Source organism: Scomber japonicus, chromosome 9 (assembly GCF_027409825.1).
Source record: "Scomber japonicus isolate fScoJap1 chromosome 9, fScoJap1.pri, whole genome shotgun sequence".
NCBI classification, from domain to species: Eukaryota; Metazoa; Chordata; class Actinopteri; order Scombriformes; family Scombridae; genus Scomber; species Scomber japonicus.
In genome coordinates this window covers 33,293,118-33,365,206 of record NC_070586.1, presented here as the reverse complement: position 1 = coordinate 33,365,206, position 72,089 = coordinate 33,293,118, and the positions used below count along the sequence as shown (strand labels likewise).

General features: G+C 38.6%; 3 protein-coding genes across 3 annotated transcripts in view; 2 read left to right on the top strand and 1 right to left on the bottom strand.

Annotated features, from left to right (window-relative positions):
* Positions 1-28,851: 28,851 nt before the first annotated feature.
* tcima (transcriptional and immune response regulator a) lies at positions 28,852-29,881 on the bottom strand. The gene has a single exon (XM_053326243.1). The coding sequence runs from the start codon at positions 29,753-29,755 to the stop codon at positions 29,453-29,455; it is 303 nt and encodes a 100-aa protein (XP_053182218.1). The 5' UTR covers positions 29,756-29,881; the 3' UTR covers positions 28,852-29,452.
* Positions 29,882-46,429: 16,548 nt separating this feature from the next.
* Positions 46,430-59,520, top strand: LOC128364978 (zinc metalloproteinase-disintegrin-like crotastatin). Its single transcript, XM_053325596.1, has 22 exons — positions 46,430-46,545; positions 49,419-49,516; positions 49,692-49,768; positions 50,585-50,663; positions 50,823-50,899; positions 51,578-51,761; positions 51,926-51,982; positions 52,254-52,325; positions 52,510-52,679; positions 53,295-53,376; positions 54,117-54,250; positions 54,583-54,760; positions 55,332-55,421; positions 56,039-56,234; positions 56,340-56,445; positions 56,606-56,759; positions 56,853-56,933; positions 57,059-57,152; positions 57,276-57,378; positions 57,456-57,555; positions 57,647-57,742; positions 59,261-59,520. Exons 1-22 carry the CDS (start codon positions 46,488-46,490, stop codon positions 59,297-59,299), a joined length of 2,325 nt encoding a protein of 774 aa, XP_053181571.1. The 5' UTR covers positions 46,430-46,487; the 3' UTR covers positions 59,300-59,520.
* A 2,561-nt stretch (positions 59,521-62,081) lies between these two features.
* LOC128365490 (zinc metalloproteinase-disintegrin-like crotastatin) overlaps positions 62,082-72,089 on the top strand; it is a 15,845-nt gene continuing 5,837 nt past the window's right edge. Inside the window, exons 1-11 of the mRNA XM_053326247.1 lie at positions 62,082-62,171; positions 65,301-65,389; positions 65,565-65,641; positions 66,527-66,605; positions 66,772-66,848; positions 67,469-67,652; positions 67,817-67,879; positions 68,185-68,256; positions 68,430-68,599; positions 69,245-69,326; positions 70,667-70,800. Coding sequence (XP_053182222.1) covers positions 62,114-62,171; positions 65,301-65,389; positions 65,565-65,641; positions 66,527-66,605; positions 66,772-66,848; positions 67,469-67,652; positions 67,817-67,879; positions 68,185-68,256; positions 68,430-68,599; positions 69,245-69,326; positions 70,667-70,800 — 1,085 coding nt within the window. The 5' untranslated portion in view covers positions 62,082-62,113. The remainder of the gene's footprint in view (positions 62,172-65,300; positions 65,390-65,564; positions 65,642-66,526; positions 66,606-66,771; positions 66,849-67,468; positions 67,653-67,816; positions 67,880-68,184; positions 68,257-68,429; positions 68,600-69,244; positions 69,327-70,666; positions 70,801-72,089) is intronic.

Here is a 72,089-nt window from a genome sequence, read left to right as displayed (position 1 = left end):
ACGGCTAGTGCAATGTGGAAAGTGTGTGGACAGTCTGGGTGTTTCCATGTGAACCTACTATTTTGGTTTATGTAAGTGCAAAAGGCTGGGTGAAGGTGAACACAGATTAGTGTGTGCGGTGATTATAAAATACACTCTCAGCCAGTCACATCACTGCTCTCATAGCTCTGAAAACAGCTGTTCAAATCAGTTAAACATGATGACAGCTCAACAAACAAATGTCTGAATGTTTTGGAGCACCAACATGAGAACACACACCACAAATTCAACAACCAAAGACAGATGGAATGTTTTTCACCAGTTACTATTATAGCAATAGAAATAAAACATATATTTGATGAAGCCATTTATATGATTGCATCAAACCGATGCTGTATCCCATCTTGTAAATAGTTTTATAGTCTAGTTACATAATGTTACACAACAGGGTTTGCATCTCAAGAATAAAATATGAGGCTCTCCAACTATTTTGATTGAAGAGTGTTTAATTGAAATATATTATTTATATTTGAAGCAATAGTCTGTTATTGTAGTAAGTTTGCAGCACGTATTTAGTTTTAGTATTACTCGTATTAATAAAATCACCAAAGCAGCAGTAGATTGACATTGGTGGTTGAGACGTCAGCTTTCAGTGTAACAACTAGGACTAAATTTCAACCAGAATACTAAAACTGTCTTTGTGCAGCTTCATTTGAATGAACCTGCCACCTGTCTGTGCCTCTCCTCCCACCTGTACACCGTGCACTCTGTACTGATCACCAAACTACTACATAGACAAGGAAAGCAAGTTTCAAGGTCAAGAAAATACAGTCACAGTACTGTTTGCACTGATTGTTCTACGTACATGAAAATAGAGCATGAATCAACACCGGCATCATCAGCTATCCAACCAGACCAAAACATGTCACAGCAAAGAGTTCCTGGGAAGAGGTCAAAGGTCTTCAACCAGGATTCAACGGATGACTGGAGAAACATTTAGAATTACATTCACATCTGACACCAAATACCATCTTTTAACAGAGAAAGCATTTAATATGCTATCACCAGTGCCATCTTAGTGGTTAAGGTCATGAATCCCTCCACTGTTTGAGTTTTGAGGACCTTTATTGTTCGTCATCCACCTTCTCTCCTCTCTCTCTCTTGTTTCCCGCAATCTCTCTGCAACTAATAAATTCATGAGATGCCCCCAAAATGACTCGCATACAAGTCAACAACTATTATTGCTGATGAAGACCATGAAATGTAAATGAAGGATCTGGGAGAAAAAGTAGTACGAGGACCGTGAGATGGAGATTACCAAAAGACTTTAAAATTCTCATCATCATCAGTTTCTTTTCTATTTTAACGCTGAATAAGCACCCCAAGTGCATATTGTGTGCCGTACATTAATGCTTAGAATATGAAAGTTAATTATCACAAAACACATGTGCTAACCTAGACACTTTGCACTCCACATACCTCAAATTGCATTGCAGTCTGATTGTTAATGTCGCCAGTGTTTCTACATATTTTGTCTCATGAGCTTCCAAGTGTTTCAGTAAAGTAGTGAAGTTATGGGAAAGCATCTGCCCACACTGTCAGGAAGCCCAAAGACTAGAATGCAGTCTCCATTGTTGTTTTTAATTGACATCCAACAATGGATGTCTTCTGTATTTCTGGATTAGGGCAAATCCCCTGTGATCATCTTAAAAAACGTTTGGTGTCAGTCTGTGGAAAACCTGTATTGTTTCACTAAAGCTGACTGGCAGGTGTGTTATTTGAAACACTATCTCCCCTTTGTAACCGGATCCTAAAGAAAATACCCCATGTAGCATTAATTTCCCTTGGTGGCGCAGGTCATCCGAGAGCTTTCCGTCAGATCTTTTGTTTGAGGTCTTCTAAGTTAATTGACAAGACTGTCAAGATGCCGTCATATCAATATTGAGAGGCATCAGTATTACCATAAATGCTGGTAGTTAATACTTTATGGGAGGATAGGGAGGCAAAGGGCAGATATGTGCCAGGGGACACCCGTGGAATATTTCAGAGCTTTTTCAAAGTGATCCTTGACATTAGAAAATGTCAGACCATGTGCTCAATTCAGATGCATGATGTGATATGGGGAATAACTTGCAAGCAGCAGACTTTCATAAGAAGTAGGTTTGAAAATTAGTGAAAGGTCTCAATCCAGATGTACATTATGAAATTTCTTGTCATATTCATCATGGTTAGACTCGCAAGGCTAGTTAAACTACTGCGGCTAGTGGGCTCATTGCTAATAAGCTAACCAGTCAGATTAGCATTATTAAGTCAAAATGGTTCTCAGAGCTGTTTTCTCCTCCTGGAAGCCATGTTCTTTCTGTAATGTAGAGTTACCTACCTACTGGCATTTTGATAAGAAGACACAGTGAGTCACTCAATAAAGAGTTACTGAAGGCCTCCTGAGCTAGCAAACATATTTGTACTATGTCGACTCCTGTCAAAGCAGTTTGCAGAACCATAGGGCCATTTATATTAAAAGAGAGAAGTTGTAATATAAGTGGGTGGTACAACCAAGCTAATAAGCTACATACAATAGCATCCATGTCAGTCTCTGTAGCTGTCTGTTGCCTCAGTGGTCAGTGCGTTCAAGATAGCTTGCTACTAACTGTCAGCTGCTCAAATGTTAAAGTGCACCAAAGTTTAATTCAAGTTGAAAAATGTGCACAGATTAATTTTGTTCCCATGAGAGAATCTGCTAATCACACCAGTCCCACTGTAACAAATTCATTTCACAGTGAAGTTTTGTCATTTTTAATGATGCTGTGGACTTACATGCAGTGCTATAACTTTACTCTGAACTTTAAAAATGACTTCTCAATGTCGATGTTAAGCGAATAAATGTTTTTGACAAGTTTATCAAGATATATCAAATGGTAGACGTCTAATTTACATCTATATAAACTACAATGTACAGGCCTCATTTAGGAAACTACTGAAATCAGCATTTCCCTCTCCGATGAGGGTTTTGTTAAATGTCAATTGAGCTTATGTTGGTTACATAATGTGGCATGACATTAAAGATGAACACATTACTGTTTGTATATGTAACTCTCTATCCCTGTGATATAAATTATCCCTACGGTGAGACACTGCTTCAGAGTTAAATTAACATATTATATAACATATTAGCTATACCATCATATTGACCAACTGAAAGCACATTTCATCCTCCCTTAGCTACATATAAGATATGTTTTCTCTTTATTTTTTGTCTTCTATTTCTTTTTTAATAACCCCTCAAAAGTGCACTGCAGTACTCTTAACAAAGGCTAACCTTTAAATGCTGAAAGGTAAAATGAAGATGTAACAAGCCTATGTTTGGACTTTTATCTACTATGCAGTTTTGTTTAGTTGTACAGCCCAGCATATCTATCATTTCTAGCTGTAAAAGATACTCCATTAAATGTAAAATGTCTGAATTCAGCATATTACTGGAATCAAAGTAAGAGTGTTCACATTTTACTGCATGTGACCTTTGTACAGGTGTCATGTTACATTGGCCAGCTGCTTGGAGTGTAGCATATCAGGTTAACTGCTGATTAGACTTTTTGATGGGCTTGAGGTGGCATATTATCTCTGGCAGATTAACAGTGACAAGTGGAGAGGTGCAAATTAAAAGTTTCTTATCTCCAGTCTGCACAAGGATAACTGTCTCAGTGCTAAGAAGATCTGACCAAGTTGAGCTTATACTGTCATTTTCCAGTAAAGATTTTCAGTTCCTCACATTTTTCAGAAACATTCTTTGATTCTCATCCAATATTTTATTTGGCTTTAAAAAACAGATTCAAAAATGTTTTTAGAATTAATCCACAGTGAATTTAATTTTATTCATCAAATCACATCAATTTAGCTGCTCAGTCTCACAGAACTGGCATAAGCTCCCATACAGGAAATATAAAAGAACATTTTCGCTATTGTAAATATAATATGGATATCAAATATAACACCTAGTTATTAATTTACTACATCTAATCTTCCATCTCAGCCATTCATCATAAACATGCTCATCAAATTACAAATAAGCTATCTTTTTACCAGCGTTTAATGACATAAGATCCTCACTGAGGGTGCCAAAGTATTAGATTCAGATAACTAATTCAGAACATGATGTATTAAGGTCAATGCTGATGCTGTCCTGCTAAGACTTTGTGGATAAAGTCACAGCTGGAGAGATTAATAGTACAGCCAAGGTCAGGGAGGTAACTCATTTAAAACTGTAGCAACATTATTACTCCCTTAGAATAACTAGTGCAGTGCCTGTTCAAAACGTGCCTGCTCAGAATGAAAAATGAATACAATTGATGTGAAGTGTGAATGAGTATATACACTAACAACATGAAAGAAACTAACACATTATACACAGATGTTAGGTACTTTAATTGTGCGTCTTTTCTCATTTCAAGTATAATGAGGTCCTCATTATGGGGGCAGCATTACAAAAAACACATATCAAAGAGCTTGTAAAACAATGTGCATCTAAAAATAAAGTGGATCGATCATATCGGGCTCTTAGATTGTTTTTTTTTCTGTGGCTTCATTTTGGATCATTTAACTGGGTTTGTTTGCTCAAAAGATTTGTGCTTATATGAGGCATGCTGATTTTGAACTGCCCGTGGGAAGTAGCCTAAGAGTCTGAGAGTTGATTAAAAGCTCTCCTTTTCTCTTTTTAGAGTGCAGCACAGCACACCATGTGAAAAAACTTTTCTTGAGCTGAACTGATACTTCACAGGCTGTTCTGTTTCAGAGAAAACATTCCACCACTCCCTCTCTTTCTCTTTGTTACTTGTGAGTGTTTGTGCTGTCAGCTCATTTTCGTTCTCTTCTTGTCTTTTTCTTTTTTTTTAAATGAGTCAGGAAGCCGACAACAAAGCCTAACTTTTAACATTATCAAATGAAGAGAGATGTCCTTATTTCATCTCTCTCATAGTAGGGATATACAGATATACAGCTTTGACCTCTGCCTGTGTTTATGACATGTAGTTGCAGAGCCCAGAAGCCCCGCCCTGGTGCAGCAGAGCAGCTCGCTGATCACTTGTTTATTCAAAATTTATTAATATTGAACGTGTCCGAAATTGATCAAATTTGACAAAGCACTTCTTTTGGTCCTCAGCAATACATCTGCCAAGTGTGAAGTCGATCACATGAATGATTGTCGAGATATACAAATGACATACATACATATAGACAAGCAGACAGAGATTCCTTCAATTATAGGTAGATAAGTAAATAAGTGATATCTCTGGATTTCCTCCATGAGTCCAAACAAACACTTTATAACAATGTGGTCATAAACTAAAGTATAGGACAAATAAAAAATCTGACCTGATGATGACGCTAGATGCCAAATTTAGTTAGTAGGCTACATCCCCACGGACCATGAATGTCATGGTAATCTATCCTGTAGTTGTCAAGATATTTCACTAAAAAACCAAAAGGTCAAACTGCTGGTGGCTCAAAAGGAAAAGTCAGATAACAGATGAAGAATCACCAACGTCATTAGAATACATCATCAATAGGACTGAGTGTTGTTAAAAGATGACAATACTAGTACCAATCCAAGTACCCTTAAAGTGATACTGATACCAAATAAGCACTTCATTCGATACCCATCATTATTAAGACTTTCAGACAATCATATGTCGCATTAAATGGAAGAATGCTTGTGTTGATTGGCTGTGAGCAAGTCCATACAAATAGTCATATTTTCTAGCTAAAATGCAAAAAAGGATCGATTGCAGGTATCGTTTGATGGTAGACGTTTCGATACTACTTGGTCTTGATTTATTTTGGCCAATACCTTAAATGTGTTGATTACCGATACCCAGCCCTAATAATCTAGGAACCATGAATGAACCATGTATATCTATCTGCAAAATTTCACAGTAGTTCATCCAGTATGTCTGCAAAAAGTGGTGGACCAACAGACACATGAAAATGCTATTTTCCTAATTATCACTGTTAATTAGCAGTGTAAACATGAGGGGCTATAAGCACTGTTAATGAGCCATATTGGATAAAGCATCTTGACAATTTACAGTCTATTCTCTCAAGTACAATATGATTCAAGGATATAGTAGGAGGACAAGGGAAAATGGACCTTGAACACAGATCAAGCTAAACTGTCATAGGCAAGGACACACAAGCCTCTGCAGCATATTCTGCTCTGTTAATTTTCCATGGACAGCATCAAGTATATGACATCCTCTTTCTCCTCCGTCTATTTAATTGATTCGCATGCCGCCAAATGTGTGTCCTCTCTTTGTAAAGCAGGCCATTAAACATTCATGCTCACCACTGTTGCTGCATCTAACTTTGCTGCACGAGTGCTCGGTGCCCCCTGGTTGTTGTCGTTCCGTGAGTTTCCCAATGGGAATTAACCACGCTACACTATGCACTTCCTTTCCAGCTCTAGTCCATCAAAGGACTATGAGCGACAACAAGGGGGGAAAGCGTGCAGCCTCTAGGCACCTCACAGGCAAGAGATTTTCTCACCCTATCTACAGATCTAGATCTGCTTCCATATTTTAAGCCAGATGCTACTGCACACAGCAAGGGCGTCTGTGTAATTACCATACTCGATGTGAAGCAATTCTACCATGTGTGTGCCTAACCTCTGATGTGCACAGGGTAAACACCGCCTATGGTTTTACAACATACTGTAGATGTCACGCATGTCAGTGTCACCCGGCTTCATACACATTAATGCCTGTATATGCGTTTTCTGGCATTTTTAATGAGTGATATGGATAATTTGACACAGGTGTTGTGCAGGATCTGCCTATACATCAAAATAATAAAAAAATAAGTTTTAAGGTGAACATATTCTGTAGTGCCCTCACAGAATGACCTGCTTCTATGTGTGCGTTTCTGCTTCCTGTGACTGAAGGCTACATCCTGCTCAGCTTAATGGAGTTAGACAGGAGCAGTGGGTAGGAGGTCAGAGAGTACAGTCTCCTTTAAATCAATCTAGAGGACAAATGAGATTGTTTGGATATTAGATCAGGTTACAAAAACACTTATGATCCAGTCTTTGCTATGCTTTCTGTTTTTGTTTTGTTTTTTGCTTTTTTTTAATATATTTAATTGTTACACCCTGTTAAAAAGAACCTGGCAGCCTGTCTTCGCAGATGATCATGCAGTATTTAATCTGGTACAGACATATTGCATGTGGTCACAATGATGCGATCACTAAAAATGACATCAATCTGCCCAATAGCAGCTGAGTGAAGAGGAACTGAAACAGCTGACCACTTCCTTCCTTGTTGTAAGGGGTTGTTGGAGGTCACCACAGTTAGCAACATGGACGAGCGCACGCCATCACCTTCATTTCCATACGAAGCGTGAATCAGCTGTAGCCTTAGAGTTTTCAGCTGTGCGTCATCATCAAGGTCAGGCAGAGATCATGCCTGTCTTGCCACACAGCAAGCATTAACCAAGCATTACCTCGCTGTCTCATGTCAGAATGTTACTCAGTTTAACTTCTCATCCTGACTGCTGCAATATGACAGCTTTTCAGAGTAAGAGAGAAGAAAGTTTGGTACACAGTATGACACCCTTCTTTATCTCATGAATTTTAAATGTGTTTACAGCTCTAACAAAATCAAATGTATGTTTTATTTATAACCCAGTAATAGCTAAAATAATGGCACCCGTAAACTAAATGGAAACTTACTGCCAATACTTTTAATATAACAGCGCATCAATCAAGATGTGTTTGAAATCAAGTTTAGGTTAATGATTAGTTTTATGGTAACTGTGGATTTAATATCAGTAATAACAAACTGAGAAGCACTGATGTCCTCACCAACTTTAATAGTATACTTAATTGATCATAAGAGGAAACAGTTGCCCTTCTCCTGCACTGTTATTTTGAAAAAGCAGACCATGTTCTTCAGACGTATTCCTGACATAGAAATACTTAATTGATATCAGTGCTTCCTTAAAGAGGCTATAATCAATATTTTCAGTCCTGCTAGTTTAAAGTTGCAGTGTGTAGAATTTTGTGGACTCAAGCAAAACAGACTTGGCAGAAATTGAATATAATATTCATAAGTATGTTTTAATTAGTGTGTAATCACCTGAAAATAAGAATCACTGTGTTTTTGTTACCTTAGAATGACTTATTTATATGTACATAGGGAGCGGGTCCTCTTCCACAGAGCCCACCATGTTTCTACAGTAGCCCACAACAGACAAACCAAACACTGGGCTTTCACATTTTTCGTGTGTTTCACAGTCACCATACGTTCTTCTACATGGTTGGTACTGGAAGGGGAGGGGTATTCAGTTGGTTGCAATCTGCAACCTCACCACTAGATGCCACTAAATTCTACACACTGGTCCTTTTTCCAGGCTGAAAAATCTGAACAGCTATTGGCTAGATTATGAATCATCTCAGGATGAATTGTTATAATTTTGGTAATCCCCTGGCTTTTCATGTAATGCCATCGTCAGGTGAAATGTTGTTTCGGCAAAAAAAATAATAAAATAAAATTTTATGTACGATTTTCAAAACTTGATATTTTGGTTACACCTGACACACGAGGTCACCACTAAGGATTAACTATGTTTTTCATAAGCTAGCAGTTTTAAAGTGCCCATTTCAGCAGATCTTTAAAGCCATTATCTAAATGATGTAATAATGTCAATGTTTGCTTTTTATAAAGGGACACTCCACTGTTTTTACACAAGTTCAGTTTACATCATGAGATGTACTACTCACTCTGTGAAAACAGCTTTAACAGCTTTTCCTGTGTGACCATGCAGGAAGTGTTACAGAGTCTAATAGAGATGATGACATCAGGGTTATTCCAGTCATATTTGAAGACATAGTGTATGTACACATGTTGCATACTGGACCATGACTTGTTTGAAACTAGCTGTAATATCACAGATCAGGCTTGTAGGCACACACCTTGAACATAAGATTTTCAGTGAGCTCAGAGAAACTTTCCACTGTGAAAACAGTCTTCTGGTGTCAAACTCTGTGCATACATTATTCTGCACAGTGAAGCTCAAACATCCAACTGAATGAGCTGATCAAAACATTTTTGAGCAGAGCATGAGATTTCAAATTCGACAGGATGCCATCGTTACAAACTTGGTTTGTTGAGTTTCAGGGTCTAACAGAGAGAAGTTAGTGTTATGGGGAAATGTAGGATGTACTAGGGAGTCAAAGTTAAATATATCTCCTATGCTTCTGCCCCAGTTTTAATCATTTCATGGTTTATTTTCTATTGAAAGAAAAATAAAAATAAGAAGTACACATCAGAAACATACAACTCAGTGTCTGTCATGTATCAAGCTGTCACCTTAAATAGCAAAAGAAGTTATTTATCATCTCTTCTTCTCAGGTGGATCACAATCCAAGCTTTCGTCATTTTCTCTTGACGTCAAACTAATTCCTCTCACTTCTTCGATTCGTCCTACTCCAGCGACGCACGGCTGCTCCGACTCTGTAATTACGGCGGCCCTCTGTGTGCTGAAAGTCTGTGTTTATGTGTTACAGCTGACACTTCAGCTCATCTCCATGCTGATAGCTCCGGTTGGGGCTGCACATACACACACCAGCTCTCTCCCCCGCAATGATTAAACTGTGCCACGCGACAAAAAGGCGCTGCTGGCATCCAAACAGCAATTAAAGTGAAAATGGCCGTGTCAAATCCAACGACCATATTTCCGTTTGTCAAGATAATTATAACCATCCTGGTGGCCTGGTGATGTTCAGCTCAGGCGGAGGAGACACAGCGGGTGGAAGGGAGAGGAGGAAAACACAGAGGGAGGAAGAGAAAGGGGCCATCATAACATTAGATTACCAACAGCAACAATAGAAATATCTGTCAGCGTAAGCCTGTATTTGCCGGCCCTGGGGCCCCAGAGTATAAAATCTATAACCTTTTTACCCTTGATTCTTTAAATGCGGTTGAATTGTTTTGAAACATATTGCTGTAAAGCGGCTCAGGGGCCCGGTGCTATGCTTTTAATAATCGGGCGCTTGGCAACAGCAATCACTGAAGATAACGGGTTATTTGCTAGGGGCCTGGAACGCTCCAGCCAGGCTGCAGGGTGTAGCTAAAAACACAATGAACTAATCACTTCCCCTGCTTCTCGTTTAAATTTTGGCTTGGGTGATAGCAATGTATCATTTAGTGTCATAAACCTTTAATATAAACTGTAATAACCATATTTTCTTCTTTTTAGATTCCTAAAAAGGATGTAATCCATCACCAACAATCTGCATTAGTTTTACATGTAATTGGTGTGTGGTAATGCAATTTAAATGCGCTCTGATGCCTCATTTGGATAATGTATATTTAAAGAAATGAATGGCAACTTAATGTGCACTGTGATGAACTACACAAGTCAAGCAAGCCTCATGAGTTTGCTTATAGATTTCCATATTGTAGGCTTAAATAGAAGGGTCATTGAATTCAAATCATGTAACATTTGGATCATATTCCACAAAATGACGCATGGAAATGTTATGCTCATTAACAAAAAGACAATTTCCAAAAGACTGTAATGCATATTTAAATTGTCAGTTTCAATTGTACTGATTTTTTTTCAACAACTTTGTAATACAGTCAGTATGAAATACCAAAATACAGAAGATTGTATGTTGTCCATTTTTATAACACCCCTCGTCCACACACTCACCTCACCCTCCCAGAGAGACAGATACACGGATGGTGCAAATCTAAAATTATATAATAAGCTAATGAATAAGAAACTAGACCAAAAACAAACACAGCCACCCAGCATATATCTTATTTTCTCCAGGTGTATGAAAAGAGTACTGATTTTAAATAACAGCTATGGGATGTTATACTCTTTAAACATATATATCCTTAAAAAGTCAAATCTGTGTATCCAGGCCTGCGTTACTCAAGTAGTAATTCATGTCTGTAGTAAATAATTAAAAATGAGTCAAATGGAAGGTTTTTGGAAGCTTTTAGAAATTAAATGTGTGATTTGAAATCTATGGTTTGTTCAGTTGAGTCACAGTTAAGAAAAATGTTGCGCTCATTTCCACAATAAGTACAATTCATTCACTTTCTAGGGATTTGGATGCTGTGGCATTTGAGAAGAGGCAGATTTAACACAGATGAATATTCTTTTGCAGAAGATAGATCCCTTTACATACTCTATATTGTTAATGAGTTGTCAGTTATTACTCTTTTAAAGTCCTACTGTGCATCTTGCTGTAGGACTGAGTATAATAGAAAATGAGTCATAGTGTAATTTTTCCCTTTGAGTAGATCAAAGCATTGTTTTCCCTGGCAAGCATCAAACGCAATGAGTCATAAGCCTCATGTTTGTTCTGCCCCCCCCCCCCCCCCCCCCCACACACACACACACACTCCCCCCGTGTCTATGTGTTTAGCATGCCCATGACAAATTGTGGAATTAGCCGAAGCAACAATGACCACTGGAATCCGAACAAAGCACAATGTAAAGAATCTGCATGCCAAATGGATAGAAAATAGCTCCAGCTACTGGATGCATATTCAGGAAGTGCCATTCTTTTCCTGCCTGGAGCTCTTTTGTTTATTGTTCCACCCGTAAAACTATGCATGTGTACATCATGCTGTTGTTTTGTTAGTGGTGAGAGTCTGAATTCTTGCTGCAAGCCAACAAGTCAGAAACCCCTAATAAGGCAGTAGATTGAGGGCTTTGATAGAATGCATAGACTGTAGGATTTATAGAAGCAGCAAAGTTGAAGTACACACTTTGACCAATAGATGGAGTGATTACCTAAAGAATCAGGCAGGGGTGTGATGACTGTGTACACTCAATCTACATTAATAATAAGAGCCACCTTTGCAGCAGTGTTTGCAGTAGTCTCATCACATCTGCAAATAAGTAATCTCAGCAGACATTATGTCATAGCAGGAGTAGCACAGGTGGAATTAATGACCTTAATTAAAGGTGCATTCCAGCTCCAGGGACTTAATGTATGCATGTTGTCTCATTGGAATACCTTTAATAGGATATTTTGACAAGTCACAGTAGGAAACCCACAGGTGTAAATAATTTCATGGACAATAGTTGAATTTCATTTAGGTGCTTCAGTTCAGGTGTTTTTCATGCAGGCCCACCAACACACTGTCACTTTTCAACAATGTAGAAGCACCTGCGTTTTGACTACTATGACAAGTCTTCTGTGAAAAAGAGCTTCTTCTGAAGGGAGTAGTTAAACTGTAAAAAGAATATTATCCAAAGCTTGAAAACCTCTGTGACCTTCAGCTGCTGAAGAAACACTCATGATAAACAGGAAACCTTGAGTTAAATTCTATACCTCACATTTCTGTGGCTGTCCGCTAATGCACCATATACAGTAGCATACATGCATAATTATGCAAATACATAATTCCTGGCAGACTTTTTACGTGTCTGTTTGTACCTACATGAATTAACAGCGCAATCTGTTCAGTCTGGTACAGCAGGAGCTATGATTAGTCACTGAGGACTTTATTGGATTTACATGAAAGCTTCATAAAGAGAAAAATAAAAGTCAGACAGCTATATTTAATTGAATATCTTTAAATATTACTGCTGTGTGATAACTAACATAGCGTGAAAAGAAGCAGTTTATGCATATGGACATTTTTACAATATCCTCACAATAAACTGAATGATTTACAGAATATTACTGTAATACAGTTTCAACACCAGATGGCGCTCTTTACTTGCATTCACATTCATTGAATGTGAATGTCATTCATACAAAGGATGTAGCTCAAAGTCCTTTACAGAGAAAAATATAATACAATACAATAAAACAGCAAATAGAATAAAATAATCAAATTAGACAATTTGTAAAAATCAAACATTTAATAATAATCAGTCAAAATGACTTTTTTTATTAAAAGCCAGATTAAATAAATATGATTTCAGCTGTCATTTAAAAACGTTCACAGAGCACACATCTCTTACAGTTTTAGGCAGACTATTCCATCATTTTGGAGCATAACTACAGAGAGCTGCCCTTGCTAGTTTCTTGTGGTCATAATTGTGTGTATTTAAAAACCCAGCAGTATATCTGAGAGCTTGTGAAAGATTGTAGAACGACAGAGAGTCTACGATGTAGGCCGGTCGCCAATAACCATTTAGAGCTTTAAAAACAAGTAAAAGAACCTTACACTCTATTCTAAAAGATACCAGGAGTCAATGAAGTATTGCTAAAACCAGAGTGATATGCTCACTTTTCCTTGTTTTGGTTCAAATCAATCAAATAAACGATAATATGAGGAAAATATCACAATAGAAACCTGCTGTAGAAAAGTTCTTGCCAATGCACCTAATACAATATACATGTGCATATAAAATATGCTTGAAAACTGTGTTCACATGGTCCAGATCAGAAGGGTCATAGCTTTACTGATCGCAAACTGCAGTGACCTAATCTATGACCTTTCCTCTGGGCTGTAATCCTGCCATGCAAACAACAGATCAGTGAGACAGAGAACAGAAACTTTCAGTGAGGTAATAAAAGTGCATAAGAACAAAGAAGAGTGTCCCATTGTGTGCGCAAAATCAAGAAATCAGGTTGGAACCAGTTTTCAAGGCTCCACGTGGAGGCCAACGGTAATCTCATCCATCTCATCTCAGTGTTTACCTGTTCCAGGTATAGTAGACAGGCCCTGCTGAGTCAGCAGTCACATTAAGTCACAGTGCTTCACTCTCTCTTTCTCTCTCTCTACCTTCTGTCTTTAATGCATTGCAAACAGTCTTTTGTTCCCGCACTGATGGCTAGGATCAGCATCCCGGTCTAAAACATGAAGCTAACGTAGATCCAAAAATGTCAAACGAGGGGTGATTTGGGGTTTGCAGACACTGTAATTACCCTCCTTGACAGCATAATTTGTGCAAACTCACTAAAATTAACTTAATGGCAAACTGCAAGCTGCCCACAAAGCTTTGAATCGCTTCCTGAAGTGGCTGACCTCCCGCGTTGTGACATAACTCCAGTCAGGGCGAAATGCATGACTCATAATTTTGGGCAATAATAAGCTTAGTGTTTTTCTAACTTCTTGCTGTGTTCTCCTGTGTGTTCTCAAGGCTCTAAATCTGATTGAACACACACATCATCTGCAGGTATGAAGCAGCTGGTCATCTGGATCTGATCTGTCAGGTTATTGACGCAATTTAAAAAAAAAAAAAAAAAGAAAGTCGACCAGGATTTGGACGCCACTGATCTCTGGCTGTCCCTTGCAAGGTTTCTGAGCATTACCAGATAGGCTAAGAGGGATGTGAGCAACCTTCTAAGCGCTTCTGGCTGGAATGCAACACTGAATAAAGGGACAGTGCTCTAAAAACAAACCCAAATTCTGCACCCCAAGGTGAAAAACACTGAATTGTGTCACCAAAACATTCAATTCTGGCCGCTTAGTAGAGGTTGCTGTTTATTGTATGGTTTGATAGGTCTGTTCTGGATGGCTGACAGCTGATCTGCTTATAGGCTTTACCGTAGGTGCCAGGCTGCCCGGATAAAGGAGTGGTGTGCTCCGCTATGCTCTCTCTCCAACTCCCTCTGACTTGACCCACAAGGTTAATCTGAACAGGTTTGAAACCGGTTCTGGGGCAGGCAGCGTGGTCCAAGCACATGCCGGCAGTTACGCACTGTTTTGGGTTTTACTCACTGTTGTAATGTTAATGCCCTCCGTGCTGGCTCAGAACCTCCCCATGTCCTCAGCTCACCGCTTAGATTTCACTGCCAAGAGGCTCTATTCCAGTTATTTACTCTTTTTAAAGGAAATAGGCGGCCTAAGTATTACAAGAAGTTGAAGAAACAATTACTGTCTGTCAAGTTGGGGGAGCCAAAAAATCCCATCTTCTAACCAGAAACACTCAAACAAAAAGAAATAAGAATGATTCATGTTATTCATTCTGTTTATGCAGAATAATAATGAAAGTGGAAAGACTGCATGTTTGGAATAAAAATGTCAAATGAGGAGGGAAATATGTCCTTCAGTTGAGACACTACACACAGAAATATGCATACCAGTAAGATGACTTGTATTGGAAACATATGAAAAACTGTATCATATTCACTTCACCAGGTCTCCAGGGGTCATATGATTAACTTTTATGCACCAGATATATTTTATAGTGTGCTGTGACAGATCCTGAAAGATAGGAGCATTTCATTTTCGGAAACATATTTCTGTGCCTTTGTTTCTACAAAGTTTTCATCTTTATTAAGAGCCTATAAATGTTAGATGGTCTGTTATTGTAGCAACCTTCCCCAACACTCACAAATCTATTTTTCCACTGTTTATCTTTAGTGGAATTTATTCCAGAGTCTTTGAAAAGCTTTTTTTGTCTCATCCTCTGTGCACGGCCCATTGTTGGCACTGACACTGTGTGAAAAAGTGTTCTCTGTGAACTGTTACGTGAATACTTAACGTGAGTCGGTTCTTTGTCAAGAACTGTCAAGAAAAATAAGGAATGACAGGAAATTACAAATAAGGGCAAGAAGTATTCCTTTTTTTTCTCTAATCATGAAATATTTCGTGGATACCTCTTAGCTAAATGAAAACTATCACGACCGTGAAAAAACCTGCAGTTGTGACCCCAGTAGAGCCCTTCTGTTAACAATCTCCCCCTCTGTACCAGTCATACTCTTATCATGTGGCTCCGCTGGTTTGCCAAAGCCTTCATCTTCAGTGCCGCTCTGAGCCGACATCAGTTGCAAGATTAAGAGCCCTCATTGCCCACCATCACTGCTTAACAACTACCGACTGCCTCTCTCTCGCTCTGATTATCATGGTGATGTTGATTATAGGCCAAGATAAATACAGCCTTTCACATCTTGGCAGGAGCCTGAGAACAGAACAGCATAGGGAGGACGAAATACAGTATATATTTCAGCAGGGTTGTGGGATCTTGTTTGAGAAATGCTTCACAGACCAAAAGGTTATGTCTTGTTTCAAGGCTCAACTGCAAAAGACAAAATAAAATCTCTTGTTTTCTGTTCCGTTTGCCACCAGACAGACAGTAAACACAGAACATAGGACAGTCAGATAAGCATATCGGGCCTTTTGGATCATAATGACATTTTTAGGTATGCAAGGGCATAACAGTGTCAGTCCATCAGTGTGAATCCAACTCAGTAACACCAGGACTTCCAGCCACATTGGAGGATTCTACATCTTGTTTACATTCCAGCCTACTGCAAATGTTGTCTTTGTTGGACTTTAGATTTGAGTCAGACCTGCAGCCTTTTCATTAAATGTGACAACAAACTTTTCCCTTCCATGCACATGCACAGATGAAGGTGATATCTGTTAATGTATTTGCTGATAGAACAATATTTCTAAAACTACATTTTTTTTTTCATTTTTAACATGTCAGCATACTCACACAAGCACAAACAACAGCGTCTTCAGTTCCTGAGAACAGGTGAGGTTGTTGATGTAGAGCTGTCTGACTGAGGTTGATGGATGAGTTTAAGTCACATTTGTTGTTGAGCAGTAACACGTGGTAGGCACTGTGTACATACCACGTGGAGACGGCAAGAACTACTGTACCTGCTGACTTGATCAGTTTGGACTACATGTTTTTAGTGTACATGTGTGATGACAGATGAGATTGATGACAGTCGAGACAACTTGAAACACGTTGGGAAAGGTTCTGTGTTGCTTTTCAGTAACTAGTAAAGACATGTCTACTACAAATTTCTATTTACTACGATCACTGCTCTACAACAGTGATTGAAAAGAAAGAATGCTCTCCTACTCACCATAGATTTAACAAAGTGTTCAATCAATCACAATCAAATGATTTAAACACAGTTACTCACGCACAAAAGGCCTGATCACATATGATACATCTGTCTAGTGTTGTGATGGTGCCTTAGGTGGGTGAAATCTGACCCTGAGTTATAAATCGAAACCTACACCAGAGATATCCACAGTGGGACTCCCATTAACCCATTGTGTAAAGCATGAATCCAGAACCCAAACTCCATCCAATAAATTGAGTGTGATATGTTTTATAATAGCCTTCGTACTGAGGATTAAACTTTCGAGTCAAGTCACCAATATGGACTCCTCTCTGGCGCCAATCTCAGGTCAAAGTTTAGATTTGCGGCCCACTTGCAGTAATAATACAACAACAAAAGCCAATCTGGGTTTGAAAAATTTTACTTTTTTGATATGTAATAATGAGGAATATTTTTAGGGGAGAATTTTATAGTGTTGTAAGTCTTCGAGCGACAAAGAATGTACAGTAACGTGAGCAAAGTTTTCTAAACTTGTCGTTGACCCAACAATCGTTTGTTGGATGTATGTTGCTAATAATGCATATTCACTAGCAATGACGGCGGCATCAACAAGATGCATTTAAATGATCTATTAAGAAAAACGATTGATGAGCATGGTTATTACGCTTGCTGAATGCGTTGTGGGGAAGTCCTCCGAACGAGAGGAAGATAAAGGAAGAGAGAACAAGGGCAGTGGGGCGCCACAGAATATATGAGCGGAAGGGGATGATAAGGTTGGATGGTATTTATAAGAAAGGCCGGAGTCAGGGCAGTTGTGGTGTGGTCCCGTTTCTGAAACTTCGCTGAATAAGCTAAACGACAAATGTGACTTCTATTGTTCAAGTCTTGTCTCTCTTTACGTAATCAGTAGATCAAAAATTAAAGACAGGCACGAGATTTTATCTTTGCCTCCTGTAATCAGCACTGACACATTGTTATGAGCTTAACAGCTGGACCGTCGTTCTGAAACTCAAAGGGTTCAGGCTCAGGCCACTGGTAGAGCCATTGTGTTTGTAAAAGTTACAGTTAAATGTGTGTTATAAAGATATATGTTGTAAAAGATATTTGTAAGATTGAGAGCAATTATAGACAGGTTTTTTTTCTTTTGCAAGACTCTATTTTAAGATAATAGCAGGAAGTAAATAACGAATACATTATCACAAGTGAACTAAGTACATTGTCTCTTTGTGAATCAGTCACATGTCTATTATGTTGCGTAGCCTAATGAACTAACCCCAGCAGCTGTTCAACACATCAGCAGCTAATGTAGACCATAGACGTAAGCCAGGACCAAAGCGTGACTGTGGCAGACGGACTACATATCCGCTCTCCCAGTGGCGTAATGCCTGACGTTTGCCTACTCAGATATGGATCAGCTACAGAGCAATTGAGCCTTATCAGTTTCCTTTCTCTTTATCGAGTTCCTGTCTCAACTGATAGATGTTGGGCAGGTCAGTTGTTGCTATTGTTATGTGTGTTTTACTTTGGAACTGTGAAGGTGTACATTTGTCCTAGATGTAAACAGACAAAGGCTGCATGTATTTGTTTGTTCACGTGTCATTATGTATTGTTCTGACTCATGTAATTTTGTATATATTTATGTATTTATACATTGTCGGTCCACCACTGCATACTCAATTATCAACAACTACTGTGTTGGGTAGCTTGAACCGCTGACCTTTTCTCTAGAGCCACTATAAGATTAACATTTTTGGTTGGTCTATAACTAAGGTATCTCATCAATTATTGGATGGATTGCCAAGCAGTTACAGTTTTCATTTATCTTTTGTAGGGCTGTCAGCGTTAACGCGTTAATCGCGATTACATTAATGCAATCCATAACGCGTTAATTTTTTTGAATCGCATTTTAATTCTGCAAGCCTTTTTGTCCCTTCTACTCACCCGTAGACGGCTCCTCTAGCTGTAGCGCTATGCTTTGAAGTGGCCTCCTGCAGTAAACCTACCGCGGTGATGGAAAGTAAGAGAGCTACTGGACTTTTCAACGGCTAGTTCAACTTTAACTAGAGCTTGGTATCGGTACTCGATACCTTTAAAGTATCGATCGAATTAAATCAATACCAAGTAGTATCGAAACGTCTCCCATCAAATGATACGTGTAATCAATCCTTTTTGCACCCAGAGCTACAAAATATGACTATTTGTATGGACTTGCTCACAGCCAATCAACACAAGCATTTTTTGATTAATAAATATTAATAATTTGAAGGCTTTCAAAATGCATTTGTGTAATAATCAAATCATTCAGATGTGGAGGAGTGGTGGCATTTTATGCAATTTAATGCTTCTATTCATATGATGGGTAAGTACTCAGTTGGTATTCAGATTCAGATCATTTATTGTATCCTTAGGTAAATTTGTTTTACAGTGAGTGAGTCATCTCATGTTGTTATGCCCACAAACAGACAGTACAGAACAAGAACATTGGCAACCAACACAAGGACGCCAAACTTTCACTGACGAGTCGCTATGTGCGCATGCGCCCCAACAATTGGATCGGTATCACTTGAAGGGCACTTGGATTGATACTGGTATGGTCATTTTTTAGATACTACAGAGCCCTAGTACTGATTTTGGTACAACCAATTCCTTTGACTTCAGTGAAAAATCTCATTTAGATGGATTGTGTGTACTGATAGGGACCAGCAAACTTAATTTAACAGAGCAACATTTCAATCTAAGAAAAATAGAGGTTTTATATTTATTATGTTTTCAATAATATTTTTCTTAATGTTGTTTCTATTTTTGCCCTTTACATGGAGGTATGTCCTGTCCCATATGTTGAAACATGAGGCAGTGTTATCCAGTTTTGCTGAGATTTGTTCAGTCTCACAGTAGACCAACTCTCATTCATGCAGGTCACAACAGAATGAGTGATGAATGCGTTTGTGTGTATGTGTAGCTTGTTCTGTTTTGTAATGATGATGTTAGCGTGCTAACTTACATGGTAAACATTAAACCCTCTAAACATTGCTGCGCAGGAGGTCAGCCTCACAGAGACACTAGCATTGACTTTATAGACTCATCAGTTAATGTTTTTACTACACAAGAAAATGTTGTCTTTTGTTACACTTCTAGAGTTTAATGCTTAAGTTGTCATAAGTAGAGGTCACTAGGTGAACAGTTTTCCTCCTCCACGATGTTGTTTTGAGCAGCTCACATTTCATTCAGATACATTTCACTTCATTTCCCTCGAGAGATTCATCTTTCACATTGTTAACCTTGCACCATTGTACCCCCTCACATTGAAACAGGCCTTTCAGTCATACGATGCAAATCAGATAAACAGGCTATTTGCTTTTTTGCACTCAACACTTTTGTAACAATGCAAATCCAGAAAATATTTCAACACGAAGGTCACACAAACTGATTGTTTTGCTTGGTGCAAATTGTATTCTATTGGAGTCTCTGGGCTCATTTCTGCGAGACAAAAGGAAAACAAAACAAACAGAAAGCGAGAATGGACTTTTAACTGTCAACACCTCTGAAGACATCTTTATTGTTATTCTAAGTGGGAAATGTTAAGAAAGCAGTCACGAGGTCAGTGCCTGCATGGTCTATACATTGGAGTTGAAAAAAACAACACAGCAATATTTCACTTTCTACTCTCAGTGATTTACAGTCCAGAGTCCATCCAGTTGGAGAAAGCCTTCAAAATTGCGAGCACACGCTGACCTATAACATTATCTGTCTGCCACATTTTACCAACTGAGTACTTTGATCTGTATTATAGTATACGTAGGTGTTCACCTGCAGTATCGGTTAAGTACTCTCAGGACACTCTTAAGGAGAGATATAGTTAACAGATTGCACTTGACCAGCAGATATAGTGTCAACCTTTTGTACAGCACCTATTCATTACATCATTTATTGCACTTGCTGTGTTGAACTGGTAGCGTAGACGTGCTGAGATACAGTACAACTATCAGTTTAATTTCTTCACATCTGAGATAAGATGGAGCTATTAAGATATGAAATAATATCTGTGGTGGATGTGGGAGAATTCCACAGCACCTAATAAAAAATTACAACTATAAAATGTGTCAGTATCTCTGCAGCTGAGGAAACAGCAGGTTGTCCACTAATCAGAATGTCGATCCCTGTCTCCTCTAGTCTGGATGTCGAAGTATCGTTGGACAAAATACTGGACCTCACATTGTCAGTGTGTGTTTGTAAATGTGGACAAAAAGCACTATAACTCTCCCGATGAGCAGCTTTGCAGACTCTTCCATCAGTTTATGAATGTGTGTGAATGGGTGAATGTTGGCATGTTGTTGTTAAATGCTTTGAGAGGTCGGTAGACTAGAAAAGCACCACATAAATCCTTATAAGTACTTTACTGAGTCTGCTGTGGATAATAAATGAACACCTCGTTTAGTAACACTACATGTACCATAAATATGGACTTTAACCTCAGGTCAAAGGGGGAATCCCATCATCTTGTTGGCCGCAACATGTTCGTATGCTGACATAATGGGTTTTACAATCCAGTCTGGTTAAAAAATTACACAAACTGATGTCAAAACCCCCAAATAAGCAGCCAAACGCATAGATAACACAAAGAATTGATATATAAATAGGAGCTGAGGTCCGCTATTGTTTCTAGGGCTGCACTTCCTTCTTCTCTGGCCCATGGATCAGCTGCACCTGCAGGGCAAGAGACAGGAGGAGAGGGTGGAGGTGTAGGAGGGTGGGGGAGGTGGTGGGGGGGGGGGGTTGGCAGACTGAACAGGACAAAGGCAGTGAGGGGCAGAACAATGGTAAGGCCTTGTGGTGGAACTGGAGCGAGACAGCATGTCTGCGGGCCGCCCAGCCCCAGAAGGAACCTCCAGCGCCACACAGGAAAGAGCTTTCTCCAGAGCTGCCTAAAACACACACACACACACACACACACATACACACACACACACACTCAAACAACCTACGAACACACACTGATACAGACAAACGCAAACAATAGAGGCCCCCATCCTGACCAAATCCTGGACCTGCCTCTGCTGTAACTCCAGGGACTCATCTCACACAAACTCAAAGAACAGGCTGTCCTGTCAAAGAGACAGCATTACAAAGACAGAGGTTACAAAAGGTCAGAACATTTTGTTGAAGATTCAGCCCTGCCTGTCTGCTGACGCAGCACTTACTCCCCGAGGTGGTCAGGATTAATACCGGATAACGCCAGTTTCTGTCATTTATCTCAAGTTTGAGCAAATCAGCAGTTGAAACATGAAGCCGCACAGCCAGTGTGACCTCCAGTTGGTGATCATTATAAGGAATCACTATCAGCTGTCAACTTATTATTTTTTTTTATGAATCATGCTTCACTTGATGCTTCGTATCATATCAAATGGATGACGGGAGGGAAAGTTCAAAAGCAAGTGAGCCAGCTTTCGTGTTTTTTCAGGCTACAGGTTGCTGCAGGTCAAAGCTTCAGCAACACTTGTAGTATACAGAACAACTTTAGTATTAGACCAACACATTTTTAGCTTGCAGTCTTTCATTGGGGTCATCATACAACATATAACAAATAGTATTAAAATAGAGTGGTTAAGAAGCAGGGAAAAAAAACAAAAACGAAAAGAAATATTCAAAAATATATGCAAAAAATAACCAATCATGTGCATCCAGACATGTATCAGCCAATGGTTATCTACAAAGATAGCTTGTTCGTATGACTTAAGGCCAATCATTATCCCAGGCTGGTAGGGAGGCAATGGGTGTATCCAATAAAGGGCATGGGTGACACCATATTTGGTCCATAAACCAGATAAGTGAAACTAAAGGGGTGGTACATGCTTTAGTACAGACATGACTTGAAGCTAAACTGTGCCCATTTGATAAGGCATACAGTACATAACTTACACATATACTTACAAACATACACACACATCCATGTATAAAAGTGCTACATGTGGGAAGAGCAGGCAGAGCTAAAAGATGCATCATAAAACAATGCAAAAATAATACATAATAAAAAACTCTGTAAAAACTCATCAATAGACAGTCTTCATTCATGCCTTTTTCCTGACATTACCATTTCTTTGGCTGGACTTAAACACGTCCATGCCTATAATAAAATAGAGATGAAATGTAATGCTGCTTTTCATTAAACTGTCTTGCAACAGGACTGATTACATCATTCCTTTGAATAGATCTCCTATTATCAGTGGCCCCTGTAGGTCAGTGTGCGCAGGCTGGTCAAAATTATCACAAAGCCTCATTCAACATCTTCTAATACATCATTTCCTGCTGCTTATGAACAAGGTCACATTGCATTTTTTTTGTTAAGTCCTTTATATTTTTAATCTACTGGCATCATGTGCATTTTAGCACGTTCACTCCTGGTTTTGAAGACCTTGCTCCCACCTTGACTCCCAAGATTCATCTGGCCATTATACAAGCAAGCTCACAACCCTTTGAGGAACAGGTAAGAGTATCTTTACTCTAGTTTAGCTATTATACTGCCTGACTTTAACTTTGATTTGTCATCTTGCATGGAAGGTTTGAGGAACTACCATGGAATCTACGTTTTTTTCTTTCAAGCTATTAAAATATGTGTGCTACCACACATGTACCGTAATGCAGCTTTGCAGTTGGTTTATTCTTAACAGTATCAAGTACAGTCTCAAAATAAATAGAGTGAATAATCAGTTTTCTGAGGAAAGAACTTAATCACATGTAAACTCATGCTTTTCTCTGGAGCTACAACACTTCTACCATATATGGCCATATTTTCCATCCTCTACTGCTATCTGCATCTACCCCATGTTTGTACAATCGACAACAGCAACAGTGACAGGAAGCATGGCTGTCACAAACCCCATTGTGACCCTACGCAGTTGTACTGTTTCGAATGTTTTGCTTTGGATGAAGATGAAGCCCCTCGGTCCCTCTGCGGGTGCCATCCAGGTGGCAGGGGTCACCTCCGACGCAGGCCGTTGACGCACCACACATGGCGTTGATGCAAGCAAATCACAAACCCCAGTTGAGGGCGAGCCTGCACAATACACTGACTCATCCAAAAGCAACAGATGTGCTCCAGTATGAAAGACATCTGCAAAATAGACAATCGGCGACCCCTGAATGTGCCAAATTCCAGAAATCCTTCTTTGATGCCAAGGAATGTGTTTCATTTTCGGTCTGTGTCTTTTGTATTCCCATCATGAGCTAATCCGGATGATGCCTCTACACACATGGGGCCTCTGTGGGAAAAGCTGTGAGTCAGACAGACCGGCGCTTCAAGGACAAAAGTATTGGTCAGTCGGTGCCCGCTCTTTTCCTGCATTGGTCTTCTTCTGGCACATTTGACCTGTCTTCCTTAATGAATCTTACATCACAATGACCCTCTGACCTTTGCTCTGTCCTGATGGGCCAACCAGCCAGCTGCTTTTGACACGTGGTGGAGAAAAATAGGACAACACTTTGGATTGACGCATCAAACACACTCAACACTACAGGAGGCAACTTTGTCATTTGGAGTTGAAGAAGAAGGGTGCTTAAGGATTACAATGGATCTGAATCTGACACACTAAACAGTCATTCAGGAGAGGCTCTGTTTTCACTTTGGCGTAATGACTGGATCAGACTTTAACTAGTGATTAGTCAGAATTCTTTAAATGTGGGAAGGATTGCTCAGCAAATATAAAGTTCACTGGGTTCTTACCAGAAAACTCAATGATTGCTGCTTTTTTATGTTGGTTAGGGGAACTCCAGACACCATTATATTCTAAGAAAACCCACCTGCTAGATTCAAAGTCTTACCAGATGGAGCTTCAGATGAAGACACCATAAAAAGGCATAAAAGAAAGACATTTTATTACCATTTTCACCAGCTTAGTTTAGCTCATTAATTAAAGACAACTATGGCTGATGGGGATATCTTTTTGTGGGTGTTTAGTCCTAACCTCAGGGCAATTTTCAAACAGGCGTTTGAAAATTAGGTTAATTTCTTTTAAATGAGGTCTGTAGCCCATAATTTCCACAAATATGTTTAAAACCTGCGGATTGGGTGATCATTTTTACCTTATGCTTTATAAACAGTCAAACCAGACTGGGTTGATTTTGACCCAGGAGGACAAAAGTTGCATGAAGGTTAAAACAAAATGTTGGATGAACATGTTTTTGACAGTAGATTAAAAGGTCAGGGGATTTATTAGGATTCACCATTTGGGGCACCCTGGATGTCTGCCAATAGTTACAATCTGGCTCTAAAAGCTGAAAATGTCAACTTCATGGTGGAACTACATGAAAAGTAAGAGGTTCACCAAAGACAGTGAGGTTCATCATCTGGGGATTTGTGAGGATCTGAGTGTCTGTACAAAATTTCATGACAATCCATGAAATCTTTGTTGAGATATTTCAACGTGCACCAAAGTGGTGGCCACAATACTAGCATGGATACAAACAATGACTCTGAGCTTGTATGAATCAATTTTAATCATAAACCCAATTGTAATTTGTAACCTCACTCTGATACATTAAGATAACATTAAACCCAACTCAGATTGTGTTTCAGGGTATGTTATCTCTTTCGAGGATAATCTACAACTCATTAAACTGTGTAGTGATGAATTATAGCCACTTCATAAGTAAAGTGTCACCAGTAAACAATCCTGACCCTCTCTCCAGAGAAATATGAGCAGCTTGTGTTGGTTGCTGATGGCAACCACCCCCACAAATAACAGTGTGAACAAAAGTCTGTTCTCATAAATGGGAATATAATCCTTTTAGCCACCGGCTGTCCAATTTTAGATCACACCCCGGTGTGTTTTTTTTCTCAGGAAAGAACCAGCAGCATGGCTTGATTCATGATTTAAAACAAAAAAGAAGAGCTAAATATAGAGTTAAGAGGAACCTTTTGTTAATACGAGACCTGCCAAGTGTCAGAGCGCACACCATTTCATCTGACAAGACTATGACTTATGGTGATTTTATGGCAGCCGAACGTTGACTAATCCTAAGCCTGTGTACAGCTCATGCTTAGTTCCTCATCACAGACCTGTTTGAAGCGGTCTGCACTGGAATCGAGCTGACTGCCACTCCCTGCGCTGTGATCAGTGATACAGCGCCTCTCCTTTTCACTTCCTTTTTTTCTCCCCTCTTTCTCTATTCAACCTCGTGCTCGCTGCGTTTACAAGAAAAAGACTACTATTTAGTCTTTCAGTACACGGAACAGAAATTGTTTTGGCCACCCAAATAGGGAGAAACCATGTAGTAGCTGTTTCCTATTGTCAGGCTAAAGGTTGAACTAGATCCTCTCGTGGACATGTAGTCTTTTATTTTGTCATTAGTTTGCATGTTTTTCAGAACAAAGGAAGTATAAGTTATGAACATTCTGGTCTTTCATTTAAATAGTAACCCCCCTCATTGAAGGTCCTGTAACCTTTTCTAAATAGAAAAACACCCCAACAAAAGGACAACAATAAATATGCATCTTAATAGTATGCATTATTTCAGTATTTTAAAACCGTACTAATGTCAAACACATGAATGCATTTTTTTGAAACAATAAGGTTATGCATGTTTTATGCATCATTTACTGTAATCTCATTTTGTATAATTTCCTCTGCACACACACCTCCACCCTGTATCTTCCTCTCACTGCCGTTACTGTCCTCCAGGTTTGAAGGCTGTCTGCCAGAGTGTCTGTTGACTTCAAAGCATTCACCGTTTCTAAGGCTGATGAAAGGCAGGAAAAGGGTGTATGTGGGGGGGGGGACAGACTCGAGTCCAACGCAGTGCACCGCTGCCAACGCAGTGAGACGGCCAAGACAATTGCCTTGAATATTTACCTTTCTTTTCCTGAACAATTGGATAGCCCTAAAAGGGAAAAAGGGGTCAATAAAAAAAGCTGCCTGGTGTGAGATACACGAGCCAAACAAAAGGGGACAGCTGAGAGATAAAAAAGAGCAGAAATAGACATTGTTACTAACAAACTGTGATAAGATGGGAAATAAAAAGCTGGGAGCTGTGACCTCTAAAACCTTGGCTGAAGATTTATTTGAATCTTGTCAAAATCATAGATATCTCAAAAAAGTAGTTAAATGCTTGTTTTCCCTTAAAAAAATACAACATCCAGGTATAACTTTAAAGGGATAGTTCAACACATTGAGGAATTTTCTCTCTTGCTGAGACTTAGAGAGAAGATCAACATTATTCTCATGTGTGTACCTTAAATATGAAGCTACAGCATAAAGACTGGAATTCTGTCCAAAATGAATAAAGCAGCACCTCTAAAGCTGACTGCCTAACAGACATGTTACATCTCCTTCCTTCATCCATCTCCAACCTCACAGGGACAAACTAAATTCCTGAACTTAGCCACGTGTGTCTCAAAATGTTACACTACCTCTGTAAAACCAAGCCAGTAAGAGCCATGTCAGCCTTTAAAGGTTGATAAAGTTATTATAAAAGGTAAGGTAGGCCTCACTAAATCTAAAGTAGTAGAGTCATTTTTTAAAGCAGTATCATAAAGTCAGGTTACACCCAATTTATTATATTAAACAAACCTAAACAGTCTGACTAAAATACACACACCTCGCTTGAAAGTCATTATATTACATATTTCCATAATGTCATGTTCATATTTTATTGATTTTATCTTGTGCTTCTATTGAATGTATCTTGTGTATAAATATAAAAGCCCTTTCTAACTCTGCGGTTGTCAGGGAGTAACAGTCAGATTAAAGAGGGAGTGCACCTGGCCGTCTGCTGTATGGCGTAAAGTAATTAGATTCTGGCGTCAATGCACAAACTCTCCTTTAAACTAGTCACAGGTGATTGTTCACCTGACAGTTCCTCACCGTGGGGGTGAGTGATAGCTTACTTGAGCTGGCCGTATCTTTTGGCACATGCCAGAAGCTCTCTCAGTCAGATGTCGTCATGCACAACAACCCCGAGAACTGGTTTGAGCCGGCGCAGGGACTATCAAAGCAAGCAGATTAGCAGGCATCCACTCAAGTGATCTGTGTGTCTGCAGCTAAGCCTTCTGTACACACCCCCATGGAAAAGAAAAACAACATAAAAAGATCTGAAGTAGGGGCGTAAAAATGTAATATATGGCTGCTGTGATGGAGGGGTCATATATCATTTTCTTAAGAGTGAAGAATCAGAGGGCGATGCAGCGAAGCCTCTACAGGTTTAAACCCTATAATGCTACTTAGACAGGCTCTTATCTAGAGAGTAAGGATGATTAAATAGACTCCAACACAAACACGCTGTGCAGAGACAGCCGTCCCCCCCTCCTCCCTCCTCCTCCTCCCATCCAGTCCAACCTGAGCCAAACTGGTTCACGCCGGTCTGGTGAGGCACACACACAACACAGTGAGGGAAACCCAACGAAGGTTAATCTCTCATGGGTGACTCTGCTCCTTTTCGAAATGCCCTCGCCCCATCACAACACAATACAGCACGAGCAGAAATGTGCACACCATGAGCCACCCTTTATTAATGGGAAATAAACAGTAATCTAATCCCTGATGACATGACTCCACACTCTACGCACGAGCTGCTGCATTTCCTTTGTGATGTGTTTGTCTTAAACCTTTAATGTCAGTTACTACAAACATGTCTTGGGATTGTTGTAGCTGTGGGGTTTCCTCTGTTTATGACTAACACAGACGTCACAGCTGTTGGTTAGGTGGCTAAGATGTGTAATATGTCAAATAGCTAAAAAGAAAGTCATTAAATGTGGTTTTCAGGCTTATCTTTTCTATTTTTTCCTCACTAGAAAAATAAGTTAAACTGTGAGGCAGAGTTGAAATATAATTTCACTTTCACTGCAGCCACACCTTTCTTTTCTTTTTCTTTTCTTTTGCTGCCCATCTTCATGGATGGACCCTTAATCCTTGAGTGACAAAGGTCAACATCACTGAAACTCCACTCAAACTGGTCTCATCTAGTTTCCTCTATGCTTAATAGCCTACAACACATTAGAGATAATAATTAAGCTCATATAGCCCGCCTAGTCATAACTGAACAGGATGCATTTGAGTATTGATATCACACTATTGAAACCATGTGAGAAAGTGTGCAATGAGGACAAACAAGCATTCATCTTTAGTTTATAATACAATAATTTATTTTAAAAATGACAGACAAAGAAACATGTCATAAATGCAAATCATCATTATAACATGTTTGTGACAAAAACAAAAAACAAAAAAAAACACATTAGTGGCCACTAATGATAGTGTTCATATAACACAGTGAAGCTGAGAGACAAGGCATGTGTTCAGGACAGGCATTCATGTAGTTTCTTCGGCACTATTAGAGTCTCATTTGTGCAGCTTTTTTCACACCAGCATCAGCGCAGTGTTGTGCACCTTGCACCAGGTGCTGCTTCACAGTCAAGCATCCACACACAGGAATGCATTCATCGGTTCAAGTCTCAGGGAAGACGTTTAAGCATGCCCCTTCATATTCCCAACTCTGTTCTTCTTGCTCCATCCGCTCATAGCAGGTACCCCCTGCTGTCACCTTCCGTCCACGAGGTGACAGCTGCAGCCTGATTGCCCTCCAAGCGGCCCGGCTGCATATTTCTTCACCTCCGCACATTTCCTTGCGTCAGGTGAGCCGTTCCTGCTGCGGCAGCCCAGTCAAACCGGGGGAGTGTTTTCACATTCGGCTCACACAAGAGCCGACAAGAGACGTTCAACGCAGCTTGAGCAGCTGTCGGACCATGCCAGCGATCTGGAGGAACTTGTCCTTCTTGCGCTGCTTCAGAGCCATCAGAGCCCGGGCCGTCTCCTCCGGGTCCTGGGTGTAGGAGAAGATGCTCCTCACTCGCTCCTCCGCCTTCATGTCACCTGTTTTCTGGAAGAGCCTCATCAGAGAGTCCTGGTTGACGTTCTCAAAAATGTTGGCCACTGCTTTCTTGCGGTGCGCAGTGTCAAATTTGTTGCCGTGGACAGACGGGCTGACCCGGCGGCATTCAGAGGAGACGTAGCTCGACATCTTGGCTTTTGGTTTGTCGGGTGGATGTCGTGCGTTCTGCTCCAAGAGTGGCCCTCCAACTCGCTGAGGATGAGTTGGTGCGCACTGGTTTCGCCGGAGCGACTTCGAGGTTGAAAGCTTGGATGAGTGAGTGCCGGAGAGCTGAGCCTCTGCGTATTTATAGGGCTGATGTGTGGGTGGTTTGCTCTGGCAGGACGCGCTTCCAGCGGTGACATCAGCAGTCGCGAAGCAGAGACAGGCGCCGCCTCCCCCCAAGCAGTACACTGGAGAGTAGAGCACAGCCGACTGTATGATGAAACCAGTGTGCAAAATATCACCCCATCCAACCGCCTCAAATGCCACTGAAATACTGCACTGTAAGCATTTAGTGCAGCATGTAAGACCCCCTTACTAGAGATCCCCCTGTTAAAATCATTAGAATAGTTTATGTACCAGAGTGTAAAGGATTTTAATGGCTAGATTCAATCTGTTTTTTTGTTTTGTTTTTTGTTTTTAATCTAAACTGGCTTTACAAACAGTTCAACCAAGGCTGGATTAGTACCTTCAGGGGCCCCTGGGTACTGAAGCGCATACTAGTTGATCATTTTCCCCACACACACAGCATGACTCTGTGAATCATGAGATGTACATTTCTTGGAACTTTTCCAACTTTTATTCCAAGTGGACCCTGCGTGTACTTTAAAGAAATGTTTTCTAAGTAACCACAGTCCATTGTGGCCTGCTCACCAATCATTACTCCCCCAGCTATCACATAATAGCTAGAGAAATATAACTGACAAGAGACTTAAATTCCTTGGAAACCAAGTTTCCTACTTTTATTCCCAAGTGAACAATGCTGCATATCCTAACTCCAAATTTCACTTGGACTTAATTGATTGCCAACGTTTCTGACGAAGTGACAATAACTACGAACAAAAGAATGAGTCAAGCCTTTAAAGTCCACTGCACAGATTGTCCATATGTTAGATCAAACCATGCGTTTTATGGTGTGTTTAAGGACCCCTTCCCATACTCTGCATGTGTTTTAAAGACATTTTTTTCAAAGTAACCACAATCCATTGTGGCCTGCTCACCAATCATCATTTGCCCAGCTATCAAATAGACAAATAAAACTGCCAGTAATGAGACTTAAATTTCTTGGAAACAAATTCTTCAACTTGTATTCCCAGATGGACAATGCTGTGGTCAGATGAGAACCTCTCAACTCCAAAGTTCACTGGGACATACTTGATTTCCAATGAAGTGATGATAACTACGAACAAAAGAATGAGTCAAGCCTTGTGTCATATTTCTGTGGAGCCTGACAATAAATTGCAAATTTTTCTCCCATCATTGAGGGCCCCTTTCTGCTTAAGGGCCTCTGGGCACTTGCGCAGGTTTTCTGTATGTTAGATCAAACCATGAGTTCAACACTCACCAAAACAACAAAATACCAACAAGAAACCTGGTGGTCTGTATTATGATGCGTTTAAGGACCCATATCCATACCCTGCATGTGAAGAAAAGAAAGCATGCAGTATTCTTGTATAATGCATGATGATGTTTTGAACATCTGTATATTGATTGTTATGTCAATATTACCAAAGATGTGATATGTGATGACAGATGTAACAAGGGAGACAGGAAATTGTGGCTCATGTGACTCATTTGTGTTCTTTGACTTGTTATTCTGCGGAGGATAATGATGCTGAAGAACCAGTTTGTAAACCACAGATGAGATAAATAAAGTTGTTATTTTGTTCAGAGAGGTGTGTGTTTACTGGCTGTATTTTTCCTTTTGGGAAATCCCCCCCTTTCACCCTGAGACCTGAGGTGAATAGTCTAAGTATACTGCAACCATGCTTTTGATGATTTGAATGCTCTAATAGTTTCTTTTTATACACCACAGCAACAATTATACAGTGTGTTAAGTCTACAAACAAGTTACTGTAAGTGTTTTTGGGTTTTGCTACAGAAGATTACATCTCCCCCTTTTCCAGTCAGCAGTGCTAAAAATATTCGGCTTGCATCTTCGCCTTCAAGATAGGGGGGTTAGTGAGTTGTGTTTACAACTTGTAGTTGACCTGTGGCCCATGCAGTCTGGCTGATCTACGCTGATAAAGCTCCAAGGCGTTTCCCCTTGAGACGCAACTCTCCTTATAAACAACATTGACGGCGTGTCAGTACCACCGCCGCTGCACAGCCACTAAATGCCACCTGTGCAAGTGTGGCTTGAGCCCGGTGCCTTATATGGAAAAAGAAAGTTAGGAGCAATGGTCATGAGGGGCTCAGGAAGGGTATTTTTTGTCCCTAGAGTGCTACAGAATGAAGTTCATGCCCGGTATGTGGCATTGACTTTGAATGCTGAGCCTGAGGTTGAACAATGTACCAAGGATTCCTGCAGAGTCTGAAATGAAACAATACCCAGATCCTCACTGACAGCTTTGTTTTCCAGGTCTGTCTGAACAATGTGTCGCCACAGGATACCTGGCTGTCTCGAGCTGGCATGGCAGTTATGACTGCAGACGGGGAATGTCACTTCAACTTCCGCAAAGCAAAAGAGAAAAAAAAAGAAAAGAAAAGAGAAGGCCCAGTTGGTGGAAATGGCATATTTATGATCCCATAGTTGTCCCGAGGCACAGGAGAGGAGCATTGCACAATGAGATTTCAGAGGGTAGAAGGAAACAGGAGCCTTGAGTCGCTGACCCTATATCTCCTGTCCGCACCAAGCATTCAGGCTTTATCATAACAAAAGAGACACTAATTTTAAACAGGGTCAAAGGTTATGTCATTTTTATCCACAGGGGAGGTGGGGACTCTCAGGAGACAGTAGGTTTACTCCCTTGTGTATTCCCTTAAAGATAAGACTCCCTCTCCTCTGCACAGATGTTTAAAATCCCACTTTGGCACAGATTGTGTAACACTCCCCAAATGTACCTAAAATTAGAGTCCAGGTAACAGATAAGAGGGCTCATGGAAAAGGAGGCAGCTTTATCTATCTAGACCGATCTTGCTGTTTCACTCCTTGGGGTTTTGTTTATGGTTGCACTGTACAGTACTTTAAGCAATAAAATGTGATAGTGTAAGCCTTTAACAATCTAAAACCTACTCCAGAATTATACGTCAATCTAAGCCCATATCTTTAGATATGAGATGTGTTGGTCAACATCTGCTACAAAAGCTTTCACCTTAAAAAACTATGCTCCAAATTAGTTTATGACCACACCATGAGATAAATCTTACATAACGGAAGCGTGCCTTTTTTTTTCTTTTTTACAACATCCATCATTCAGACAATATTCTTTATCTGAAATGGAAGTCCTGTGAGACAGAGTGATCATTTGACAAAAGGTTTTAATGCAGTGCACAGAGCTGATTTGGCTGCTGTTGTCATCATGTTCCTGGTTCTTTGCGTGACTTGTTATTGATGTTACTATGGTGTCCTCAGAAGCAGGGTTCACAGGCATGCCCATGCCTGACGCTCATTGTGTAAAACGAAAATAAAACACAAAAACATTTTTTCACCTCTTCTGTACTTTCCCAAATGACACAAGCAGCAGCAGAGTGACTTCAGAGTTTTTTAGCTGAAAAGTGATCTGTGTGATCTGAGCTAAAAGACCAAAGTGTGACAACCTTAGCACAGAGTCTTGTTTGTCTGTGCTTAGAGTTACAAGATAACACTGAACTGCAAGTCTCTCTATTTAGCACAGACGCAGTGTAGTTACAAAATGCCTTATAACACACTGTAATGTAGTTATACACAGATATAAGTGACTGTAACTGCTCTTATGGCCATAAGTAACACCCTTACAAACTATTCAGGGTCAATTTGACCCTTTTTTATATTTGGGAGCTGTAAAAACACCCTACACATATTTATTTTAGCCAACTTTTTCCCAATGTGACCCCCATTTTAAGATATATAAATATACAAGTTTGACCTGTGTTTAGAAAAATAAAATAAAATACTCTATAAAATATAGAGTATAAAATCCTGGACTATAAAATAGTCATTATGAATGTTTTTTTTAAGATTAATCAAACAGAAGGATTAATCAAACATTTATTAATGACTGATGGGGAATTTGTGAATGTGAAATGGTCTGAAGACTAATTGTGAGTCAGAACAGTATGTAATGGTTAAAATGTCTTCATAGCTGCTTACAACTACGTTATAGTGTGTTAGAAGCCATTTATTAACTTTATATATAATGATTATAATTGCTTAAATTGGAACTTAAAGTACATTTATTATTATACTTATTTGCTTTCTTAGACGAGAAGATTCATACCACTCTTAAATATGAAAGTGCTGTCTCCCTTTAAAGGGGTGCAGAAGCATTATTCATATTTTTGTTATTGTTATTAATTTTCGGAGTCATATCAAGTACACATTTCATAGATTTGAGCATTGCAACATGTGTCATGTACAATGAGAAGTTAAGTGAAACCATGTATTGCACAAATCACCTGATAAAGAAACCTTTGAACAAAGATTGACGCTAGTTGAAGCCCAGTGATGTAAGAGGACCAAATGACTTCATTTGAACAAATAAAATCCTTCATAATTCAGAGCTCCTGATTGGCAAATCTCAGTTTGCATTATATTTGCTTTTCTCTAAAAAAAAAAAAAAGTACTTGGAGCTTTTCGGAAGTTTGCTGTTCTTCTTATTTAATCTGCACAAGTCCCAGAGACCATGTCAGTGATCAACACTGTTTTATCAGAAGACGGTTCACAACTCTGGTGAGACTTTGACCTTCGAGTTAACAGTCAGCTGCACAATTCCTTGTCTTGAAAGCAATATTGATATGCTTTTACTGGGAAGACGAGGAGGATGTAAACACTGATTAAATCAGTTAAAAGTGAAGGAAGTCTGGTCCATGAAACATAAATATTCAGCATGAAAACAAACGGACAGCTGTTGTACAGATGACGGGAAGACATAGCTCGATGGCGGTAAACTGTGTTAAATGACACTCCACACATACTTTAGGCTGTATAGTTACAGTAAAAGAATGTGTTTCATAAAAGCATGTGTTTATATCTGACTGCGGGGCCTCACTGGAATCTGTCGCTGGCAGCAAACACCCAGTATGTCTATTTAGCAAGTGGCTGCTTATGTAACATGAGCACAGGAAGGGACATTTGGGAGAGAGGTAGTCTCTAGGGGACTGTGTGTGCATGTGTGTGCATGTGTGTGTGTGTGTGTGTGTGTGTATTCATGAAGGGGGGTCAGGTAAGCATTAGTCAGCATTAGTCAGATGTAACTGGCAATGTGGGTGCTGTGTCTGATTGCTTGACGGTAATACAGGTGAACTTTGATCGTCCCGAAAACAGCTGTATTATAGGAGAATGTGTTGTAAAATCCAGCTGTGAGTGCACTGTGCAGGCAGGGGGTGCACTTGTGGCAGTAAAAACAGAACCAATTATGATAAATAAGAGTTGAAAATAGGAAGTAATAGTTTAAAAAAATGCTAATTTGTGAAGGATTTCCCAGAAAGAGGGTAAAATAGTTGAAGTGCATCATGATATATTGGAAGCAGACTATAAACTCAGCATGGTTCTGGCTTTCTTACAATATAATCATCAGACAAACTTACAAAAATAGACTTAATTTTACGTAACATATGAGCAATAGTTGTTTTTATGTCTCATTAATTTCTTACTCACAATGCTCTTATGTCAAAATAAGCACCAGCTCAAGTTAATTCTTTTGGAATCTGCCCAAAAGCTTCACAGAAGTCATCTGCTTTTGTTTTTTTAAATTGAGGCGGGTGGAGTGGAACATGTTTCACAACCTGCAGGGTGAGCAGCATCAGACTCACAATGGACCAGGCGGTAACGTTTGCACGCAAAGCGGAGTTCATGTTTCCTCTTTCCTCTGCTCCTCCCTCTCACACTTTATCAACCCCAACACACCCCCACCACACCAACCCCCCTCAGGGACCAGCCTGTGCATGCAGATTAAATGACTGAGCGCTGAGCCCGCATGGACACCCAGGCAATGCAAGGCACCATTACACTGAACCGGCTCAATCCGGTTGCCGCTGCCGGTTCACGGCTGACTGCGCCACAGGAGCCTGAGGCCAAGTCTACTGTACATCTGTCCTCACGATGCTCAGGATTCTGAATTGTGCCTGCATGTGCGGGCCCCCCTGGATCAGGTGGATCATATTAAGGTCACTGGTCTACTGGGTGCATGTTGAAAGATCTTAATTCATACGTAGCTGTTTTTTGTTGTCTTGCACATGTACGATTTTATATGAGCATTGTTCGTGTGTGTAGGTAATGTCTTCAGAACATCATTATGATACTAAAAAAACACGAATGTAAAAAACAACAAACATGTAAAACAGAATTAACAAACTAGTCATGATGAGTACTACTTAGAATTTAACTTAACATTATGAAATGTCACACTTAACATTTTCAGACTCAAAATCAATGCAGTAGAAGCAGAGATATCTTTTTTTATTCCATGTTTTCTTCTCTCTTGTCAAAGCCTGGCATCAAAATTCCCTACAATGCAACTCAACAGCCAACAGTTCATGTGTAGGTTGGGCGTGCCGTGTCGGTATCAGCGACTGTAGCCTCGAGCTGCTAGACTCAAACAAAGGTGATGTTCAGGTTATAGAGGTCTAATAACCTCTTCAACGCCTTGCACCCAATGATCTTTTTTGTTTTCAAACCTCCAGCCTTCAGGCTCAACCCATGCTGACTCAAGTGTCATTATATAAAGACTTTTATCAGAACCCGTTATACAACTTATGCAATAGTACTTACCCAAATCTGTTAGTGTGTAAAATGGTTGGAATTCATTGTTTGATTAAAATTGTCCATGTATACATATATCATTTTTTTAACAGGGAGCAAGCATTATAGACTTGGGGTTTGGGGTTCAAAGAAGTGGGCATATATGAGGCAAGTGGTCTAGTGAGAAGTACAAGCTGAATTTTGGGAAATGTAGGCCTCATACTAGGCATTAAAAGAATACATTAATGTTCTTATAATCTCTCTTGTGAGTGCCCCAACTTTATGGAAGTGCAATATTAAATAGCTGGAGTAGCCCTTTAACACAGTGTGTGTTTTAGCTTAGTAAAACGAACACCTACAGAACACTTGGTTATGGAAGCATAATGGTTAAGGATCAGGTATTATCGACACAACAGGAATGCCCTCATCTCAGCACAGTTCAAAGCTCATAAGTCAGCATGGAGACCAAAACAGCTATAAAACACACATGCCCGCACATAGCGTTACAGTTTCTGTTTATCATTAGTGGAGTCTGTGGAGCAAGGTAGCACAGTAAAGCACACTTCACCCCTGGGGTGAGGTAACCCTGGATGTACTGTGGCTTGACAGCTTAGTAGGAGTTCAGAGGCCTTCCTGTCTCCATGGCGATACAGTAGAGGGCAACAAGAGAAGTCAGTGGGTGGAGACAGATTGACAGGGAGGATACCGCTAGGGTCACCATAACAGTGCACCAGCAAACAAGCAGTGACTCAGTGCGTTTGATGAACTGTAATGTCCTGTTATAGTGGACAGAAACAGTCGCTATGGAGCCTGGGTGAGTCTCACACTCCACTGAGTGAGCTGGAAACTGTTACAGTGTAATCATTTTGCAACCCACACAATTACATGGGTAATTTATATGCCGTCACTTCAGTTCTTTTACACAGTTTTTTCTCCACAGTTTACACTGAAATGAAGCTACATAAACTACCTGTTCATAGCCCCCTCATAAGAACATTTTAACCCACTCACCCTTACTTTATACTTAATATACTCAGCCAATCCATGTTATAGTCCGCTGCTTCCCACACTGACACTGGCAGCTTCCCAGTACACTCACAGACTTGTAATGTAAGCCACTGACCATCTCCACTAGTAGTTAACCCACTTGCTCAAGGGTTACTCAGCAGTCCTCTATCCCTGCTGCGCCACCACTACATAAATAGCCTACATGGATGTGAGGTGGACAAATCTGCTGACCCCATATTGGGTTAACAATACAGCAGAGGAGCACATGAATTGTGATGGACCTTGGTCCAGAGCCAAGTGAAGGAAAGTGCTGGAGCCGGTCGACTGCAGGCCTATTGTTCATCGTGGCAGGAGGGCAAGGTCATAGTGGAGAGACTGGAGGGAGTAACACGCAAGTCTGAATTGATGAACAAGTCATCTGTGGCAGGAGACTTGATTCATCTGAGAGTATACACCCTTTTGTCAGGATGTGTCAAATTGTGTGTGTGGCGGGGTGTGTGGTCGAGTTTGTGTTCTTGAGACTGTGATGTTATAAACACTTATTGAAGACAGTGCCAAAAGAAATGTAGGGGTTGAAAGTGCACAAAATATTCTGTTTAAACAAAGTTAGCCATTGGTTATGTTTTAAATACACAGTCGTTTAAACATACTTTCAGATTTGACTATTTAAGGAATATTAAAAAGAAGTAGTTTTTTTCTTGCTGAGACTTAGTTAAGAAAATCTCATAGGTACAATAAATACAAAGCTACAGCTGGCCACCGGTTAGCTTAGCTTAGCATAAAGACAGATAGAATACAGCTAAACCAACCCTGTCCTAACATAATAAAATATTTTGCTTTAGAGCTGACTGAGCCAGACTAGCCTTTTCATCTTGTTTTCAGTATAGGGTATTCAAGCTAAGCTAACCTGCCTCCAGTTTCATATTGAATGGACATGTAAGAATGTTATTTGGATCTTCTCACCCAAACCTCTGTAAGAAAATGAATAATGAACCATTATTTTAAATAGTATGTTATTTAAAATGCGCTTTGAACAAGAGTCGCAACAACACTCACTGTGATACTGTATGATATGTTAGCATTTAGCAGAGCATACTGCTTCAAGTCATAGCATAACTCTGCACAGTCAGTGTCTTCAAATAATTGTCCAAATTACATGAAAGCAGTGTTTCCTTGCGCTTGCCGCCACTTCTCTTATTCCAGAGCAGACACATTGGAACCACGAAAATGACTCTTCCTTTTTTAAGAGGTTAGGCGCGACTGTCTGAGACACATTCAGACTGCTGCAGACACATAGAGGAAAACATCACTTATGAAAAGTAAAGCACGTGATTTAACGTCATTAGACATTTATTAGACTGTAGTGATACTGGCTCTAAGATTAGGAGGGGCTTTAAGAGTCTTCTCCTGCCAAATAATCTCAGCTCCTGGGCTGAAGATCAGTGACCACAGCTCAAAAACATGTGTGATATGATATAAATGCGTACCTCCCATATCAGTGCCTCTCTACTATAAATGATGCAGTAGAACATTCAACAAAGAAGCCACCTCATGTAAAATGTATTAGTGTTGAATAATAGTCTTGAAACTGGACAGATTAGGGAGAAGTCTATCAGCAGATCATTTAGGAAATTCTATGAGCTCAGGGAGGTTTAGCAGTGCTTAGTGTGGTAGCTTGGATGTGGAACTGAGAGCCACGGCTAGTTTCAGCTTCAGGCTGGTTCAAACCGGTCTGCCAGTGAGAGAAATGAGCCTTTTGGATGACTTAACCCACCAGCGGGGTCTTGTGTGTCCATGACAAAGGCAGGTAATAAAGAAAGCTAAAGAAAGCCAAAGCACAAACATCAGTGGGGGGGGAATGTAAATCTCTTATCTGAACTTGGGTCGGCTTTGGCCTCTTGACTTTAAGTCAATTTCATCATATGATCTGGGACAACAACAACAAAAAGGAGAGTGAGGGTGAGGAGTGAGGGTGAGAGATAAAGAGGGGAAGGCTTGAAATTAGGTCAACAGTCACTCCATCGCTACAGCATTAGGGAACTACTCAGCGTGCATACTGCAATACTAATGGAATCGTAGGGTTCAGAATATAGCGGTAAACTAAAAGATTGCTGATGAGTTTATGTTTTGCAGTAGAAATGACAGCAGGGCACGCATCATCCCCTCCGGTTTGGGGCAGCAGCAGCAGCAGCACGTGGCATAAATAAATAACAGCCATGTGTGTAGCTAATGCAGCTCGAGCTTTCATCGTCAAGCTGTCAGCAACATCTCTCCGGCCAAGATTCACTCCAGTAGAAATACGATGAACACGTTGCATGCATTCTACACTTCCTGAGACGGATGTTTTATCATACACATAAGACAAGGAATGCATACAAAACAATGGAAAAAAAGGGTTCAAAGGCATGGCATAAATACACAGACTGTCACACATTTGACAAGTTAATCCAAAGTGATAGATTTGTTGAAAAAGATGAAATGGTTCGTACAAGAGAAGAAAATAACAAAGTGGAACAAACAGCCTAAGTGGTGTTAACCACTGATTACAATATCCTCAGGCAATAGACAATGATGTTTTAAGAGAGTTTTGTGCACTAAATTCATGGTGAGGAGTGTGTTTTGACACACAAACTACAGTATCTCACAAAAGTGAGTATCTTTTCATGGGACAACACTATAGAAATGAAACGTTGATATAAGTGTACAGCTTGTATAGCTTATAGATTTGCTGTTAAATTGTATCAAAGTTTCATATAGTGTTGTCCCATGAATAGATATAATAAAATATTTGCAAAAATGTGAGAGGTGTACTCACTTTTCAGATACTGTAGCACTTCACTTGTCATCAATTTTCTTTTTTTTCTTTTTCTGTGTTTATTTTTGTGGCTTTGCGCTGCAGTGCAAATTAAATGTTGGATGACAAGTACTCAGAGTATTACTTCACTAAACCCTAAGCTGTGAGACAAAGTCCCAGCTTTTCATGTTTCATGTTGTTAAACCAACCAGAGCAGCTTTTATCAGGCCAGAAATGACAAATGACAATCAATAATTATCAGGTGTCATAAGCTCAGGATGTTATTGTGAAAGGTAACACAAGTAAAGACTATATTTACTGCTGTATACATTAGTATATTAAGTGTCCATGTTTTTCATTCTACTCAACAATATTTCAGACATAAAGATTGAAGTTGTCCCTGTATTTTATTTTATTTTTTGCAAATGTAAACACAAAACATATGATGCATTAATGAAATATGATCCCTTCTGAATGCATGTCATGGGTTAAGCTACCCACCAGTGGTGGTTGAAAGTAACTACATTTAAGTAAATGTACTTCATGCAGTCAAGTACATTCTTTAGTTAGTATATGTGACTTCATACATCTGCTCCACTACATTTAATTAACAACTGTAGTTACTAGTGACCAAAAAACATTATTATAGATGCTATTATTGTATTATAACACCCTGGCAGACACACAGTTTTGTAAATCTTAAATCCTGCTTACATTTAAACACACTAATAATAATCCAATTATGCAATATAAATCCTGAAGATTTCTGATTGTTTTTTGTTAATGATTATAATATTAATTTGGTCACTGCATATTTCAATAATTCCCAAAGTGTCCCATTTGACATGAGTACATTTTACTGATGATACGTCTATACTTTTGCTCAAGTAAAAGTTTTTCTTCCACCACAAATATATAAAACAAATGAAATCAGCTTTATCTTGAGCAGCTTAAACACTAAAATTCTGATAAATATAAAGCAAATATTTCCAAAAACCTTTAGTATATTGTTTATCATAATACTTCTGCATTACTTCTACTTCAGTAAAAGTTTACATTAGGATATTGCTAAATTTATTTTAGTCAAGGATCTAAAGACAGGAAAAATGCATTATTAATTTTCATCTGATGTGGGACACAAAACATGAACTACAGTGTTGTCTGGTAATATGCTGTCACATCAGGTGTACCCAGTAGACATCCATGTATACATACTGTAGGTGACAAGTGTCATGATGAATAATGTATCTATATTGTGTGATATTTGCCTATTCATCTAGATGAAACACACAGGCAAACTGCAAGTAGAGGCCTCTTTATATGATTGGTTTGAAGAGTTCATTAGTTTCAGTGACACAAAAGAAAGATGATAAATGTTTAATTCCACTAATTTGCAGGAAATTGCCTGCTTTAGAAATTAAATGTACAGTGAATGTTGGTTGTTTTTGCTCTCTATTAATAAAAACCTGGGTCATTTTGACCTTACATCAAGACACCAGTAGCTCTGATGTGTTTTAAGCTCTGACTAAACATCACCATTTCAAAGTGAGTACAAGTCACACTGTCTAAAGAGAGTTTGGCTCTTTTAAAAAATGATTCAATCTAAATTTATGTAAACTAAAATCTGTCTAGTCTCAAAATGGATCAGAATCTGATCTGGACCATAGCACTGATGTGATATGGATTTTGGCCTGCGGAGTCCATGTGGAAAACTCTGCAACCACAATCATCTGTGAATCTCAAGGTCAGCGCGGTAGTGGAACAAACTGCACTGTCCCTGGCAGGACTCCATCAGCAACACAGTTTACATTGCTGTACTGTCTGTGTTTGCAATCAATAAAGTCACATTTTTCCACAGAGGACTGGTCATGCAAACCAGCTGTCCTCCCACAGCCAGGCCATCCAGCAGGGACATCGACGTGCAGGGTGGGCAGCTGGCAGCCAGGTGGGTAGAGCAGATACTGTACACAAAATCAATCTCAAGAGGTCATGTCATTAAATTCCTCACAGAAAATGTGTCACACTTGTAGTGCAAAAGGACCTTTATATTTTTTGACTTTTTTTTTAAACCCCTGAATTTCCATATTAGGTTAAATGACGACTTGATGCTGTGTGCATTGTGTGAGAGTCTCCTGCAGACAGCTCAGGTTCATTGCAGGTTCAACCTTGCATGGATATGAAATGCAGACAGCGCTCTCTGGTGGCGATGTGATACTAAACCATTTTATTATTTCAGATACTGTAGGGTGTAAAAAAAATACAGAAAGGTTCTAGAGTGTTTTTGCAGTTTATTGGGGCCACTAGTAAAGATTGAAGACCATGATTAGTTCAATGTCACTAATGATTAATCTGAGTATTCGGACTGGAATTGTTGTTGTGCCAGTAGAGCTGGTGTGTGACACTACTATAGTGAGATGAATCAAAGGTACATGAAGGTGGCATTGCTTTTGGACAGTTTTAAAATCCTCTGTCATTAATCCAAACTTCTCAGAAAGCAATAGAATATGGTTCAAAGAATTTTACAGTTCTACATTTTTATTACAACTCCTGATAACAACAAACACTGATAACACAGTAGTATTTTTAAATGCATTTCCTCTTATCAAGGCTACAGAAGCCACTAATTTCATTTCAAATTAGGAAATGCCTAAAGGCTGATATTAAAGGACAGGTTCACAGTTTTTCAAGTCTGTCTTAAAATAGTCAGGTTCCCAAATGAATATTTTTTCTCACCATAATCATTTTCTTTCTGTTCATACTGACTATTAAAAGAACCCTTCATAATGCACTTACAGTGTAAGTGATGTGGGACATGCTTTCACCACAGCTCAATGGGGAAATACTGTCCAAGAAAATGCAAAGAGGAAATTTGATGCTAAAAAGATATGTGGCAGGTATCCACTTGATATGACTAATTCACACTGCTGAGTAAAATGATCAATTTTAACCTCCATCATTCACATTTTTAATAGCCAGTATGAACAGGAGGAATGATTACAGTGAGGAAAACCTCTTTCACTGTCCATATGGTTGTTTTAAGACAGACGTGAAAAATTGTGAACCTATGATTTAATAAGGACTGCTAATGACAGACTTGATTTATCTTTATACAATATTTGACAGGCTTCAGATTAAAATAAACACAAAGATTATGTGTTTTTTGCACAAATCAAAAGATCCATGTCAATGTAGTAGGATATAAGTGTATCTATACATGCAGCTGTAGCCACACATATTGATTGACCATCTTCTGATCTTTGGGTGTCACTGTTTAATAGTGTCAGTATGAAATAGATTAAGATTACACTGTGACCTATGTGTACTCATTAGTGGAAAACATCCCGAAGTTGACAGCACATTGACATTTTGCAGGCTTAAAATAACATACAAAATCTCTCTCTCCGTCTGTCTGTCTGTCTGTCTGTCTGTCTCTCTTTCTCTTTGACACTCACCCCCGCAGTTTAATATAAAAATAATAGAAATTACTGTACACACAATGCCAATCTATATACTGCTGCTGGTCATTTTCTTGCCACTGGGTGGTGCAGTTTGGACCAAAACTGGATGATATTGTTGCTCAGCAACTGATGCTGTGTGTGTGTCTTTGATTACATGTTATATAAACATTCCTAACTTCGTCAAATTTCCTCTGACAAAACTATCTCCTTGCCTCTCCAGTTTAATATCAATATATTCACCTTCTTGTGTTGACTGTCAGACATTATTGGGTGTGTCATAAAGATCTATTCTATTCTATAAATAAAAGTAACACTTCAGTAGTATCTCACCACAACCCAGTTACTGATCCTGCTGCAGGAAGAGGACAACCCAGTATAACCTGACCGCAACCATATGACGTTACAACGTTTTTTTTATTTACTGGAAAAATACGTAATTTCACAACCTTCACCTGTTAACCACATAGCACCACAGTAGCAAAGTTGCATGTTTCTCATTTGTCATAGAGCTATTTCTATATGAAGACATCTGAGTTGAGGTCAGCACTCTATTCAACGTGTATTATTTTACAGAATTTCATCAATCAGACCATTATAAACCACCTACAGATACCAATAAATATACCCTGAGTCACAGAAGTAAATCTGTTTAGACACATGGGTGACAACATGTGAACTACACATATGTTCTGTAAAAATCACATACATTGGTAAAAATTACTTTATGCACTTCACACTTCGAGCTGGAATCGGCTTTTTTCAGACATGATAGAAAAACATAACAAGAAAAAATGCTGACATCTTTTTTGGCTGCAGGGCTCTATGAATGAATGTTGGTAGGTCAGTCCATCATTTTGTGTCAGGCTGATATAGCTCACCAACATGGATTGCTAGAATTTGGTCTAAATGTTACTGGTCCATGGAGAATAAATCCTGACTTTGGCGAATCCCTGTTTCTTTCTCCAACACCATCAGCAGGTCCAGTTATAACTTTGGTTTATGTCCAAATTCATGTAAAACTAATGACAATGACAATATATATATATATATTATTGACTGAATGAAAGCAGAAGAGGACAACTGTATAGGCTTCTTCAAAAAAGGGTGTAAAATAAACAAATATAGTTTGTTTATTTATTTATTTTAAGTTTCAATGAAACTCATGTAATAAAACATAACTGAACATAACTGTATGATCACAAACTAGCTCAATCAATCTAACAGGCCGCCCAGAAAGCCAATAGACAGTACAATACTTCATACTTATATACTATGAGATTTTGCTGCATATACAAGTGTTCAGATCTTTTAATTATGAACACAACTGAAATGGCTCCAGAAGTGATGGTGGATCTGGGTCAGCAGGTGGATCTCTATTCAGACCACATGGACGCTAGACTGTGACGCTATGCAAACAGAAGAAATTACGTCTTCATTAAAGGTCAATGGAAATGATTCTCTTTAGTATTGAATTGAAACTAGTCATGTTCATTTTTGTTATTTTAGTTTGTTCATTTAGGTCTACAACTTAAAACAGCAACATGTCATCTCAATAGTCTCTGTTTCTTTTACCACTTCCTGTATAGTGACTCAGATCATGTCTATCAGTGCTTCCTCTTTTATCTGTATCTATATTTTGCATAATGAGAGGACTTTCAATAGGTTTAAAAAAAGCTTTGATGTAAAACAAGGAGCGATTGCTATTAGTTTCACACTGGTGAAGGGATAAAACTGCAGAAACAAGATTTTATAAGCAGGATTTACATGAATGAAGCTACATACATTTCTCCAACCATGCCATGTTTACTAAGATACAACAGACTCTCCACAAGAGTTTTCATAAAATAATTACATTTAGTGTGAGTTTGTGTGTGTGTGTATATGTGTGTTCACTGATGATTTTTTTAGGTACTGCCAATGAAGTCTGAACTTCTTTGCGTGTTGCTCTTTATTTGTATCAATTGAGTTTTTATTCTGATCAGGATCTAGGTTCCCACATCTGCAAACATGCACCACTTGTTTCCTGTGTTTTTTTACACTTGACTTGATCTTGAGAGAAGTAAAAAATGAACCACATGAACTTATTGTAGGTCAGCACCGTGCTCCACCAAAGGTAGGACAGATTTAGTTACTATCACACTCCTATAAATATCAAAATCATACAGTGTTGCTTAAACTCTGGCAGGGTGAGCACCATGCACCATGCACAGAGGGAGCATGCACATTGGCCTTATTGTCTTCTGACACATTGTCTTTGCAGTGACTCCAAGCATGTGTCCAGTGGGTGAGGCATCAAAACCACTGTAGATGGAGATCAGTTTTAGTGTCTTTATTTGGCAAAGGTTGGAACTTGACGTAGATATATCTGTGTAACAACAGATTGTTTTCTAGAAATGACTGCGGGTGACTCAGTCAGCCACAGAACTGGAACTGCTGATTTAATTATTTTACGATACCAAAAAAAAAAGAAGAAGTGGTTCAAATTCAATGAAGCAAGAAGGTGTAAACTTCTTAAAATGTGACTAACAACATTTTCTGCAGTATCTTCCCGCATTCCTGTACTGTAGATAAGCAGGGGCGTGTTCAAGCTTGATGTAAATGTCTTGAATATAAGGAAGTAGCTGTGACAGGTCCAAGGAGGCTGGCGAAGGTGTGGCCTCACAAGAGGGGTAAAACAGCATGTAGGTAGGACGTCTGATCAGAGAACCGATCTGCTCTGTTACTGTCTGCACTTGCACAATGAAGCATACACTGCTGTTGTGGGCCCTTATCCTAAATGCCTCGCTCAAGCCCTCAGGTAAGTCATTTGATACTCTTACCTCCACTGTGCAGTGACTAATTAATAACTAAAGCCTGTGTTTGGATACAATGGGTGACACCTGCCTGCACCTAATAATATAGAGTATACCTATGCGTTTACTTAATTGATAATGGATCATATTGGGTCAAGAATTACACTTGACCAACTACATTTGCATGTACTAAGAAAGGAAATGCCTGTATCCAATCTAGGGTTATCTAGAATATTGACACCTAATTGCTCTCTTTACATTGGTACCACACTAATTTCAATGTAATAATGCTTCATAAACCAATGTTGGTGAGATGACTGTAAAGATGACTGAGACCAACAAACAAATCTGGATAAGACATTGGTGTAGCCGATACTGACATTGTAACACAGTTTCTGATGCATCAGGCACAATTTCGGTTGCAAATATGGTGAAATAGGAAGTGATCAAATCTACAGAGAAAAAAAGCTATGTAATTTGATGTTCTGTTTCTGGCATGTATCATTTCAAAAAGGAGAAGGATGAAAAGTTGCAACAAAGACATTTCATTCTTTGGCTTCATCTGACAGGTTCTGTTAAATTCTGTAAAACCAGGATGGAGGGAAAAAGTCTGTAAAATAACACTTTCAATACAGTATGCAAAGTATATAATATAAAGTCATGAACATTTACCAGCTCAGTAAGCCCTTTGTGTTCCTGCTGATAAATCAAAGGATCTTTTCAATGATAACTAGCTTACATGACAGAGCTTCAGGTATCACAACAAAAGTCATCTCAAGGCACCGCCCTCTTTAATTTAATTTAAAGAGACCAAACATTCCCACATGAGCAAGAATTTGGTGACAGTGGCAAGGAAAAACTTCCTTTTAACAGGAATAAACCTCAGACAGAACCAGGCTCAAAGTGGGCAGCCATCTGCCTCGACCGGTTGGGGTTGAGAGGAGGAGGGGGGCCCCTAACTATAAGCTTTATCAAAAAGGAAAGTTTTAAACCTGCTCTTAAGTGTAGAGAGGGTATCTGCCCTCTGAGGATGGTTCCACAGGAGCCTGATAAGAACCACAAGTAGGCCTGCATGCTGGGAGCACAGTGTTCTGGTATGTTCATAAGGTTCTATGAGCTCTTTAAGATATGATGGAGCCTGACCATTGAGAGCTTTGAAAGTGAGGACAAGGATTTTAAATTCTATTCTGGATTTTTCAGGAAGCCAATGCAGTGAAGCTAAAATGGGAGTAATATGATCTCTTTTTCTAGTTTTTGTCAGTATGCCTGCAGCTGCATTCTGGACCAGCTGGAGAGTCTTTAGAGACTTGTTAGGACAGCTACCAAATGCTTGGAGTAGTTCATCAATCATTTTGAGACAGAATATGTCTGATTTTTGCAATGTTACATAGATAAAAGAAGGCAGTCCTTGAAATTTGTTTTATGTGGGGATTGAAGGACAAATCCTGATCAAATATATTTCCTACCGCGGTGCTGGAGTCCAAAAATATGCCATCCAGAGTAGTTGAATCATTAGATAAGGTGTTTAGGGCCAAGCACAATAACTTCATTTTTTCTGAGTTTAGTAGCAGGAAGTTGCAGGTTATCTAGGCCAACTGGTTGCTTTCATCTGACTTTATTGAAAGATATAATTGAGTATCGTCGGCATAGCAATGAAGATTTAAAGGAAGCATATATAGGAATAATATTGGTCCAAGCACTGAACCCTGAGGAACACCATGTCTAACTTTTGTTTGTATGGAGGATTTATCATTAACATGTACAAACTGAAATTGATCCGATAATCCAGTTTAATGCAGTAACTTTCACCAGTGTTGTCTCTGTGCTATAATGGGCTCTAAATCCATTCTGAAAATCCTCAAATAAACTATTACTATGTAGAAAGTCACACAACTGATTGGTAACTGCTTTCTCAAGGATCTTTGAGAGAAAGGGGACGTTTTCTAGATATTCTAGAGTCTATTGATAACTATTTAACTATGAACACAGAACCATGATCTTATGTGTTTGGTTGTTTAAATTTAGAAAAATGAATGGTACAGAGGGGCGAACTTTATTAGCCTAGCTTAATTAGCAAAGGACTGGACACAGGGGGAAACTGCTAGCCTAGCTGTATTGACTACGAAAAATATACCCATTATTGATGGAGCGAAGTGTGAAGTCGAATGTGTGATAAAGTAAATGCGTATATGCTGGAGTGTGTATATGGATGTATGGCCCATTCCAGAATTGCAGGTACATTACAAGTATAGAAACAAACCAAAAAAAGTAGTAATGATTTTTACAATTAAACTTTATTTATTCTCATAGAACAGACTTTAAATTATATAATTTCAGTATTTAAATTTAAAATATTTACTGTGAAAAATTATTTAATTGAACTGAAAAATATGTCAAATTGGGTCAAATATAGTCTATACAATCAACAAATGAAAAAAGTGAAAAAATAAAAAAGACTTAATTATTTCATGTTAATTCAAGTTGTAAGTATGAAAATTGTGCTTAAAATATGCAAGCATTATTAATAGTGAAAGTTTAATGTAGTTAGTGATATTACATAAAAGATTTTTTAAGAATGTAATAACAAAAGGTTATCTGGAAAACTGGAATGGACTATACATTCCCTCTGGATGTAACAATGGATTACTAGGTTTACTCGAGGACTGAGTTGAAGTCCACAATCACTACTGTTTTAAGTAGCATCTTTTCATATATATGTACATTTAAATATGAAAAACTAGGAAAGTACGGTGCTGAAAGGACTTTTGGTAAGATATTCAAAATGAAAACAAGAATACATCTTTGATTACTTATTGTTTATAATAAAATTACATCACCTTCCTTATCACAGATTACAATGTGTATTGTAACTCCGCAGAGAACCACAGTTCTGCAACTGATGGTGGAGCTGAGGTGAAGGACTATGAGGTGGTTCGACCTGTCAGACTTCACACAGTCAGAAAAAGACATGCAGAGGTACCATGTTTTTACAACTTAAATAGTTTACTACATGAGTCTTGTAAAGATGCATTTGTGCAGATTTTTCATACAGCACAGAATAAAGTTATGATTGAAGATGGTTATGAGAAACATAACATGAATAAAAGAATGAATTACTAAAAACAAAATGTTATACCTTTCTTGTCTGCAGCATCTCAGGCCACAGACTATTAAGTATGCAATGACAGTGGGAGGAAAAGACATCGAAATGCATCTAGAAAAAAACAAGTAAGTTCTTACTTTCCTAAAAGCAAGCATCAGTAAAGTATCAGGATTAAGAGACACACATAATGCTAAACAACTTTCAAGGTAACCAGGTGTTAAATGATAATGAATGTTTTTTACTTGATGAGCATGAAGACTAGACACTGTCTCTCAAATGAGATACACTGTATAATATTAGCAACCATTATTTTTAGCCATGTCATGGCTCTTAGGATGAAGATCCCCATTTTTTTTAGTGTCCTGATAACTATTGGATAGATTGCCATGAAGTTTTTGTACAGATAACCATGATGCCTGGAAGACGAATCCCAATCTGAATTTGGTGATATCTGATTTATTCTCTAGTGCCACCAGCAGGTCAACTAGTCAGTGACCTGGCAAATATTTTGTGTCCCTGGACTTTTCCTCTACTTCTACCATAAGGTTGACATTTGTGGTTTGTCTCTACAAGTCACTTATTGACACTCATAATTTGGTTCTGACATTCATGTTCCCCTCAGGATGAATTGTAATAGCTTCAGTGGTTTCTTAACTCTCTCCCGTCATCATTAATTTATCAATTTATCAAATACCAATGGAAACAGACCAAATTTTGTCTTGTTCACTTCAGGAAAAGCAGGTCTTGACACAATGAGAGGTCAAGCGTATGTTGAAAGCAATGTTCCAATGCAACATCCTGGCTTTATTTCTTTTGTTCCTTCTTATGAATTCAACAAGTTGTTAAAGAGGAACTTGTGTCTCAACTCTCAACAATAATGTGGTAATGCATGTGACATGGAATGATGTACGTGTATTTTTTTTACATCTTTTCATCATTAGTGAATTACTCACCCAAGACTACACTGAGACCTACTACAAAGAAGATGGAACTCAAGTGACCACAACTCCAGATGACATTGTGAGTGTTTGCATTTATACTGTTGCATGTAATGGTTAAAATAGCTTCAGAGACTGTTGAATGATCATATTGGGATTACGAATGCTCAAAAAATACATGGATTAGTAGGTACATTGGAATTTCCTATTTGATTATACAATCATATCATCTCTTTTCCAGGATCACTGCTACTATCATGGCAGGATTGTTAATGACAATGAATCATCAGTTAGTATCAGTGCTTGTGATGGACTCAGGTGAGCCCTTGAACCATTCTTTCCTCAACTTTAAATTCTAATTAAATGTCATTAACATGCCATTCCCATATGATAAAAACTTATACATATTTACATTACAAACACGAATAATGGAGACAACCTGACACTAAGCCTGTTGGTTGAATTAATCCCCAAATGAAGGAGCCAGAGAACCTGTTTTTCAGTATGTATTGAGGATCAAGCTAAAACAGTTTTTCATATGTCTAGTGATTTTTTTTATTTTTATACTTATGTCAGCAGACACACAGTATCGAACTATTATCACTAAATAAGCTCACCACCTACAGGATGATGCCCTGAGAGCCCCCTGAGAGCAGTGAGACTGAACCAAAACAGCATAGTTGTGGCACAAAACCAAAACAATGAGCTACATGTAAGAGATGCTCTGAAGAGCTAAGCTGAGCAGTATAGCAGACATTCCAACTTCAAATTTACTGTGTTACCTATTGCAACAAGGTACAATAAACTAGCTAACAGGTATACATATTTTCAGTTCCATATTTTCCATAGTGTGTTTTTACGACATTTTACCTGGTTTCAAAAGGAGAAAAAGCTCTGTCTTTTGGCTCTGCTTAAAAAGGTGCAACTCATCCTATGTTTCTACCTCAAAGCAATGTCTGTAGACCTAAATGTGTGACTGCCTTGATCTTGGATTAGGGGTTATTTCAGAACAGCTGAGCAAAGGTACCTGATTGAGCCACTGTCTGGTGATGATGAGGGAGATCATGCAGTGATGAAGTACGGTAACCAGAACTCCACACCTAGAGTATGTGGTGTCACCAACACCTCCTGGAGCTTGGACTTTGAACCCCCAACAAGCCGCAGTCGCTCCGGATCGGGGGTATGAACCTATCACTTCCATGACACCCCAACAGTCTACATATACACATTAACAAATACATCAGAAAAATAACACATCATTCAGTAGTCTGAAAAGACAAATCTGTCCTATGTAAAACTTTTAGAGTACATTAACTAATCAACTTCATTTTTTTTGTCTTCCAGGGTATTTTCTACAAACCAAAATACCTCGAGCTCTTTCTTGTTGTTGATAACCGCGCGGTAAGGTGACGTTATATGGACATTTTCTGTGAATGCTGCCAATGTATTTGTATTCTTCTGTAACCCAGGACCAGACTTGTCCACCTAATGATAGTAAATTTTACCTGCAAGCACAAAATGCTCTCAATTTCTGGACTATTTGGACTGGGTCTATTTGGAATCACATATTATTATCTTGATCAAAGTCATGTAGCATCATTTGTTGTGTGTAATGGATCAACTGCTAAGAAACAGTATGACTTTGCTCTAACATGATGATATGATGTTTCAGTATAAGAAGATGAAGCAAGATATGACAGCAGTGAGAAAAAGGATGTACGAAATTGTCAACTTTGTCAACATGGTGAGTCAATGCTGTTGTTGTGATGGTATTTAGTCTCTAGTTCATATTTACTTTTATTACATTTCAACCCAAGATTTTTCAGAAATAAACCTAAAAGTTTGCAGATAGCATGGTCTCTGTGTTTGTACAAATGTATACTGTAAATGCTGCCTTTCTGGTGATCTCCTGCTGGTATTGCTTCCAGGTGTACAAGCCCCTGAGGACTTTCATTGCTCTGGTGGGACTGGAGATCTGGTCCAATAGTGACTTGATCTCTGTAACCCCCCCAGCCAGGGACAACCTTGATGCTTTTATGGAGTGGAGGAACACTGAGCTGGTCAAGAAGAAAAAGCATGACAACGCACATCTCATCAGGTCTGAAAAACATTCATAAGTACAACCGAATAATCTGAAAATAGTCTCAGTGTTTCATATGTTGAATGTAAAATAAAAGACGCTTCCAGTGCGTATCATAAAGCAACCATTTTGACCCATCCATACAATGTACATGCTCTGGAGGTCGTACGTCTACATATCATGCTTGAGAGAGGCCTGTGTAGTGAAGGTCAAAAAAGCTGAATAACCAGTATGGTTCGGTCAGAAGTTTGTTCCAACTTTTAATTTTGGCATAAATTAGCAATAAACAGCATTAAACAATGGCCTTTATCTCTCCATTCATGAGGGAGAGATTTGTGTGAGCTATACCTCAATAAGATAAGTAAGTATGTTTTTGAAAGTTTCTTACCAGAACTGCCACTATGAATCATTATGTCCACATTTGCAATCACAAAACAAAAACCATAATTATCTTTGTGGTTACACTGTAGTGCCACTTTCCCTCATAGTCACCTGGCCAGTATTTCCATAGCCAAATCAAGCCTCTATGAAACTGACAAAGTTATTTCTATATTCCATGGTGAATACACAGAGAACTGGATGGATGAACACTACAAATATAGTTTACTCACAATTTATATTCCTGTCTTTCAGTGGTATTGACTTTGAAGGAGCAACTGTGGGACTGGCCTTCATTGGGTCTTTGTGCTCTGGTCATTCTGTTGGGGTTGTACAGGTAAGCTAGTTCAGGGAAAAAGACTTGTTCCATTGGTTGTTTGGATGCTATATATCTTGGACTCTTGGCTGGGCATAATATTAGCAACCATTATTATTTATTATTATTTTCTTGTGATGATCTCTGTACTTTGCATCTAGCATCACAATGAGGTTGACATTTTTGCAGTGTCCTGATAACTATTGGATAGATTGCCATGAAGTTTGGTACAGATAACCATGCTGCCTGGAGGATGAATCCCAATCTGAATTTGGTAATACCTGATTCATCCTCTAGCACCCCCAGCAGGTCAATTAGTTAGTGAAATATAGATATGAATTGGCAAACATGTTGTGCAAACATTCATAGTTTCCAGTCAATTAATGCATTGTGGCTTTAGGTGTCCCTCTACTGCCACCATGAGGTTGAAATGTGTGATTTGTAATGTCTCTACAAGTCTTGGTCATTGACAGAAGATGTGTCACTTTGCACAAGATGATTGAGAAACTCTTTTACTGAACTGCAGTGAATGTCTAGACTGTGTCATGGGAATCGAAGAACTTTGTCAGAAGATCCAAAGAAACCCAAAACCCATTACTTAGGTCACAATGATGGGAAGCAAAGCAGATTGAGGAAACAGTTAGCAAGGAAATCATGGTGCATGGTTTATTTGAGCATGTGAAGCCTGAAACCTCTGACACCTCATAAAGTATAATTTATATGGCTCCACTCATTAAAATAGTGGTTTGCTTACCTCGCAGGATCACAATGACCAGACCATTGCAGTGGGAGCGACACTGGCCCATGAGATGGGCCATAACCTGGGTATGGACCATGATGACTCCAGTGGCTGTATTTGTTCTGGAGATAGCTGCATCATGGCTGCAGCCCTCAGGTAAGAAGTCATTGTAGAGACTTATTTTAGAAACATATAATGATTTGAGTTGGAACAGACTATTTTAACATTAGCTTCAGATTTTGGGGTCAGTTTAAAGAGCAGTGATGGAAATAATAACTAAACTTCTCGGGGGTTTTCTTGTTTTTGACTGATCATTGTTTTATATATACTATATAACTTTGGATTATCTTTATAATCCAAAGTTATAACCATTTTCTGGGAAGTTTTGTTAAAAGACTCAAGGAGTCAGACAACACACCATGCCATTCACAGTCCCACCTCTGTCTCACTGTTCAAAGTTGACCAGGAGGATGTGTGTTTTTCCACAGCTGGAAAATCCCTCGCAGTTTTAGTAGCTGCAGCAGCAGCAACTACGAGAAATACCTGACAAGTCGCACCCCCAGCTGCCTGCTGGACAAACCAGACTACAGGGGTCTGGTGGCTCCTTCAGTCTGTGGGAACGGTTTTGTGGAGAAAGGAGAACATTGCGACTGTGGAACTCTAGAGGTAACTGTACTAACAAACACTCATTCTGACTGATTTAACATTGTATTTTTCTACTGATTAATTTTTCTTACATGTGTCACTAAAATTACATCATGCTGAATAAGTAAAAAAATATGAGGGGGTCTGTGTTGCATTGTGTGCGTTTATTTTGGAAAGCTGTTGCAATTATGTGATTTACATAGAATTTAAATATAACATGACTGAAAGTAACAGGCTCAAAGAGGTTAATTCTCTATAAATCTATATCCAAAGTTGCTCAGTCCTTCAGTATCATTACAGTTTAATATGGAGAGGGATTTCAGGTAGTGTAGAGTACTGTAGCAATATGAAAGAGCACTGAATGCACTGTCTGACCTTGAATCTTTTGGTGTGTGTTTTTCACCCAGAGGTTTTAAGAGAGTTGGGCTGTCTGATGTCTACTAACGCATTTCTAGGAAAATTAGAGTCCATCTTTCTATTCATAGTTGTGTTCATGTTGAACATTAATGTGAGCTAAGACCTTTAACAAAAATGGAATCTTAAAAGTCAGATTTTGGCAGCTCCTTAGTATTTACTGTGTACGTCTCTGTAGGAGTGCATAGATCCATGCTGCAATGCCACCACCTGCACCCTGAAGGAGGGTTCACAGTGTGCTGAAGGCGAGTGCTGTGACAACTGTAAGGTGAGTAGATATGAATCAATAGATACATTTTATTACCTTTTTTCCAAATATTTTCTTTCAATGAAATCTGACTTTTCCAGTGATTGTGAAGCAATGATGACTATGTGATACCGCCATCTAATGGACATTTAACATATTACATTAAGTATTTGAACTTCTATTGCTCAAGCAAAAAAAGTTATGAAGGTCTATACAAAATTTTATTAGGTATATAAATAAATTATTATAATTATATATATGAATTATTATTGGGTATGTAAAATGTATATCATGCAGGATTTTCACAAAAAACAATGTATAGACCCACTAGAAGTGTCAAATCAAAACTATCTGTAATTCCAAAAACATTTTCCCAAAATTAGGTGATAGTACATGGTACGAAATATCGCTGAAATGTGTGTAGATTGCCCTCGAAAGCTAAATAAAACAGCAAGTGCAGCTTAACTGAGTGCAGACGCATTTGCCCTCCACCACCACAACCTTGTCAAAGCAATGAATGGAGGCTGTTACAGCATTAAAGAAATAGAGCTTTACATACTTTGCATGGACAAAAAAAGTAACCAATGTCGTGACATGTAATTGGATCAATTTGGCTCTTGCCTCCTACCTCCACACAGTTTTTACCTCGATCCAGGGAGTGCCGGGAGAAGCAGCATGACTGTGATCTAGCAGAGTACTGCGATGGGAAAAGCAACACCTGCCCTGAGGATGTCTTTGCTGTGGACGGCCTCCCGTGTGAGGGAGGTGTGGGATACTGCTACAACGGCCAGTGTCCGCAGAGGTCTAACCAGTGCATCAAGATTTTTGGAGAGAGTGAGTGTCCTGCACTTTTTGTAAAATAGATAAAAGCTAAATGGGAAACCATAAAATCATTCATTTAAGTTGTTAAAAAAAGATATAATCTATTTCTGTCATCAGCTGCTATAGAGGCCCATACTTCCTGCTACCAACAAAACAGAGAAGGAACAAAGTTTGGCTACTGCCGACGTCTCTCAAGGGATCAGTTTGTCGCCTGCCAGACACAGTGAGTCTCAGCAAGACATACAATAGGATCAGTATCCTTGGTTGGTTTATCACCTTAATACACTGAATCAAGTGTATTAAAGTGTATGGGTTAGAGTCATGTTTATTTTGCAGAATAAGCAGAAGTATTGTCTCTGAATTTCACGTCTTTCCTTTTGCAGAGATTTGACGTGTGGGAAGCTCTTCTGCCACTATGGCAGAAGTGTCCCAAATGCAGAGACAGTCAGGAGAGGTGACTGCAAGGCATCTTTTTTTTCAGACAGCACCAGCGACTATGGCCAGGTGGACACTGGGACTAAATGTGGGGATGGAAAGGTATCAGGCTGCATTAGTTTCCTCTAATGCTACATGATTCAGTGTTTGCATTTATGATGGTTATCTGTATAATAATTATTCTTTTTTTAAAAGGTGTGTAACCAGAATAAGTGTGTGAATCTGGTGGTAGCTTACAGAAATACAAACTGCTCAGCAAAATGCTCCGGCCATGCTGTAAGTACCCATCATCACTAAATGCTGAATTATACTTGTGGATGCTGTTGTATAGTTTCAACAAACACAACAAGAGGAACAACGTCTAATTATGATACTTACATATCATCCTTTGTGTTCTTCAGGTTTGCAATCACATGAATAAGTGTCAGTGTGAGCCTGGTTGGATGCCTCCTAACTGCAATTCACAGGATGAAGCTTTCAGTTCGCTTTCTCCTGGTACCTTCAGTTACTCATTAGCAATCACAGTATAACAAATATACTTCAACATAACTAACATAGAATTTCAATCACTGTGTTATTAAGGTGCAGATGAAACTGATATTTATTCCATTTTTGCAGGGGCAGCCACTGCGATCGCAGTGACAGTAATAGTGCTCCTGTTTGTCATTGCTGGTGTTGCATGGTTCTTCTACAAAAAACAACAGAGTCCGGCATTGCCAATGTAAGAAGATAAGCATCTTGCAGGTCTTGGTCTGGTAATGTTACTGCACACTCATCTTTGTTCTGTTTCTGTAACAGTGCGCACACCCAAAGGAAGCCGCAAGTAGTATCAGCAACAAACAGTGCTTATCAACCTAACAAAAGGGTAGTTCCCAGCCAACCCATGCCAGCCTCACAGGTAATGAGTTGGGATGTATTGTAATTTGAGTTGGGATATATTGTGTTACATTTTAATGTATCATCACTTATGAAATGAATTATTATTTTAGGCTCAAAGTCCAAAACCCAAAGGACCTCCACCTCCACCACCTCCAGCAGGGAACAGACCCAAACCCCAGAGCCAGAACTTCACGGCTGCTCGTAAGGTAACTGAAGTGTTTATCTGCCACATAAGACACCATTAATACAGGCTTCTGACAATGTGTTAAACATCACAATTTTTAATGTGATTCTTGCATACTGTACTCTTCTTAAATATAATGAGTTTGATTTGGTGAGACCAATGCTGTTCAGAGTCAGCATAGCAATATCTGAAAATATAGATCTTAGTGTTCATCCACAAAAACTACAATTGTAGTAATTGTGGTAATAACCGTGCAAAAAGAAAATACAAACTGGACGCCACATCTTCATAGCTACTGTTATTGCCAAAGAAAACAAACAAACACAAACGATGAAATTATATTTGTGTTTATGATTTTGTGGTGAGAAATAAGCACATTTGTTCAAGTACTGTATTAAGTACAATTTAGCACTTAAGTACCGTACTTGTAATTTACTTGAGTATTTCCATGTGATGCTATTTTATCTTTTATTACTTCGATTCCACTACATTTCGGAGTGAAATATTGTACTTTTTGCTGCAGCACTACTAGTTACTTTTCAGATGAATATTGGAGACGAGCTTTTGATGAAACCAGTGGTTTCCAACCTTTTTGTCTTTTGACATCCTACAAAAAAAGGAGTGTGTAGTCGGGGGAAAACACTTCAGATGTCTATGAGTTGTTAACAGCTCCAGCAGATAGTGATTTTTTTTTCATAATAACTTATTACATTATTGGCCTGGTAAAAAAAAAACCTTTACAAATGTAATAACTGGAGCCAATAACATAATAATATACTAATATCTCTTTATTTAAGTTTAATTTATTGGATATAAAGTGTCACAATTTTTATGGTACTTATGGTCGTACTATTGTATCCTTCAAATATTTGCTTAAAGACCTCACCACACACATACAAAAACCCCTACACTCATTCAAGTTTTAGCACACATGTTTGCAAACATGGACAATTGTATGATATGATATAAATGTATGATATGAAATCTCTGTATCTCACTCTTAAAGATATTCCTTTTTTTCTCACTCTTAATTAAATGGTCATAATTGACCACTAGATGGCAATGGATTGACAAGGTAGCCAGTCATGTGATTGAGATTAGACTTTCTTTTGTTGTTTAAATTTCTTGACTTCCTAGCACACATGTTGAAAGCTAATCAGTGATCTAATTTTCTTTAGAGAACACAGTTCATGTTGTTGAAATTCTTGCGCATACAATCTTGAGTGCAAGAGGATATAAAAATATCTGAGAGTGTAATCAAAGGTAACTGATTATAACTAACTGTAGATTAATTATTATCATTATTTACTATAACAGTTTGATAATATTGGGGGCTCAACCCAGCAGTGACTTCTGGCTAATGATGACTTCTGGCTAATGTTTTGAAAATGAATGGACAAATTAAATGGAAAAATATGTGAGAAACCTTCAGCAGATTAAAAGTATCTGACTGCCACTGCATTGAAGGGCTGTCACTGGCTAGTACTGACTTCTCAAAACAACATTCCTCCTGAACTAATGCATCTTTTTTGTCCACTAGGGTCTGAGGCCAGTGCCTCCACCAAAGGTCAATGTCTGACACAGTGCTAGCTTATGTTCCGCTTTGGGACACTGGCAACCAAAGAAGAAGAGTCCTGTTTTGTTTTTTTAAGGGATCCTGTCGTGACTGTTTCCTGTGCAATCTGAATCACCAGGAGTTTGATGTGCAGACTGCAGCAGGGACAAAACCGGGCTCTAAGTGTTACTGAGAGCCATGCACTGAGGACTTGTTATTACAGGGATGAACTTTATGTTTTTTCAGGTACTTTTTTGAATGCTAATACTTTAGGGTTATGGGTGCAATGAGAAACAACCGTGGCCCTAAAGATGAGCCATATAACTGTATATGCTTCAAAATCCAGTATCTAATATTACATAATATTGCACATATCTGCATTTATTTGCCAAACAGTATTGAGTGCCTGAAATAGTATTATTTTATTTATAGGTTATATTTTATGGAATTTGTTTTAACCAAAATAAATATTTCTGCTTTGAAGAACTTCAATCTCATGGTCTAAAATTTCTATTGCTGCAGTGCATTGTAATCACCCCCTGTCATCAGTGTATGAATGTGTGTAAATGGGTGAATAATACTTAGTGTAAAAGCGCTTTAAGTGGTCATCAACGACTAGAAAAAGGGCTATATAAGTACAGTCCATTTACCATATGTAAACGGGTACTGTGTACATGTACAGCAGTGTAGCCAATATGTAAAAAAAACAAAAGGCAGCTATGTTTTTGTCTTGTCTTAAACCACAATCTGAGTGGTAGTAAATGTCACCGTCTTATTGCTGTATTTGGGGAAAAAAACGCATTTATCTCAATATAGAAGTCATCAAAATTCAGAGACCTTCATCCTTCAGGTGAAATAACAAGAACCAACAACCAAGACCAGTCAAATAAAACACTGTAATCACCTTCAAGTGATACTTCTACATAAAAGTACAGTACACTTTTTTTTCACCCCTTTTTTTAAGAGCTATTATAAGATTCTTGATGAACAATATTTTTTACATTCTGTGAGATATGTATCAGACCTAACAGGAGGTCAGTATACTGTATGGCTCACCCGATAAAGCCTCACGTTGAAAACAAACTTTTAAAACGACATGATGAATGTAAACTGAAAGTCTACTGAACATACCAGCAAACACTGATATTTGGGAAATTTTAGGGATATTAAGATGAATTACTTATATGTTTTAATCATGTGTGTTTGAAAGTCTCACACACACACACACATATTCAGATCCTTACGTGTGGCCAAGGTGGCATGGCACATGAACACAAACACCTTATTTATTACATATGACATTCAACAGATACTCAAGTGTTAGTTTGGATGAATAACCAACAATAAAATAAAACATAATTGGGTCAAAAACCCCTTGTCTTGGGTTGCTTTCTGTGTAAAATTAACCCAGTATTTATTTGGTGCTATATTGAAATATATTGAAATGTAACCCAGTGACTGAAGTGTTGAACAAGTATCGAAGCTGGAATTCATTTTAGAGATGTGTTGTTTCAGTTAGAGTACAAATCTAGACAAGCAGACACACATCTAAGATTCTGACTTTTGATGTGAGTGCTGTGTGGTCACTGGCCTCAATCACAGTGAGCCAATTGTTCAGTTAGGTCATGTCCTCTGTGAGTGGAGTATCATGACATGAATGGACATTGATAAAACTGCAGAAACAAGATTTTATAAGCAGGATTTACATGAATGAAACTACATATATTTCTCCAACCATGCCATGTTTACTAAAATAAAACAGAGTCAAATCAAGAGTTTTCATAAAATCAGAGATCATTACATTCAGTGTGTGTGTGTGTGTGTGTGTGTTCACTGATGATATTTCTAGGTATTTCCAGTGAACTCTGAGCTTCTTTGTGTGTTCCTCTTTCCTTTGTCTTTGGACTCATGAGTCTGTTTGTTTGTAACAATCTAGTTATTCTGATCAAGATCAAGTTCCCATCATCTACAAACATGCACCGCTTGCTTCCACCAAGAGACTCAATATTGAGAAACATACAAAATGAACCACATGAACTTATTGTAGGTCAGCACTGTGTTCCACCAAAGGTAGGACAGATTTAGTTACTATCACACTCCTATTAATATCAAAATCATACAGTGTTGCTTAAACTCTGGCAGGGTGAGCACCATGCACCACCTACTGAGCCACAAACACTGACCCAGTGTCCTGATTTGTCCTGGTCTGCCGCTGAGGGAGCATGCACATTGGCCTTATTGTCTTCTGACACATTGTCTTTGCTGCGACTCCAAGCATGTGTCCAGTGGGTGAGGGACAGAGCGGCAGAGACGGAGCATCAAAACTGCTGTAGATGGAGATCAGTTTTAGTGTCTTAATTTTGGAGTTTGAAAACTTGTAGATATAGCTATGTAACAAGAGATTTATTTTTGGAAATGACTGTGAGAGACTCAGGATCTGCTGATGTAATGCTTTTATGATCCAAAAAAAAAGAGGAAGTGGCTAAAATTCAATGAAGCAAGAAGGTCAGAGAATGTAAACTTCTGTCAGGAAATGTTTTATCTACTTCTTTAAAATACTGTAGAGAAAGCTTAATACCATATTTAGCAGACTGCCGTTTAAGCTGTGGCCAACAACACTTTCTGCAGTATCTTCCTGCATTCCTGTAGATAGCAAGGGGCACGTTCAGGCCTGATGAGCATGAGCATGGTGTAAATGTGATAACAATAAGGAAGTAGCTGTGACAAGTCCAAGGAGGCTGGCGAAGGTGTGGCCTCACGAGAGGGGTAAAACAGCATGTACTGTAGGTAGGACCGATCAGAGAACCGATCTGCTCTGTTACTGTCTGCACTTGGACAATGAAGCATACACTGCTGTTGTGGGCTCTTATCCTAAATGCCTCGCTCAAGCCCTCAGGTAAGTCATTTGATACTCTTACCTCCACTGTGCAGTGACTAATTAATAACTAAAGCCTGTGTTTGTCCTCTCCTTAAGTTGTGTTTAGAGTGTCATGTAGGTTTCTCTTCCTGGGTATAAAGTGAGAAGTGTTGTGGACCACAAGATCCGGTTTGATCTGATAAATTGTATATTCAATTAAAATATTATGTATGTTCAAAATCATGACCATTTAAAGACCATGTAGCCTCAGTTTTGGTTACTGATAGTATCAGTTTCAGGAAGATGGGTGACACCTCCCTACAATTAATAATATAGAGAGTATAATATACCTATGAGTTTACTTCATTGATAATGGATCATATTGGCACAAAAAGTACACTTGACCAACTACATTTGCTTGTTCAACATGTACTTAGAAAGGAAATGCCTGTATCCAATCTAGGGTTATCTAGCTGAACATTAACTACTACAATCATTACAATATAATAATGCTTCATAAACCAAGCAGAATGAGCATTACTTTAAATACATTGCTGATGTTATGACACATTGTTGAAACTGGAATTTGTATCACAACAGAGGCACCACCCTTTCTGGTGCTACTGCGTACCTGGCTGACAGGTAACAATGACTCAGAGTAACTTAGTCATTTCCTTTCAAACAGCTTTCACTGACTGGGAAGTATTGTAATTGCAAAATTAAAAAAAAAAAGTTGGCAAGATGACTAAAGGTGACTAAATGTGACTGTGACCTACAACAAACAAATCTGGAGCCGATACTGTTACTGTGACACAGTTTCTGATGCATCAGACACAATTGCTGCAAATATGGTGAAATAGGAAGTGATCAAATCTACAGAGATGTATTGTGATGTTCTTTTTCTGGAAGGTATCAATTTAAAAAAGGAGAAGGGTCTGAAGAAAGTCAAAGCTCCAGCAAAACTGGTTGGGTCCTGTAAAATAACACATTCAATACAGTATGCAAAGTATATTATATAAAGTCATGGACATTTCCCAGCTCAGTAAGCCCTTTGTGTTCCTGCTGATAAATACATCAAAGGATCTTTTCAATGATAACTAGCTTACATGACAGAGCTTCAGGTACTGATACAGCTCATTTTAATGTGTCATGGGTTAATGAACAGGGACAACAGAAAATCCCTTAATTACTGTACAGGTTGGTTGCCCAAGTGTTTCAGCATAACCACAAACACCTGAGGGCATGGAAGCATTTTGGCATCAATTTAGTTCTAATCTGCCATGATCCTACCTATAATCTACTGTGAAGCATTCATAGATACATTATTCTATAGCTAATGTTACTCTAAAGGAGGCAGTCTGTAAAGCTGCCATCATTTTGAGGTTTTGTTACTGTTGGACAGAGCCAGAGCTAGTTGTTGTGTTACGCTAAGCTAACCAGCAGACACAAGTGTTTTACGGATACTCTTATTCAACACTAAGCAATAGGGAGAACAATGACTACGAAAAAAAGGTTTTTTTTTACTACTAAAATTCTACATTATACAAAAAAGGGGGGAGACCAGGTACGGTTATAACACTTTAAGCAATTTTGCCATTTACCAACCATTTACACTGGAACTCCAATGTTACAACCGTCCCGGGGTACAGGGACAGTTGTAACACATGCCAGGGACGGATGTAACATGTCTACAAGGCTACATCATTAATAAATAAATAATGAATCAACAGTATCCAAAAGGGTAAATATTACTTAGCATTTTATTGGTATTGGTTATTGGTATTGTTAATTAGTTAAAATTAAGATAATGGTTACCTCTTTCATATTACATTTAAAAAAGCTCAGTCAAATTGTAAAGCAAGAAATGTCTACAGTATATTTCATACAACATGCTTTCTCAAAAAAGTTCAAACATACAAGGGGTGAACATTCCTTTTCATTTAACATGGCTCAGAACAAGATCACATAGATAACGGCTTATGGAGCACAAACATAATATATAATTAGAACAGAATACCTGTAATAGCACACAGCTTGGCTGAAAGACAACAAACAACAAAAGACAAGATTCCCAATGAAATAATAAGGGGGATTGGGGTGGGGGGCTTGGTAGTCCATATTAGACCACATTTGCATTTCACCACACATTCTTTGTGTGTGACAAACATGACATGTCCTCAAAAAATGTTAACCAGGCAACAGTCAGAATATGGGTGGGGCGACTTTGTGGTCTGTCTGTCTTCCTCTTTCTGATATTTGGCATGCTGTAAGCAAACAAGTGTTTACACTGACTATTATCATGCAACTTATTATCATCTCTTAACAACTTTTTAATAATTAAAACAAGCATATAATCTAGTTTGCATGGGCATTTAGGTTTTTAAAGATATAAATTAAACTAAAAGAAATGTTTGACATTTCAAACATGGCTTGTGAAGTCATTCACACTACCGGCTGCAAGGCAACAGCCGACAATTCGTTGTGAATGGAAGCAACATGGATCTATGCTTCTGACGCCTGACACTTTTCACTGCGTGTGTACAAATAAGCCAGCCTAAGCTAGTAATAATAAGTAATAAGACACAGTGAAGCATCAACCAATCACATTTCACCATTCCCATTTGGCTAATTGTGGTGATGTTATTTAGTTAGCTGATGATATGCTAGCTAAGGCTAGCTTTTGCGCATCAAAAAGTGAGATCACTGCATGACACAGGGACAGTTGTAACAAGGCGTTACAACTGTGGCAAGAAGACAATCTATCTAATCATCACTCACACTTGTTTCTGATTGGAGCAATTTGAGGTGTTACAATTGTCCGTGTTACAACTGTACCTGGTCTCCCCTATTCTAAACAATTGCTGTTAAAAGAGTAAGCAAAAATTAGATTGAATTATTTCATATTAATTCATTGAATGTATGGATCAGGTATCAACGACATTCAATAATGTGTGGGGTGAGAATAAATTAGTTAATAATTTATATATAAATTGTGCTTAAAATATGCATAAAGCATTATTATTAAATTAAATATGAAAAAAATTAGAATAAAAAGTAGGAAAGGACTTTTTAAAAGATTAAGGATACAGCTAGAACTTTGACTAGTTATTGTTTATAACACCATCACGTAACCTTCCTTTGATTAATATGTGTATTGTAACTCCACAGAGAGCCACAGTCCTGCAACTGATGAGGTGAAGGACTATGAGGTGGTTCGACCTGTCAGACTTCACACAGTCAGAAAAAGACATGCAGAGGTACCATGTTTTTACAACTTAAATAGTTTACTACATGAGTCTTGTAAAGATACAGTTGTGCTGATTCTGCATACAGCACAGAATTAAGTTATGATTGAAGATGGTTATGAGAAACATAACATGAATAAAAAAATGAATTATTAAAAACAAAATGTTATACCTTTCTTGTCTGCAGCATCTCAGGCCACAGACTATTAAGTATGCAATGACGGTGGGAGGAAAAGACATCGAAATGCATCTAGAAAAAAACAAGTAAGTTCTTACTTTCCTAAAAGCAAGCATCAGTAAAGTATCAGGACAAATATAATGCTAAACAACTTTCAAGGTAACCAGGTGTTAAATGATAATGTGAATGTTTTTTACTTGATGAGCATGAAGACTAGACACTGTCTCTCAAATGAGATACACTGTATAATATTAGCAACCATTATTTTTAGCCATGTCATGGCTCTTAGGATGAAGATCCCCATTTTTTTAGTGTCCTGATAACTATTGGATAGATTGCCATGAAGTTTTTGTACAGATAACCATGATGCCTGGAACACGAATCCCAATCTGAATTTGGTAATACCTGATTTATTCTCTAGTGCCACCAGCAGGTCAACTAGTCAGTGACCTGGCAAATATTTTGTGTCCCTGGACTTTTCCTCTACTTCTACCATAAGGTTGACATTTGTGGTTTGTCTCTACAAGTCACTTATTGACACTCATAATTTGGTTCTGACATTCATGTTCCCCTCAGGATGAATTGTAATAGCTTCAGTGGTTTCTTAACTCTCTTCCGTCATCATTAATTTATCAATTTATCAAATACCAATGACAACAGACCAAATTTTGTCTGGTTCACTTCAGAAAAAGCAGGTCTTGACACAATGAGAGGTCAAGCGTATGTTGAAAGCAATGTTCCAATGCAACATCCTGGCTTTATTTCTTTGTCCTTTCTTATGAAATTTGTAGTTTTCACAACATTGTTTTTTATCCAAAGCATAGGACACGTTGAAAAACAATTAAAGAATTCACTGTTGCAATCAGTTGTTAAAGAGGAACTTGTGTCTCAACTCTCAACAATAATGTGGTAATGCATGTGACATGGAATGATGTACGTGTATTTTTTTTTTTACATCTTTTCATCATTAGTGAATTACTCACCAAAGACTACACTGAGACCTACTACAAAGAAGATGGAACTCAAGTGACCACAACTCCAGATGACATTGTGAGTGTTTGCATTTGTAGTCAACTTTGAGTTGCATATACTATTGCATGTAATGGTTAAATTTGCAAGACTGTTGAATGATCATATGAGAACGAATACTCAAAAAATACATGGATTAGTAGGTACATTGAATTATACAGTCATATCATCCTCATCTCTTTTCCAGGATCACTGCTACTATCATGGCAGGATTGTTAATGACAATGAATCATCAGTTAGCATCAGTGCTTGTGATGGACTCAGGTGAGCCTCTCTCCTCAACTTTAAATTCTAATTAAGTGTCATTAACATGCCACACCCATATGGTAAACAACTTATAATAATACATATTCACATTACAAACAAGAATAATGGAGATAACCTGACACTAAGCCTGTTAGTTGAATTAAACCTTACAGAAGGAAGCCAGAGAACCTGTTTTTCAGTAGGTATTGACAATCAAGTGCTAAGAGTTTTTCCTATGACGTACTGATTTTATTTTTTTACTCTTTTGTCAAGCACAAAGACAAAACTGAACTTTTATTTCCATTTAATTTAGTTCTTTTAGCTCCGTTTTGCTCACCACCTACAGGGTGACGCCTGTGAGAGCAGTGAGAGCTAAGCTGAGCAGTAGCCTATAGCAGATATTCCAATTTAAAACTTAGTGTGTTAGCCTAATTGCAACAAGGTACAATAAACTAGCTTACAGGTCTACTATATTCATATTTTCCATAGTGTGTGTTTTTAAGATGCCTTACCTGGTTTCAAAAGGAGAAAAAGCTCTGTCTTTTGGCTCTGCTTAAAAAGGTGCAACTCATCCTATGTTTCTACCTCAAAGCAATGTCTGTAGACCTAAATGTCTGACTGCCTTGATCTTGGATTAGGGGTTATTTTAGAACAGCTGAGCAAAGGTACCTGATTGAGCCACTGTCTGGTGATGATGAGGGGGATCATGCAGTGATGAAGTACGGTAACCAGAACTCCACACCTGCAGTATGCGGTGTCACCAACACCTCCTGGAGCTTGGACTTTGAACCCCCAACAAGCCGTAGTCGCTCCAGATCGGGGGTATGAACCTATCACTTCCATGACACCCCAACAGTCTACATATACACATTAACAAATACATCAGAAAAATAACACATCATTCAGTAGTCTGAAAAAACTAATCTGTCCTATTTAAAACTTTTGGAGTACATTAACTAATCAACTTCATTTTTTTTGTCTTCCAGGGTATATCTATTGTCTACGAACCAAAATACCTCGAGCTCTTCCTTGTTGTTGATAACCGCGCGGTAAGGTGTCATTATATGGAAATTTTCTATGAATGCCAGCAAGTGTTGCAAAACAGGAACAATTTTGCTGCCAATGTATTTGTACTCTTCTGTGAAACCCAGGACCAGACCTGTCCACCTAATGATAGTAAATTTTACCTGCAAGCACAAAATGCTCTCAATTTCTGGACTATTTGGACTGGGTCTATTTGGAATCACATATTATTATCTTGGTCAAAGTCATGTAGCATCATTTGTTGTGTGTAATGGATCAACTGCTAAGAAACAGTATCACCTTGCTCTAACATGATGATATGATGTTTCAGTATAAGAAGATGAAGCAAGATATGACAGCAGTGAGAAAAAGGATGTACGAAATTGTCAACTTTGTCAACATGGTGAGTCAATGCTGTTGTTGTGATGGTATTTAGTCTCTAGTTCATATTTACTTTTATTACATTTCAACCCAAGATTTTTCAGAAATAAACCTAAAAGTTTGCAGATAGCATGGTCTCTGTGTTTGTACAAAATGAACATGTATAAATGCTGCCTTTCTGGTGATTGCTTCCAGGTTTACAAGCCCCTGAGGACTTTCATTGCTCTGGTGGGACTGGAGATCTGGTCCAATAGTGACTTGATCTCTGTAACCCCCCCAGCAGGGGCCAACCTCAATGCTTTTATGAAGTGGAGGAACACTGAGCTGGTCAAGAATAAAAAGCATGACAACGCACATCTCATCAGGTCTGAAGAACATTTACATTTACAGTACAACCAAATAATCTGAAAATAGTCTCAGTGTTTCATATGTTGAATGTAAAATACAAGACGCTTCTGGTGTGTATCCTAAAGCAACCATTTTGACTCATCTATACTGTACATGTTCTGGAGGTCTTAAGTCAACATATCATGCTTGAGAGAGGCCTGTGTAGTGAAGGTCAAAATAACCAGTATGGTTCAGTCTGTTCCGGCTTTTAACCTGGGTATAAAATCAGCATTGAAAAACATTAAACAATGGCCTTTATCTCTCCAATCATGAGGAAGAGATTTGTGTGGGTTGCCTCGATAAGATAAGTAAGCATGTTTTTGAAAGTTGCTTTTTTCTTACCAGAACTGCCACAATGAATCATTATGTCAACATTTGCAATTACAAAACAAAAACCATAATTATCTTTGTGGTTACAAGGTTACAAATTTGACTCCTAAATTAAAATTTGACACTAAATCAAACACTTTCCCTCATAGTCACCTGGCCAGTATTTCCATAGCCAAATCAAGCCTCAATGAAACTGAAAGTTATTTATATATTTCATGGTAGTGAATACACAGAGCTGGATGGATGAACACTACAAATATAGTTTACTCACAATTTATATTCCTGTCTTTCAGTGGTATTGACTTTGAAGGACCAACTGTGGGACTGGCCTATATTGGGACTTTGTGCTCTGGTCATTCTGTTGGGGTAGTACAGGTAAGCTAGTTCAGAGAAAAATATTTTTTCCATCTGTTGTTTGGATGCTACATATCTTGTACTCTTGGCTGGGCATAATATTAGCAACCATTATTGTTTTTAGACATGGTAGTGTCATGGCTCTTGGGATGATGATCTATACTTTGCATCTAGCATCACAACGAGGTTGACATTTTTGCAGTGTCTTGATAACTATTGGATAGATTACCATGAAGTTTTGTACAGATAACCATTCTGCATGGAGGATGAATCCGAATCTGAATTTGGTAATACCTGATTTATACTCTAGCGCCAACAGCAGGTCAACTAGTCAGTGAAGTATACAAATGAATTAGCAAAAATTTAACGCACACATTCATAGTTTCCAGTCATTAGGTGTCCCTGGAGTTTTTCCTCTACAGCCACCACAAGGTTGAAATTTGTGGTTTGTAATGTCTCTACAAGTCACTCATTGACACCAAAAGTCACACGCTTTGGTGGTCTCTTAACTCTCTCCCTCTTGCGTCATTATCAATTCATCAATTTATCAAATACCAATGACAACAGACAGAATTTTGTGCATAGTGCTCTGAAGCAAATATTATTATGCTTCCTTTTGCTAATGAAGTAAATGGTGAACTTTACCTGCTAAGTATTTTGATATTACCATTGTCTTTATCTGCATTTAGCTCAAAGCATGAATTTCTTTACTATAAACAACCATGATTTTTAATGCATGATGTTTAATATTAATAAACTTTGAATAAACCAGTGATCAGTGAGCTGCTCCACTCAGTTGACAGAGATGAGGCATGACACAAGCCATAGAAAAGTACTCTAAAGAGAGAAAAGTAGACAGTGAAAACAGAGCTTTTAATCAAGAGTGGACACACTCAGAGTGACCACGTGTCTAGACAGAAAGTGTGACATTAGCAGCGCATTTATCAGATAAGCAACAGCAGTGATTGTATACACAGGAGGTGGCACGTACATTGTTGAGCATAGGTCACATGTAATTTTTGAAGCCCTCATAGCCCGTCACACAAAGACTGTAGTTATGCACAACAGAGCAAATACACAATTTGAAAGGCTACTGCACTCGTGGTTTTTATGCGGATGTGTCACTTTGCACATGATGATTGTGAAACTCTTTTGATGTACTGCAGTGAATGTCTAGACTGTGGCATGGGAATAGAGGAACTTTGTCAGAAAATCCAAAGAAACCCAAAACCCATTACTTTACCAATCAGATTGAAGAAACAGTGTTATCATGTGCTAGCAAGGAAACCATGACTGAGACCACCACATAAAGTATAAAATATGGTTCCACTCATTAAAATAGTGGTTTGCTTACCTCACAGGATCACAATGACCAGGCCATTGCCGTGGGAGCAACACTGGCCCATGAGATGGGCCATAACCTGGGTATGGACCATGATGACTCCAGTGGCTGTATTTGTTCTGGAGATAGCTGCATCATGGCTGCAGCCCTCAGGTAAGAAGTCATTGTAGAGACTTATTTTAGAAACATATAATGATTTGAGTTGGAACAGACTATTTTAACATTAGCTTCAGATTTTGGGGTCAGTTTAAAGAGCAGTGATGGAAAAAATTCACAAAAAAATCAGGAAAAACCATTGCTTTCTTGGTTTTGACTGATCATTGTTTACATATACTTCTAACCCGTGCATACGTTTTGATGCGTTTGAGAGCAGAAAAAGAGCGCTCAACGCCTTGAAAAAGGCACCCGAAGCAGGTCCACAATCATATCTTTATTGATCTTGCTGTTAAATCAACCGCCATCACCTTTTGAAAATAACAGAATGCGCATCATCACGCACCTGCCCATGCCCAGACCAGCACTAGAAACTCTGTGTGACATAAAGGGCGTTCTGTCAATAACACATCAAAATTTGATTGGCTGATGATAGGGTCACTCAACGTTACACACCCAATAGCAGCGTCCAACTCAATCAGAGGCTAGCAATGCAACTACTGCTGACCTGTGCTGACCCTAGCAGAGGAAAGGAGCTGTGATGCGTTTATAGGATATACGAGATTTGAGCTCCACAAAATATAACCATTCGTTTTCTGGATAAAGTTGCATACTGAACAAGTAATTGACTCCAGATACATTTCAGAATGAACTTTTAATTATGGAAGAAACAGAAAAAAACCCATTTTTGACAGGGCTAGCAGTGCTAGCCTTGCTGCCCCTGACTGCACACCACTGCTTATAACTTTGGGCTATAACTTTATAGGCAAGGCAAAGCGAGGCAAGGCAGCTTAATTTATATAGTGCATTTCATACACAGGGGCAACTCAATGTCCTTTACATTAAAAAACAATAAAACAGTAAAAATTGGAAACATTAAAATGTACAATTAAAAACACAAAAGCCCAATTATAATAAAAAGAAAATAGTGATGAAAAATAAAAAGAGAGCAGGAAAACAAAAATCTAGACTAAAATAGAGTGCAGCATAAAATGATGATTTGTATTGAAATTATAAAAAGAACAAACATTAAAAAGTAAAGTATGTTAAAATATAAAATAATCATAAGCACATGGAAAGAATGTTTTTAATCTGGATTTAAAAATGTTCACAGTTGGGGCGAATGCAAGTTCTGCTGGTAGTTTGTTCCAGTTGTGTAAAAGCTGCTTCACCATGTTTAGTTTGAACTCTGGGCTCAACTATCTGACCTGAGTCAGTAGATCTCAGAGCTCTGGGCTCAACTATCTGACCTGAGTCAGTAGATCTCAGAGCTCTACTGGGTTTATATT

Excerpts from the sequence above, each read along its gene's own strand:
- LOC128364978 (XM_053325596.1), top strand. The coding sequence starts at position 46,488 with ATGAAGCATACACTGCTGTTGTGGGCCCTTATCCTAAATGCCTCGCTC. Across the intron at positions 52,326-52,509 it reads TTGTCAACTTTGTCAACATG|GTGTACAAGCCCCTGAGGAC; the intron begins GTGAGTCAATGC and ends TATTGCTTCCAG. Across the intron at positions 53,377-54,116 it reads ATTCTGTTGGGGTTGTACAG|GATCACAATGACCAGACCAT; the intron begins GTAAGCTAGTTC and ends CTTACCTCGCAG.
- tcima (XM_053326243.1), bottom strand. The coding sequence starts at position 29,755 with ATGTCGAGCTACGTCTCCTCTGAATGCCGCCGGGTCAGCCCGTCTGTC.